A 72,089-nucleotide genomic window follows, 5' to 3' on the forward strand; every position below is an offset into this window, starting at 1 on the left:
CACCTCAGCTGGTACATCACATGAGATTGGTCCTTAGTGGAAGTGGGGCAGCAGCTTCTCCTCCTCGCCCACTCTCCAGCAGCCACTGTGACCTGCCCAAGGGAGGAGGCTGGCAGCGGTGGCCATGAAGAGGTTGTGGAGAGGCAACAGAATGCCAACAGGATGCTTCCTCACAGCCATGAGCACTGGCTCATCTTTGTCCCCAAGCTCATCAGTGGTGGCAATGGCAGGAGAAATATGGATGTCCGGTGATCAAATTAGAAACTGGCATGGCTTACATAATTCGGGAACTGTTCCTGGAAAATAGGAACATTTAGAGGGTATGGAGGTGACATGATAGCCACCTTCCAATATCTGAAAGGCTTTCACATGGATATGGAGCAGACTTTTTTCTGCTCCTCCAGGGGGTAGGACCCGAACTAATGACTTCAAATTGCAATAAAGGAAATTCTGACTAAACATTAGGAATAACTTTCTGGAGGTAAGAGCTGCTTGAGAGCGGAATAGATAACATCAGAAGGTGGTGGCCTCTCCTTCATTACGGGTTTTTAAGAAGAGGTTGGATGGTCATCTGTCAGGGATTCTTTAGCTGTGACTCCTGCATTGCAGGGGGTTGGACTAGATGACCCTTGGGTCCCTTCCAACTCTTCCCTTCCAACCCTTTTATGATACTGTGTAAATGGAAAGTCCTTAACATAACACAACATATCAAACTGAAAGTTTTGATATGTTTTCTTTCTTGAATTGTCCTATTCATTGGGGCACCTTTCTAGATGATTTGGGGTGGGATTATTAAAACAACAACAACAAATGATTTGATTATAAGGGTTAAGGTTGGAAACTTAAAACTGATCACTTGGAAGTAGGTTACACTGCATTATGTGGGGCTAACATTTGAGCAATGATACCACACGGTAAAGGGACGTGGCTGGCGCTGTGGTCTAAACCACAGAACCTAGGGCTTGCCGATCAGAAGGTCGGCTGTTCGAATCCCCGCGACGGGGTGAGCTCCCGTTGCTCGGTCCCTGCTCCTGCCAACCTAGCAGTTCGAAAGCACATCAAGTGTAAGTAGATAAATAGGTACTGCTCTGGCGGGAAGGTAAACGGTGTTTCAGTGTGCTGCTCTGATTTGCCAGAAGCAGCTTAGTCATGCTGGCCACATGACCCGGAAGCTGTCTGCGGATGAACGCTGGCTCCCTTGGCCTATAGAGCGAGATGAGCGTGCAACCCCAGAGTTGTCTATGACTGGACCTAACAGTCAGGGGTACCTTAACCCTTACCTATCACACGGTAAACCTTGCAGCCCTCCTGACTGTGCCCACAAAGACCTGAACAGAACATCTCTAGTGTTTATCACTCATGTCCTCCTGCGCTCTGCAAGCAGAGCTACTGGGGCTTATCAACCTGCAAAAGTTTCCCCAGAACGCACGTGGGTCTTTTCTTGGAGTGGGGAGGGAAGAAAGAAGAGAAAGCAAGTTGAAACAGGATTGGTTCCTCCTCTGGGGCGCGGTGGCCTTTTCCAGAGGACAGTTTAATCTTTTTAGAAACAGATGAATATAAGACTCAATAATCCGGTAATGCCAACGGTGGATGAGAAGAGAGGGAGAGAATTTCAATAAGGAAGGAATACAGGAGAAGAGCCCCAACTGCTGCAGTTTCTTCTGCATGTCTCCAGAATTTCATGCTGACAGATTTAGGCCTATGTTCCTTGACCTATATATCTCAGCGAATGCCCATACTGGGCAACATCTGAAAATTCTCGAAACAAGGACTCTTCACACCCGCAATGGGTGGTGGGATTGTTCCCATAAGCTCTGCCTGCATGTTCAAAAGTTCCCAGCACATCCTGGAAGAAGACTCAAGCATACCTGATAATAATAATAATAATAATAATAATAATAATAATAATAATAATAATAATTTTTATTATTTAAATTTTACCCATCTGACTGGGTTGCCCCAGCCACTCTGGGTGGCTTCCAACATATATGAAAACACAATAAGACATTGTTATATAGAGGTTGTACAGTTACTTATCTTAACTCCATGCTGTCCAACATTTCTCCAGTAAAAATAGGGACATTCTACCATACCCTCCAACATTTCTCTGGTGAAAATAGGGAAAGTGGGATCAAATCAGAAACTAGGATGGCTTCTTTAAATCCAGGACTGCCCCTGGAAAATAGGGGCACTTGGAGGGTCTGCTCAAGGGGCAAGTAATGGGAGTAAGTTCATGTTTATTGATCTAGGTATAGAAGATCTGACAATTAATAACCAAATTATGTAAGTACAAGCAGGTGGGATTGAATTAACATCCATGCGGGAAGTATCATTCAAATTACCCAGGTGTGTAAAACCGCCTCATTCTGTTACTCCCCAGCCAAGAATTGGGAGGAAATGTTCCCTCCTTGCTGAGTGAACCCAACCTGTCCAGCATTCAGCAAGGTTTGCCCACTAGGCCTAGAGGACACCCTTTCAATCCCCTGCAGGCTGAGGTCTGTGCAAGGTAACTCAAATGTGACCCATAAGGCCTTGGGGGGCTTGCCAATTAGGTTCTGAAATTTCCTTATGTGACTGAACTGAATGCCAAAGATACCAAATGCAAATGTAACAAGGTGTTCAAATGAACCCTATAGTAGTGAGCAGGTGAAAAAGAGGAGTCCCTAGGGCCAAATGGGGGTTCCTCCCACATCCTACTGCTTCCCAGAAAAATGCAATTAAAATCAACAAAACACCTGCCTGATCACCCTCATCTACTGGGCACTCCTGCTCCCATGGCTGCCAGTCTCCCTCCTTTTGTCTTATCCCAAAGGTGTGGGAGAACGGGAGAGAGAGAAAGAGAAATTTGCCCCCATTGAAAAGTGGGAGCAGCAAAGTGATTTGTTTATTTCATTTATGAATCACTTCCCATGAAGCATTCTAAGAGATTAACTATGAAAACATAAAAGCCTCACGAATAAAGCGTATATAAAAACAATCTCAAATTCAATACTGATACAGAATTGCTTATAACTTGTTAAACAACCTGTGCATGTAAAAGTAGATGAATTATGTCAAACATTCAAGGCAGGGGGCGGGATGGAGTGTTTGGCAGAATCTGCATCTCCTGTTAATGGGGAGGTTGGGGGGGATCTTTTTGATTCCACAGGCTGGATTCTTACTATATCCTGGCTTCACAGGCCAAATTTGATAGGTGGGCAGGGCTAGTTACCTGTCAATGTGACCTCGCCATGTGGTTTGGGTGCTTTGAAGTCAAACAGTCAGGACTTCAAAGCACCACATAGCTCTCGCGGAGATGCATGGTGCTTTAAAGCTCCTGAGACTGATAGGTGGTAGAGCTAAAGCTTGCTTTTGGCAGGCGTCACCTGAACCATTGAGTTATCGCTGGAACCAAACTGTCACACTTCAACTCTACTACCCAACAGCTGATAGGTGACACAGCTGAAATATTCCCTTTGCACTGGCAGATGTGTCTCTACCTGTCCCACACGAGACACCACAGGTGTCATGGTTTCGGGAAATGGGGAACTTACTAGTGCAGCTCATTCAAAGGGTATTGGCTGTGAAAAGAGTCTCCATATGGCGACTTCACTTGCTCACCCAGTTCATCAGATTGAAGCTTTACCATCCATAGAAGCAAAGTCTATTTTCCCTTGCAAGTGTCTTCTCAGTGCATAGAGCATCAGGTGTTGGTCAGCTGGATGTGTTTTGGGTGAAAACAACCTGCTGGTCCAAATCTGAACCAATGGTGTGTCAGTTTTGACTCACAGGCTGGAGATTTCCCATGCCAGTCCTGTAAGAACATGGGTTACTGGTGACTCAATGGACTCTATGGGTAAGAACTGACCAATGAACTTCAAGTCATGTGCTACCATGTAAAGAAATAATTGGACACCATTTTGAATCAAATGTCGCTGGTGGGCAAAGCCGGAGGAAAAAGTTGGTGGAGCAATGAATGTAAATTTTACCATGGTGCCGTAGGCTAGTTTCTACACACATCTACACACTCCTCTCTGTCCTCCATCAAGGAAAGGAAGATACTTTACTGGCGTTCAAGGACACAGCCCAGCCAGGCAAAAGCCATTGGGATGTGAAGCAGGACTAGCAAGAAGTGTGGCTTAAGAAGAGGGTTTCTGGCCTGGGGACAGTTCTAAGGGCCAGTTAGACGGGTCTAGAGGGTCACATTTGATCCCCATGCCTGAGCATCCCTCCTCTGGATGGAGAGTGACAAAATGAATGGATCACTCTGGCAGAAAAAGTTCAGTCATTGCAAAGTACTGCTTAGATGTGTTATGACCTACAACCCCCACATTGGAGCTGGCTGATTTTATTCCAGTAGAGAAATATCAAGTCTGGCAGTTTTCCATCATCCCTACAATTAAGTCCAGCAATCATTTCAAGCATTCTTAAATGTGATGTGTGTGTGTGTGTGTGTGTGTGTGTGTGTGTGTGTGAACTGTGGCTGATTAACAAAATGCTCTTTGCCCTCAGGTTAATAACAGATTTCTCAGTCCTGCAATGGAGTAATTATTAGTTAAGGAGTTCTCAGCATGAGTTTTTGATACGCTCAAGCCAGCTGGCATCAGTATGAATTAACACTAAGATGTAGCTGCTCTGTGTGTGCGTGTGTGCATCATTTTCAAATCTAACTCTGTCTGTTCAACATTCAAAGCACAGCTTCCGTGACCCACCCCAGTACAAATTCAGAATTTGAGAAGAAGAAATCTACTTGCACCCAAATCCACTTTACTTCTGGTGATAGGGATATTTGGCAGCAGTTTAGAGTTGGAGAACCTACAAACCCCTGAATCTACAAAGTTTCATTCTGAACAGCCTCACAACTGCTGCCAGAGGTATGTTGCAAGTGTTTGCATTTCATAGATGGATAACAGAGAAACAACTGCTGCACTTTAGTGCCCATGGCATGGCCCAGAGGCTGTACAGGGATAGCTCAGTTGGTAGAACATGAGACTCTTAATCTCAGAGTTGAGAGTTGGGCAGGAGGAGGCTGGTCACAGGAGGTTGGTCTAGATGAATATTGTGGTCCCTTCCAACTCTACAATTCTATGATTCTATTACCATAGCGCAGTGGTTGAGCATCTGTCTTGCATGCATAAGGCAGGTGGCAGGGGCCCAGTCTCCAACATCTCCTGGTAGGGCTGGGAAGGAGCTTAGCCCAAGACCCTGGAGAGCTGCTGTCCATTGTTGCGGACAATACTGAGCTAGATGGACCAGTGGTCTGACTCAGTATGATGTAGCATCCTATGTTCCCAAGGCAGCTACATGGCATATTATATCTGCATTTACTTTGTGTTACAACTGTAGGCTTTATTCAGTTAGGGAAGGACTAGGAGTAGGGCTGTAGGTCAGTGGCAGAGCAACAGCCTTGCATGCAGAAGCTCCCAGGTTCAACCTCTGGGTAGGGCTTGACACTGGAGAGCCACTTCCAGTAAGCATAAACAAGCTAGATAGACCAGTTATAAGGTGGCTTCCTGTTTCCCTGTGGTCCTACCCCTTCCCTCCCTCCTTCCCTCCCTCCCTGGGGCAGCCCATCCTGTTTGGCCATCCAAGGCGGAATGGGAAGATGGAGTCCCCACACCACCTTGCTGTCGGAGAAGTGAGGAGAACCTGCAGCTTCAGGTGAGATCTCAGGGAACTCTTGTGAGGTCTTGTAGAGATCTGTGAGATCATGCCGGAAGCTACTGTTGTTGTTTCTCCTCACTTCTCCAGTGGTGGTGGTAGGGCAGGGTGGGGCACCGATAGAGGTGCCACCCCATGGGATTCTGCTGCCTGAGGCAGCTGCCTCAGTCTTGTGGGTGTGCCGGCCCTGATCCCACCTTCAGATTTTTTATTTTTTTTATTAATCTGAAAAAGGAACTGAGAAACTGAGAAGCAAGCAACAAGACTGGCATAACGAGATAGAGGCAGACTGACTTGCTCAAGGCCAGTCATCAAGTTCCCCCCTACCACACTCCCATTCAATATTTTAGTTAATTTTTCTTTTTTTAGGCCTCCAAGTGAAGATATTTCTATTCCACCCAGGTTTTTAATTGCTCCTCTGCAAATTGTTTTTAACTGCTGGAGTCTTGGAGCACTCATAAAGGGTCTTGTGTCCCTTGGCATGGCTTTTATCGTTGCTCTTTTTAGCTTTGTTTAATGTACTGCTGCTTTATTGACTTATTTTTATGTTGCTTTGAATGTACTATTGTGTTTTGCAAATTGTGTGTGTGTGCATGTTTGTGTGTTTTATCACAGAAAAAGCAACATGCACATGAAGAAGAATGAAAGCCCAGCTAGTCCAAAATGCTGTTTACTTCCTTTTTTATATTGAATTTGTATACAGGTCTCCCTCCTGAAGGAGCCAGATTCTCACCAGTTCACACAGTGGCCAACCAAATGACCCAGTTGGAAGCCCGAAGGCAGGACCTGAGCACAACAGCACTCTCCCCATTTGTGATTCTCAGCCACTTGTACTCAGCAGCTGGTATTGCCTCCATCAATGGAGGTAGAATATAGCCAGTGTGTGGTTTTTAGCCATTGATAGTCTTGTTCTCCATTAATTTGTCTAACCCTCTTTTGAAACCACCTGCATTGGGCCATCACAACTTGTGTAGTGCCACTGAAAGCACAACAAAGCACCACAGTACCTAGTACAGTGGTACCTCGGGTTAAGAACTTAATTCGTTCTGGAGGTCCGTTCTTAACCTGAAACTGTTCTTAACCTGAAGCCCCACTTTAGCTAATGGGGCCTCCTGCTGCCGCTGCACTGCTGAAGCACAATTTATGTTCTCATCTTGAAGCAAAGTTCTTAACCAGAAGCACTATTTCTGGGTTAGCGGAGTCTGTAACCTGAAGTGTATGTAACCTGAAGCGTCTGTAACCCGAGGTACCACTATATGGCATTTGAGCTGAAAGGTACATCTTACTGAACAGGTGCACCAGTTCATAAGGCAGGAGGGAAGCTTGCATAATGAAATGCTCCTGGGTGCAAAAAGGAATCATTGCACTTAAAATCTAGCATGCCAGTGGATGGAAGATGCTAGGATATTCTCCATGACAGGCCAATTTTACTTTGTGCAGAGTAAATCTTTTTGACATGGAAGCACATTTCATCATGTTCATTGCATGTCAAGGCCCCACCACCCCCTCCTTCGGTGAATAAAGGCACGTGGACACCAGCATTCTAGGTTAATGGGCTAAGAAAGGCCACAACTTCATTGGTTACAGAATGTGTGCGGTATTGGCTTTAGGCATTGGACCCAAGATGACTACAGTGGTACCTCAGGTTAAGAACTTAATTCATTCTGGAGGTCTGTTCTTAACCTGAAACTGTTCTTAACCTGAAGCACCACTTTAGCTAATGGGGCCTCCTGCTGCCGCCATGCTGCCACCACACTATTTCTGTTCTCATCCTGAAGCAAAGTTCTTAACCCGAGGTACTATTTCTGGGTTAGCGGAGTCTCTAACCTGAAGTGTCTGTAGCCTGAAGTGTCTGTAACATAGCTGTCAACTTTCAGATTTGAAAATAAGGGATCAGCAGCCTCGAAAATAAGGGATCAACAGCCTCACCTGTCCTGGGGACAGTCTATGGGATATCTAACAATCTGGGATAGCAGCAGGAAGCGGCACTGGAATAAGGGAATTTCCCACAAAAAAGGGGAAAGCTATGGTCTGTAATCCGAGGTACCACTGTATATCAGACTCCTGCCCGCCATCCAGGAAGTCTCTCAAGGGTTAACCACCAGTAGGGGGAGTCCTGTTGATGTACATAGACTCACCCCAGGTTCACCGGAACAGCTGTGCCATGGCCCTAGTCACCACCTGGGCTTCGGGCAGGAACCAGGACCCCCGGATTCCTTTAACGGAATACCCTTAAAGGGGAGGGGTAGGTGGTGGCTGCAACCTCCCCTCCCCAAAACCAAGCTTTCCCAATGCCTCAAGCAGCTCTGAAGCAGCAGTGGTGACTCTATGAATCTCAGGCAGCAGGAGGGCAACGAAGCAACAAAGGTAAGCAGGGAGATCCGAGATCCGTGAAAAACAGGAGCCGGAGGGAGAGATCCCGGTCCCACCGCCGCTTAAATGCAGCAAACCATGCCTTCCCTAGCCAGCCAGACTGGCTGGCTGCGACCATGACGCGAGGCCAGGACTCCCCAATAATAATAACAATAATTTATTATTTATACCCCACCCATCTGGCTGGGTTTCGCCATCCACTCTGGGCGGCTTTCAACAAAATATTAAAATACAGTAATGCACCAAACATTAAAAGCTTCCCTAAAGAGGGCTGCCTTCAGATGTCTTCTAAAAGTCTGGTAGTTGTTCTTCTCTTTGACATCTGGTGGGAGGGCGTTCCACAGGGCGGGTGCCACCACCGAGAAGGCCCTCTGTCTGGTTCCCTGTAACTTGGCTTCTCGCAGCGAGGGAACTGCCAGAAGGCCCTTGGCACTGGACCTCAGTGTCCGGGCAGAACGATGGAGGTGGAGACGCTCCTTCAGATATACTGGACCGAGGCCGTTTAGGGCTTTAAAGGTCAGCACCAACACTTTGAATTGTGCTCGGAAATGTACTGGGAGCCAGTCTAGGTCTTTCAAGACCAGTGTTTCAAGACCAGAGTGCGGGGGCCAGCCTGCAACCCTACCCTCCTGTGAAGAAGAGCAACTTCCTCACCCAGTGAAGTAGTATAGCCCAGACAGAGGTTTACCCCATAGTAAAAATAAAACCTGGGAGCCCAGCCTTAGATGGAGGCATCACAATGAGAAAGAAAAGGGAGACCACTCATTTTTCATCGTGCCCAAGAGTAAATTCTGTCTGTCCCCATTTCCTGCATGGAAATGGAGGAAACCACTGCCCCCCCACCCCCAATGACCTGGTTTCGTGGATATTTTAAGAGGAATCCTCACAAATCCTTAAAAAAACTGCATATAACTTAATTGTTTGGTTTTTACTTTAAAAGAATATAACAGTTACAAGGTGATCTAAGGGATGCCACCCCCCCACTTGTCTCTGCCCAGATCCCTCAGGGCTCCAGACCTCTCCAAAACATAGCTGTCAACTGTCCCTTATTTGGCGAGAAAGTCCCTTATCCTAGCGCCGTGTCCCGCTGCTGTCCCTTATCGATGATGTCCCTTAAATTTCCTGGGTTTCAAAGGAAGCAGCTCCTCTCCCTCCCTCCCTGCCGGCCAGGGAGGAGGGAGACTTCAACTGTGTTGCTTGGCTGCGTTGCTCACCCAATAAGGAGTCTAAGAACGACTGGGGGGTGGAGCTTGCATGCTTTGTGCCGATCAAATCAGCCGCATTGCCTGGGGACTCGCCTTTGCTCAGCGCTTCCCAGCAGAGAGGTGATGGTGGTTTTCCTTGCTGCATCCCCTTTGCAGGGTTGCTGTGCTGTGAGAACCACCGCTTGAGGCTTTCTTTGGCTGCTGGCTGGGCTTTCTGCCTTTGGCTCGGAGGGGCTCAGAAGTTGAACATACCTGTGCTTGGAAAATCCCTTATTTTGGCTGCTGATCCCTTATTTTCGAGGCTGCTGGTCCCTTATTTTCAAATCTGTAGGTTGATAGCTATGCTCCAAAGCCCCGTGATCCATCAACCACAGTTTGGAGGCCTACAGCCTCTTATCAACCCCACCATTACTCAGACCATCTTGCCTAGTTGCTGGTTGAGCTGATCACGAGCAAGAGGCCAGCTCAACTGCTTCTTTCATGCTCTTGTTTTTGTCCAAAAAACTAATTCCCCTTGGTTCTACGGCGCTGGCTAGCTCATGGGGCTCCTGCCACTGTGTGTATGGAAAGAGTGAAAATGTAGCCATAAAGTTCCTCATTACGTTTTACAAGTCTCAAAGTGACAAACACCCCCCCCCCACTCCCCGGCTAAAAGTTATTTTTCAAACAGTACCCCAATACAACTAAGGTCATCACAGAATTGTAGAGTTGGAGGGTACCCCAACGGTCATCTAGTCCAACCCGCTGCGAGGCAAGATATGTTTCAAAACAACACCACAACACCTGAAATCTGAGGCAGAGACTTTTCACCCATTTTTTGGGGGGGGAATGCCTTCCATTGTTCTTGGAAAGTACACAAATGAAACTGATTTGTAAAAATGTTACATGGGGGGGGGGAAATACGAGAGAGAGAGACATTGCACACACTTTTGTAAATTAAGAAAGTCTTTAATAAAATAAATAAAAATAATAATATTATAGTGGGCACCTGCCGTATTTCACTGGAGATGCTGCTCCAAAAAAGAAGGACCGTTGTGCTGAAAGCCTTGCTCTGAGTTACTTATCTGGGTGGGCATGAAGCAGTTGATGAAGCTGAGTCCATTCTGTGGGGCTGGTTCAGTGTTTAGGCCTTGTAACATGTGCTTTTAAAACAAAACAAGAAAAAGCAACCTAAGAAGAATCTCTCCCTGTAACATTTATCATCATTTCTGCCTCCTGGCTAATGAACACCTAAAGCGATTTTCTATTGCTCGTAATTCATCCAAAATTGTTCTAAATGATAGGAGGAAGCAAATTGACAGGTTAATATCGCCTCTTGCTTTCTAGGGGAGAGGGGAGCTGATTGGGGCTTCAGTGGCTATCCAGGGGTCCTTCAGAATTCAGATAATATCACTGCTGGATTAAATCAACGATCTGAAGGTTGAAAACAAAAGAGGGGGAAGGGGAGGAGGGAAGTAATCAGCAGGCCTGAGTGTAAAATACGTCAGTGCTTCATTGTGAATTGGACATGGCAAAATGGCCTTTCTGCTTACGCAGTAAGGGCCCAGTACTGTTAATAGCAGAAGATCAAGCAGATATTTCCTCTCTCACAGCTTCATGTGCTTACTTACTTATCTACTTAACCATTATGAGCCACTCTGAGCACAAACTAGATTGGTGGCAAATAGGGAATGGAAAGGAATTTGGTTTGCTTTGCATTTTAATGCAAAACCACTTGATTAGTGCTTCCTGAAACAATACAGTGAAACAAGATGCAGCTACCCTTTGAAATCCACACTCCTCTGAATTTCACAGAAGCAGTTCCCCCTCCTAAAAACGTACAAAATGAACATACTAGGGGAAAGTATGTATAAAGATGCATAAGTTAGTGAAGCTACAAACAAAAAATGCTTTATATTAATTTATATTAATTTATATTAGGGGCATTGGGAAGAACTGCATACAACAAGGTGCATATTTAGGAGAAATGCCAACTAAAGGCTGAAGAATCTTCATCGGGACTTGCAAAAAAAAAAATTCAAACAGAAGAAGAAGAAGAAGAAGAAGAAGAAGAAGAAGAAGAAGAAGAAGAGTAGTAGTAGTAGTAGTAGTAGTTTGGATTTGATATCCCGCCTTTCATTCCCTTTAAGGAGTCTCAAAGCGGCTAACATTCTCCTTTCCCTTCCTCCCCCACAACAAACACTCTGTGAGGTGAGTGGGGCTGAGAGACTTCCACTGGCCCAAGGTCACCCAGCAGCTGCATGTGGAGGAGCAGGGAAGCGAACCCGGTTCACCAGATTACGAGACTACCGCTCTTAACCACTACACCACACAGAATATATATACCTTCCCCTTGTCAGGGCACAATGGGAATGTCTCTCATAGAGTTCTCTAGAAAATTTATATGAAAACTGTGAGCTTCAGCTCCTATAATGTGCCTTTCTAGCAAAACATGAATTGTTGGTTTTGACTGCAGTTTAAATATCCAACACCAAGGTTTCATAGCTGAGTGGGGATTTGAAGACTGGTCTCCCAAGTCCTAATCCTGCACTTTAACCATTACCCCATATTGGCTCTATACTACACAAGTTGGTCAATGGTTTAAGTGACATGGAATCATACAGAGTTCATCATATATCCCACTGGTCATGTGATTGCTCCATCTGCTTGAAACTCAGTGCATGTTGACCCTATCACCATCAATCCTTTTATAGCTCCATCATTTCCATCTGGTTGTAGTATTTCCATCTGGTTTTGCACTTGGGCAAAAAAAAATAAAAAATGAGAGGCACAAATACAAGATGGGTGACACCTGGCTTGAGAGCAGTATATGTGAAAAGGATCTAGGAGTGTTGGTCAACCACAAACTTGACATGAGCCAACAGTGTGACGCGGCAGCTAAAAAAGCCAATGCAATTCTGGGTTGCATCAATAGGAGTATAGCATCTAGATCAAGGGAAGTAATAGTGCCACTGTATTCTGCTCTGGTCAGACCTCACCTGGAGTACTGTGTCCAGTACTGGGCACCACAGTTCAAGAAGGACACTGACAAACTGGAACGTGTCCAGAGGAGGGCAACCAAAATGGTCAAAGGCCTGGAAATGATGCCTTATGAGGAACGGCTAAGGGAGCTGGGCATGTTTAGCCTGGAGAAGAGGAGGTTAAGGGGTGATATGATAGCCATGTTCAAATATATAAAAGGATGTCACATAGAGGAGGGAGAAAGGTTGTTTTCTTGTGCTCCAGAGAAGCGGACACGGAGCAATGGATCCAAACTCCAAGAAAGAAGATTCCACCTAAACATTAGGAAGAACTTCCTGACAGTAAGAGCTGTTTGACAGCGGAATTTGCTGCCAAGGAGTGTGGTGGAGGTCTTCTTTGGAGGTCTTTAAGCAGAGGCTTGACAATCATATGTCAGGAGTGCTCTGATGGTGTTTCCTGCTTAGCAGGGGGTTGGACTCGATGGCCCTTGTGGTCTCTTCCAACTCTATGATTCTATGATTCTAGTCTGAGAGAACAAGATGCTGGACTGGTTGAGTCATTCTTTTGACCCAATACGATCTTTTTTTTTTGTCAGACAACAAACACTGACTGCCATCACTATGTATGGTATGATGACTAAACTGTCATCATGGTTAGAGGAGTGGAGTCCACACGGTGAGAAGGTCCATGGAGGGATAGCAATCTGTGCTGTCTGGTGTACAAATTGCCACAGGTGCCTTCCACATACAGACATACTGATCTGCCTCATACTGATTCAGGCCACTGGTTTTTCTAGCTTGGTATTGTCTACACTGACTGGCAGTGGCTCTCCAGCTTTCGAGTGGGGGGGGGGTCTCTCCCAGACCGATCTGTAAATGGATCATGGGAACTTTTGCATGCAAAGCAGTTGCTCTGTCACCAAGCCAGAGTCCTTCACAGCCTTTTGAGGTATGACAAGTGCAGAGATATGACCAGAAAGCATGACAGGCATTGGTGATAATAGGGTTCAACTTGTTCAGCTGGTTCAGGTGAGGTCACAACCATAAAGAAAATGCACAATTTTCACAGATGCCTAGATATGTCCCAAACTCCCATGAAATAACCACTACAAAAGCCATGGAAGGGCCATAGCCTGAGATGTAGATAACACATAGCTAGGTGGACCAATGGTTTGACTTAGCATAAGGCATCTTCCTATGCTCCTAAAAGTAAAGGTAAAGGGACCCCTGACCATTAGGTCCAGTCGCAGACGACTCTGGGGTTGCGACGCTCATCTCGCTTTACCGGCTGAGGGAGCCGGCGTACAGCTTCCGGGTCATGAGGCCAGCGCGACTAAGCTGCTTCTGGTGAACCAGAGCAGCGCACGGAAACACTGTTTACCTTCTTGCCGGAGCAGTGCCTATTTATCTACTTGCACTTTGACGTGCTTTTAAACTGCTAGGTGGGCAGGAGCAGGGACCGAACAACAGGAGCTCACCCCATTTGAACCGCCAATCAAATAAAGAAAATCAATCAAAATCAGTATTTGGAAAACCAACCATAAAATTCAGCAAAACAGATGATAAAACCTATAGCAAGCTTGCAGATACCAGGTTGAGACAAAATTTAAAAGGTATTCATCTGCTGCTAAGTGACACCAGAGTCGGTGCTGCCCTCTGGAACAGCACCCCACTATGACTAAAAAGACTAAAAAGACCACCTCTGAAGTGAACACCTGCCTAACTGCAGGTGGGGAGAGGCAAATCTGAGAAGGGTCCCTCAAGGTTCAGGCAGTGTCAGGAATTGCGGACACATTTATGTGAGGCTGCCCTTTTGTGGTGAATCATCAAACTGCAAGTGGCAGTCTTCATAGTGAAAAACCTTTGGGACTGACTCTGTTCACCTAGGTCCTGGTTTTTTTTTGGGGGGGGGGGTTAGGAAGGAGCAGAAATGGCTTCCTTTTCAAGCTCAGACTTGCTTGAGCAAAATGATCCTTTCAGTGTTTTTCTTCTAGAAAGCTGCTGCTGGTACTTACTGTGAAGTTCTTACAGTTAAGTGCCACACTTTTAACCAGCGCCGTTCTTCTAGGAATAAAAGGTGCCAGTACTTCGTACCCTTGAGTACCCCCAGGAGGAAAAAGTACTGATCCTTCTGAGCTCTGGAGTGTTTCTGTATTCTGATTGTTTTCTCCTGTCTTATTCTCACAATCCAAGGGAGAAGTCCTTTATTTCATCCCCTAAGAAGAAGAATCTGATTGCAGGAGCATGACTCTGAGGCTGATGGGAGTAGGAGTCAAGGGTGCAGTTTCCCTGACATACATTCACATCAAAGAACATCTTTAATAATATATATACATATATTTTGAAATACTGCTTTATTGCAATGCAGTGTTTAATCAGTGCACATTAGCAAGGTGGAGAGAGCCCTGGTGAATCAGATTAGCTAGTCCAGCATCCTGTTTCCCACAATAGCCAATCAGATGCATCTGGAGACCCCATAAGCCGGGCAGCCTTTCTCTGTGTCCTGAATTGTGATGTGGAGAAAAGTGGAAAGAGAAAAGTTTTTCTCCCCTTCTCTAATACTAGAAAATGATATCACCTAGCAGGGCTGAAGGGTGGGAGGCTCAGAATCAGCAAATGGAAGGACTTCTTCACATAACATGTAGATACGCTACGGAACTCATTGCCACCATATATAGTGATGAAATAAAAAAAAAGGTCTTAGATACATAAATGTACCACATAAATGTACCAAGCAAACACATAAATGTACCAAGCAAACACATACATAAATAATTAAATATATAAACCACATGTCTGAAGCAGCACAGGAAAACAGTCCTGAAACCATTTTGACTCCCAAGCTGACCAAGTGTTTCTCTGCGAGGAGGGAGGGGGTGAGGGAACCTTCCCATTGTCTCAGGAATTAAGTAATTACCATCTCAAAGGAATGGCCAGACTACCAGGAAAGGCAATCAGATAAAGCATTATCAGATAACCTGGCAGACAGGAAAAACAACAACATTCAAATTTCTGTTGTAGACCACCTTTTCTGTGATGTAGGTATGATGTTTGTGGGGGGTGGTCTTGGATTACACCCCTTCTGTGATGTATGCATGATGTATGGAGGGGTGGTCTTGAGCTCCAGGGAAGGCAATTTAAAATGTCTATATAAGGGCAGGCACACCTTGGTTCTGGGTCCTCCTCCTTTCCTGCGTGACAGGGGAGCACCCTGTTGCAACCGTTCAATAAAGATCAGGCTTACTAGCTGCTTTGCTTCTCAGTATTCTCTGGTTGGCCTCTGTTATTTTCTCTGACTGATGGAGAACCTACAAAGGACTCTATAAGGGCTATTGTGTCCCCCATTAGAGAATCAGGGCAGATTTTTGTTTATTACAGTGATGACCAGACAGGCAGCTTTAAAATAGTGTCAGACAAATTTAGCGAGGGCAAACCTGTCCACAGCTAGTAGGCATGATGGCTATGTTCTAGTCCCACTGTCAGAGCCTTTGCTATGAATCATGGGTGGTGAGAGTTGCTGAGTTGCACTGGGTTGCCACTCTGCAAACAGGATGCTGGACTATATGGGTCCTTAGTGTGATTCACCAGGGCTCTTATTTTATGATCTTAATATTGAGATGGAACGTGGAGAGGGGAGAGGCACAAAATGTACACAATGAGTTGAAAGCTGAGGCCAATGATTTGCTCACAATGATTTGTATAAAATTCAATTCTATCTTATGAAAATGAATCAGTGGAGGATCCCTAGTGATAAAATTTACTTTGGAAAAGATGCCCCCATAATCTGGAAAACTGGGGCAAAGATCAGAATGAGGGAGCACGGACTATGCTGACTATGGTTGGAAAAAAAACCCCTATCCGCTGCAAAAAAACCAGAGAGGGAAGTTAAAACTTCCCCCAAAGCTTGTCCCTCTAAGGATGGTTAGGTTTACAGACTTGTCCCTTAACCCAGCAGTGACACATTAAATCACTAAAGTTTCAATAACTCTTACTGTATCTCCATGGAGACGTGCACCATATGGAGTTAATTAGCAGCGCAACAAAACAATCAATTAGTTCCTTAATTAGTTTTCCTGGGGAAATGATAACAAACGCAAACAATGTATTCAAACAAATGTCCAATCCTCATTGATGGTTTAGTGGCCCCATGGAAGAGGCTTCACGCTGGGTCCTCTTCGTGGGCTTCGATTTATTCCAGACGTATTGAGAGCCAACTTCAGCAGCTCGAACAGCCGTGCCTTTAATCTTGAAGATCAATTATTTACAATACCTGAATACAATGGAGGAGAGGAAGGTGGGGAACCTCTCATTAAAACGGGGAGGGAAAAAATGAAAGAACAGAGAATACAAAATCCCTTTGGCAAGATGATTGCGGGAAGCTGGGAAGCTGTGGTGCAGCAATTTGTGTCGCGGAAAACACTCCTGCAGTGCTGGAATTGACAAGATTTTTCTACACATTATCTCAACGTTAAGGATCAGGTGGGATAACTGGACCTTCATTATTCAAACAGATTAAGAAGATCAATAGAGATTGTCTCAGCCATTAATTTAAGAACTAACAGCTGAGTGTTAGGGCATCAAGTCTCCTGTTTGAGGGATGAACTGGGTTGCTCCTTCCTCCTCATAATAATAAATAATATTTTTTTATTTATACCCTGCCCTTCCTGGTTCAAAAACTGGGCTCAGGGTGGCTAACAATAAATTTAAAACACTTAATTGTAAAAGCAGCATAAAATACAGTATAAAAACATGAATAACAATAAAATTCTAAGTTCAGAAATCAATTTAGGGGAAATCCATCTAATAAGCATTAGATAATCACCAGGGCTAGCTGGCTGAATTAGTTCTACTTGGGCCAGCAATGAGGCCAGGGGAGAATTAGCTGTGGGGTCTCAGAGCGGGTAATCTTCATAAAGGGGAGGGGGAGGGAAAAGAAGGGAAATAAAAGATCAGGCTGAATTCAAATTAAAGGCCAGGAGGTATAGCTCTGTCTTACAGGACCGACGGAAGGAGGTTAAATCCTGAAGGGCCCTAGACTCAAGGGACACAGCATTCCACCAGGTAGGAGCCATCACTGAGAAGGCCCTGGCCCTGGTGGAGGATAGTCTGACTTAGGGCCCAGGACCATTAAACTATGGTTATTCGTGGACCTTAAGGTCCTCTGTGGGGCATACCAGGAGAGGCGGTCCCATAAATACGAGGGCCCTAAGCTCTCGTATCATAGAGTTGGAAGGGACACCAAGGGCCATGTAGTCCAACCCTCTGCAATGCAGGAATCACAACTAAGAATCCCTGGCAGATGGCCATCCAAACCAAGAACTTCCATGGAAGTAGAACCCACCACCTTCCAAGGTAATCTGTTCCAAATTTCAAACAGTTCTTATTGTCAGAAAGTTCTTTCTAATGTTTACTTCAAATCTCCTTTCTTGACTTTTGAACCACATACGTTAGTACCTCCCCTCTGGAGCAGCAGAAAACATGTTTGTTCCTTGTCCATCTGAAAACCCTTAATATATTTGGCTATCATATCACCTATCATTTATGGATCATGAAAACCATCATTGACACTGGCAAGGAAGGAGGGTGATTCCATCACGTCTTCTCCTGTGAGACTTCTTCTAACTTCTATCATCAGCTGCCTGAGAAAAGAACTGGCTCCCAGGTTCACTCCATGGCGTCTCCAAGTAGATTGGAAATGGAGAGTCTCCTGCTTGGATAACCACTGCTAGTCAATTTAGACTGATCAAAATGGACCCAATGTTCTGGGTTGCCACATGTCCCCTTTTTCCAGGACAAGTCCTCTTTTTCATGGATAGAGTCACCATCGCGATCCATAGTTAAAAGTAGAAGTCGTCCAATATGTCCTCTTTTTTTGCTCTTCAAAATATGGCAATCCTAAATATATTCCTGTGTTCCAAATTAGGTGTAAGTTTTAAAGGGCAATAGACAGACTCATGGAGGATATCAATGGCTACTGCTGTTCATTTTGATGGCTACATTCTACCTCCAGGATCAGAAGCACCCATACCTTTGAATATTACTTTCCAGGAAACAACAGCCTCCATGCCCTAATTGTTGGACATCTGATTGGCCCAACACGGGGCTGGAACCCACAACCCTGAGATTAAGAGCCTCATACAAGCAACAATGTCTTGTACTAGGTAGGCATCTGGTCTAATTTGGTCTCTTCTTATGATTTTGTATTATAATCTCTAGTCTGATAGTCTGCAGGCAAACCCAAAATCACCCACAATAGTATATGTTTTGGGAGCTACATGAGCATGATTTGCACCTTCCTTGTGTTGCTTCTTTTCTAGGATGGGAAAGAACCATGTCATCATTAGCAGATTTGGAAGCTCTTTGGATTGCTCATAGGACTTTACACAGTCATGTTTCACATTCTATCCATTGTGGTTGACCAGAGACATTTGGCTCCTTGAGGCAAAGGAGAAGCTGGCATCTCTTCGCTTCCATGTATGGAAGCTGACTAGGCTGACCTTCAGCATTGGCAATGGAACAGCATCTTCCAGTGTGCCTAGGGACAGTAGGACAGTTTTGGGGATGCATGATAGGTGTGTATATATCTCTGATGTCCAAGATGGCTCAAGACAAATGGCCAGTGGCAGTTGCTGCCTGGGATGATTATCTCACTCTGCTAACAACAGGGCTGACCCTTGTATTTATGCAGGACATGAAACCCAACCTAGATCAAGAGAATCCCACCCAGAATTTCAAGGTGGTTTCTGCTACATCTAAATTATTCTGCTTTTCTCCTTCCACAATAATTTTGTAATATTCCTAGCAAATTATAACGGGCAATGCACAAGCACCAAGGCTCTGCAGTGGGTTCATTTGAGGTTCAAATGATTATGCCTATTTGGCATAATCAAGGGCTGTCTCATTTGAATTGAGACACCCCTGGATTACCACACGTTGGGTTGATGGGGCAGAGACATCCAGAGCTGTCAGGAGACAGGGAATTAGGAAGAAACAAGAGGCAACTTTGACTGAGGAGAAGGTTAGGTAAAGGTAAAGGGACCCCTGACCATTAGGTCCAGTCGTCGCCGACTCTGGGGTTGTGGCGCTCATCTTGCTTTATTGGCCGAGGGAGCCAGTGTACAGCTTCCGGGTCATGTGGCCAGCATGACTAAGCCGCTTCTGGCGAACCAGAGCAGCACACGGAAACACCGTTTTCCTTCCCGCCAGAGCAGTACCTTTTTATCTACTTGCACTTTGATGTGCTTTTGAACTGCTAGGTTGGTAGGAGCAGGGACCGAGCAACGGGAGCTCACCCCATCGCGGGGATTTGAACCGCTGACCTTCTGATCAGCAAGTCCTAGGCTCTGTGGTTTAACTCACAGTGCCACCTGCGTCCCTGAGGAGAAGGTTGAGAAACTCCAAAAAGGAGAGCTCTACCAGGCAGCTGCATCTTCACTGGAGAAGGTAGAAAGCTGTCAGGAACTGGAATGAAGAGGCAGAGGCATGGTGGGGATTACTCCCTCACCCACTTCTCCTGTAGCTGACAGGAAGGAAGGAGACAGTATTGAATTGTAGCCAAGCTATGAGGGAGATAATGAGACAGAGACGGGTGAACAGCCAAGCTATGCTGAGTTAGGAGAATTAAGGGAAGGGAGAGAGCAGCCAGTGAACACTTCAACAGACAGCGTAGAAGATCCTCCATCCCCTAGGACACAACGGTTGTTGAGGGTACAAGAGCAATGCACACAGCAACGTTTGGCAATGGGAGACTTCCATAGGGGCCGGTGCTGTTGAGGAAGGGGAAGAGAGGAGGAGCCAGAGTGATCAACTCCATCATGGAGAAAGACTGAAATTCTTCATCTGTTATCACAGTGACTGAATAAATCTAAATTAAAAGCTTTCTTGTTTACTCCCGGCCCCTTGAAATCATCGGGAGGGGAGGGAGAGAATTCCTCAGGCCTTGCAGAAGATATCTTCCCACCAGGTCTCTGCTTCTTCCTACCATGAACTATGTCTCTCCTCCTCCCAGTTCTTCTTGCCCCTTGAAGAATCTGATCCTGCAGGGTGCTACTCCTTCGCAAGCAGTTTTCCTTGTGTGCAGGAAAGCCACTCGTGAAGGAGCAGCACCTTAGGGAATTGGATTCTCCCACTCAACAGGAGGGTCCAATCCTGCATGGTGCTGGTGCATTCCAACCTTTAAAAGAACTTTCATTGCTGTACGTATGTTAAAATAGGGTTGAAAACCCTAAGAAATTTTTTAGCCTTACCCCCAAGTTGCTTCAGGGGTGGATGTGGGGGGTGGCCCCCGAGGTATCACAGGGTGAATTGGCCTGATCCTGGCACCACAAATTGGAGCCATAGGTTATATCAGGAGTTCCATGCAGAGCCCTACTGACCACTGCAAGTGCCACATAATATTTGTTCTGCACTTGGAAGGAAAGGATGTTGAGTGTGGCAGCAACTATGCCCTGGAACATTCTGTCTGCTATTTTTGGCACTGATAAAAACTTTTGTTTGGGAAAGGCTTACCCAGACATGTAAAACTGACATGTTATTTTATGAAATTTTAACTGGGGATTTTATTTATACTGTTACACTCCACCCCAATCTCTGAGTGTTTCCCTTTGTACAACGAGGCACAGTAGAGACTGTTGTGTCTTTTTGATATGGGGTTTATTTACACATATATACAACCTAAGTCTAGATGGAGCATCAATTTCCATGGGGTTTGTGTTCTTCTCATGACCACTGCTTTGCAGCCCAGCAGCAAAAGGTCATGTCTCTGTCTGATCCCCAACTTCTTCCTAGGCTTTTATTTCTCTGCCTTTTCTATAGCAACAACAACAACAACAACAACTTATTTATTATTTATACCCAGCCCATCTGGCTGGGTTTCCCCAGCCACTCTGCACAGCTCCCAACAGAATATTAAAAACATGATAAAACATCAAACATTAAAAACTTCCCCAAACAGGGCTGCCTTCAGATGTCTTCTAAAAGTCAGATAGTTGTTTATTTCCTTGACATCAGATGGGAGGGCGTTCCACAGGGTGGGTGCCACTACCAAGAAGGCCAAAGCATCACTCCTTTGATGTGCTAATAGATTATTATTCCAAGGTCATCACCTCAAAGGAAATTAGGTTGACGCCATTACCCTTTTTACTCATGTTGATTTCCTAGGATTAAGAAGCGTCTAATACACAACTTGGGAAGTATGCCTAACTTAATTAGTCTTTCACACAGGCTAATTAAAGGAATAGATGCCTCTGGTACACAGGTCAAATACACATATGGATCTATCTTAAACACACATGAGCCTAGTGATTTTCCAGTTCTAACACACACACACACACATACACACACAAATTAAATTCTTATGTTTACTGAACCCAGGCCTTTGGCACCCACAAACCTATAACAATATTTCCCCCCAAGAGACCAATTTGCTTTTAACTTCCAACTTCCACCCAAATGGATCAATGGATATTTCATATTTGATGGGTTCAATCCAGTGCTAGCCCTACTCAGAGCAGATCCTTGATAACAATGGCCATCACTAAATTAGATCCATTGATTTCAATGAGACTACTCGTGTAGAACTTAGTTGGATACAACCCTATGTAAACTACTTTTTTTGAGAGCCAGTTTGGCATAGTGGCTAGTGAGTTGGATTAGGTCCTAGGAGACCAGGGTTCAAATCCCTACTAGGCCATGAAGTTCACTGGGTGACCCTGGGCCAGTCACTGTGTTTTCTCAGCCTAACCTACCTCACAGGGTTGTTGTGGAGATTAAATCAGGAGGAGGAGGACCAAGTGCATCACCTTTGAGTACTTTGGAGTAAAAGGTAAGATATAAATGCTGTAAATAAAATAATAAACATTTTTAAGCAGTATATAAATTCAATTTCATAAAATAAAATAAAGTTCACCCAGGGAAGGGGTTGGGAAATCAAGGACTCTTCAGGAGAAGGAAGAGAGAAGAAGGAGGGTAGAGTAGAAGTCACTTCATGGTAACTTTACAATGTCAAAAATAACTGTGTGATTTGCACCTGAAAGCTGCTTTAAATCTTGGGAGCGTATTCTGAAATGCAGCTTCCCTGACAGCCTCCTGGTTAGAATGCAAATATATGAGCTTTGCTGAAGTGACCTGTGCTAAGTGGTTTAATGCGAGAGGCAGTGAACGACTCATGAATTCTGTATTAGACACCATAGTTCCATGATGTTGCAAGTGGCTTCCCAATAATGAAACCTTAACGTATTTATCACCATCGCTCAGGCAAAGAGCATCAATATTTTCAAACTGCCAAGAGAGAGAGAGAGAGAAAGAGGAGGAGGAGGAGGAAAGAAAATTAACTGGTTACTTTAAAGGCATCTATCTGATTTGTCTCCTTGTACATTTCAGGCAGCCTAGGTCATCTTTACACACATATGAGTTGCATCTTTAAATATATACATTACCGGAGGGTAGTAAGCGGCCATAATTTACATGGCGTATGTATTTTTCTTCATTTGCAAGGGAAAGAACTCACAGTACTTACAGATCTGTCCTGGCTCTGCAGGTTTTTATATGCCGCAAAATCATCTTGTCAGCTACTCAATAGCTGTTCGCTCAGGGCCAAACTATAGGCTGTGTTGAAGCTCTATAGGTGGAATCTCAATACTCCAACTAGGTGATCAGAGAAAAGACAGAGGCAATGCAACCCAGTGTATCAGAGCAAAGCAGCTTTAAGCATGGGTGAAACTAGGCTTTATTTCACGTGGGTCAAAGACCCCATTTGGCACCACCCCCATGCTCATTTGAATCCATGCGCATTTTCACACACACACACAGTCTGAGAGCTTCAATGGCACTCCACTGGAGGCTTCACCTGGGACAAAAAACCAAGCTAGCGTCCCCTCCCCAGCCCTGTAGCTAAGGCTGTGCTTTCAGCTTTGATCCTGTTTATTCAATTGTAACTAAGTTCCTACAGATGGGCAGCAGAAGAACCCAGAACCAAAGACATGTTTGAACTTTTATACCTTAGGTTTTTGGGTGGTACCAGAGGTCCCCACAAGCCCTGGCAGCTGAAGCATTTATCTACAGTCAGGGGTCAGCAAACTTTTTCAGCAGGGGGCCGGTCCACTGTCCCTCAGACTTTGTGGGGGGGGGTGGACTATATTTTGGAAAAAAAAATATATGAATGAATTCCTATGCCCCACAAATAACCCAGAGATGCATTTTAAATAAAAGCACACATTTTATTAAGGTAAAAACACCAGGCAGACCCCACAAATAACCCAGAGATGTGTTTTAACTAAAAGAACACATTCTACTCATGTAAAAACACGCTGATTCCCAGACCGTCTGCGGGCTGGATTTAGAAGGGGATTGGACTGGATCCGGCCCCTGGGCCTTAGTTTGCCTACCCATGATCTACATGCACCTCCTGTGTGTGCATTCTCTCTGTGTGTGTTCTTTCTCTTTTTTTTACAACAGCTGGATGCACAGCATGCAAATATTGATGAGATCAACACCATATTTTTCCTTTTGTAAAAGCATTGAAAGGGGGTAACATGGGGGTGTAAGGTGGGTCTCTACCTATTTCCCCTTGTGCCAGGGCCTAAATCCAGCAGCCCCAGCCCCACTGAAAAAACCCAAAAGTCTGTAATCCTGTAACAGACAATAATCATTATGGTCTTGCAATAAATGGTCATGGTTGTTAATTCACAGAGGTTGTCAATCAGACATGACTAGGGAAAGGGGTGGAGAAGAATCTCATTTGGTCAGCATTTTTAAGTCTTTTAAGTGGGTGCTTTTATCCCATTATGTGTATCTATTGCATTTGAAATCATTTTAAAATTTGAAATTCTTTTAATCATTTTTTTATATTATAAATTGCTTTGTATATGTTTTTATTGTTAGAATAATAGAACTGCAGAGTTGTAGAGGATTATCCCAAGGGTAATCTAGTTGCAACCTCTGTAGCACAGGAATTATACCTAAAGGATCCATGACAGATGGCCATCCAACATCTACTTAAAAACATCCAATGTAAGAGAACCCACTAACTTCTGAGGTAGTTTGTTCTACTGTCAAACAGCTCTTACAGTCAGAAAGTTATTTCTAATGTTTAGTTGGAATTTTTATTTTGGGGGTGTTTTTCTTGGCAATTTGAATCCATCTGTTCATGTTCTTCCCTCCGGAGCAGCAGAAAACTAGCTTGCTCCATCTTCCAAGAGACAGCCCTTCGGATATTTGACGATGGCTATCATATTGTAAAGATGTGTACAGAAACTAGGAGAGGATATATTAGTTAGATGTTATCCTTCCTTACTCACATCTCTGAGTTTAGCAGAGTACACCCCTTGCAGCAAAAATAAGGAAGCTGTTGATAAGCTAGTTTTAGCCTTTTGTTTAAGTAATCCAGGATACTTTAACACAGACTGGATTTATTTCCCCCTTTCTCCCTTTTAAAACAATAAATCACGCAAAACAGTCTTCTTATGAGTAAAGAAAAAATTACTCAGTTTCACAGTAGCAGTCTTGAGGCAGGCTTAAAATGTAGTTACAGACATATAGTTTAGATTAGAATGGAGTCTGAGCTGTGACTCAGACTCAGTACGTGAGCCAACATCCCTAGCCATGGATGAGGCACTGAAGAGATGAGAGAATCAGGAATTTTATAAGAGTATCAGTATTTTATAAGGAATAGTTTATAAACTAAATACCTAATGAAATGTAGATTATTTTGAAGTGAACTAACTTAAATCCACTGGTCACAGACTCAAATGTGGACTGGAACACATACACATATCAATTGGATGATGCACATGCAAATTTTGTGATGCAATTTCAGTTCAGAAAAACATGCATAGAGAAATGTATTAATAAACTTACAAAAATGCATACTTTGGGTCAAGTGTTCACAGGATATAAAAATGTATTTGTGTGATTTGTGTGTGGGGTGAGTGGGTGCATTTAAAAAAGGGACCAAATGGTTCTTCAACGGAGCACATTTCGAACTCATATGGAACAGAAATAAGCCGATCCAGCTAGGGATGTGGTTTAATGTTCCATTTTTTAATCTGTAAATTCGCTTTACCCTGTGTTGCACAGCTCACAAGTTACAGTTTAACTAGGAATTTTTCTAAGATTTGATTCCAGAATTGGAGAGCTGCCACCAGTCATTGTCAACAATGCTAGATAGGCCAACAGTTTCACTTCTTATGAAGCAGCTTATTATGTTTTCCTGTTTGAAAGCGCTGGTTCTGGATGTAATAGAATACTTGGAAGTAAGAAAGGAAAAACAGGCAGCATTGATGTTTATAGATGCTGAAAAAGCCTTTGATAATGTCTCTTGGGAATTTATGAAAAAAAGTGCTGGAAGAAATGGGCTTTGGAGAAAACTTTAGGAAAGGGATTCAAGCAATACATTCGGATCAAAAAGCAAAATTAATTGCAAATCAGGTGGTAACAGATGAATGTAAGATACAGAAAGGAACAAGACAGGGATGTCCCTTATCACCTTTATTATTCATTTTGGTTCTAGAAGTCCTGGCGAGAAATATTAGGGCAGATGAAAGTATCAGAGAAATTATGGTAGGGAAAAAGACATATAAATTAAAAGCATATGCTGATGACCTTGTAATTACAGTGGAAGATCCTAAGAATTCTTCCGAAAGTCTTAGAAAAAATACAGGAATTTGGGCAGGTGACAGACTTCAAATTAAATAAAAAGAAGACAAAGCTGTTAGTAATTTTTTTTTATCAGAAATGGATAAAAAAGAATTACATCAGAGTATAGAAACAGAGATTCATAAAAAAGTTAAATATTTAGGAATCTGGCTTACAACCAAGAATATCAATATCTTTAAAGACAATTATGAAAAAAATGGGGGGGGGGTAAGGAATTTAGAAATATGGGGAAGAATGAACCTATCATTACAGTATTAGGGAGAATTGCAGCAATTAAGATGAACGCATTGCCAAAAATGTTATTTTTGTTTCAGTGAGTGCCAGTAATAAGTGACCTAGCATGTTTCAAAAAATGGCAAAAAGATATTTCAAAATTTATATGGAAATGGAAGAAGCCAAGAATAAAATACAAATTACTTACAGATATCAGAGACAGAGGAGGCGTCGCCCTTCTGGATCTTAAACTATACTATGAAGCTGCATGTGTCACTTGGATCTGGGACTGAATCAAATTAGACAATATGGATATGTTAGATTTGAAGGACATTATAACAGATTTGGATGGCATGTGTATTTGTGGTATGATAAAGGAAAAGTACATAAAGGATTTTATAACCATATAATTAGGAGCTCACTTTTAAAAGTTTGGGAAAGATATAAAGATTTATTGGAACAAAAAACTCCATGGTGGTTGTCACCACTGGAAGTAATATCAATAAAATCAATAAATAGGAAAGAAAAATGGTTTACATATAGAGGCATTTTAATAGGAACAGAAGATAGGAAATTAAAATTGAAAGCGCTTGAAGAGATTTGAGAACATGTAAATGATTGGCTGCAGGATTATCAATTAAATGAGAGATTTAAAGAAGATAATAAGAAAGGATTCAGTTATGCTTTATCCAGATTTCAAAGAGAAATTATAGATGATAACACTAAAACATTGAAGAAGATGTATAGTTTACTGTTAAGAGTAGGAAACCAAAGAGGAAGAGGTTAAATGTGTAATGATTAAAGGGGCACAATATTTAGGACATAATATAAAAATGGAAGATTGGGGGAAATTATAGAATAGGAATTTAAAATTTACTGATTGTATATGGTAATTTTGAAAGAAAATTATCTGAAAATGATATATCGAGGGTATATTACTTCAGTTAAATTGGCAAAAATGTATAGAAAAAGTTCCAATAAGTGTTGGAAGTATAAAGAGAAAGAAGGCACATTTTATCACATGTGGTGGAACTGTAAAGTAACCAAAAGCTATTGGGAAATGATTTATAATGAAATGAAAAAAATGTTTAGGATAACCTTTGTTAAAAGACCAGAAGCCTTTTTGCTAGGTATTATAGGCCAAAACCTGCCAAAAGAGTGGAAGAAACTATTTATGTATGCTACAACATAGACTCTATAAAGTCTATGATTGCAAATTATAGTTTGCCAGATCCAGACTAAGTTGCAAACTAGGTTTGATTAGGAGACACTTCTTATCCCATCCCTTTATACAGAAAAGATTTATCCTCAAGCATAAATCATGTTTCAGAGCAGCCTTTGGGGAAGTGCCAAAGCTCAGTGATAGAGCATCTGCTTTTCATGCAGAAGACCTCTGGTTCAGACCTGCCATCTCTAGGTAGGCTTGAGAGAGACCCCTACCTGAATGGAGAGCCACTGTCAGTAAGTGCAGGTAATGCTTGTCCAAATGGACTGGCTCAAAATAAGGCAACTTCCCATACTCTTACCTGACTTGAGCTTTTACAGGAGTCTTCAATAATATTTCCAGAAGGAAATTTCTCCCGCTTTAATGGTCCTTGCTTTTGAAACATGCAGCATGCTGCTGCACACAGAAGGTCAAGGTGTCAGAAGCTAAGCAGGTGGGGGGGGGGGAGAGAAGAAATGTCAGTGCTGATTTTATTGTTTTTATGATGCTACTTAGCCCCAATAAAAAAGTGTCATTTTTAGTTATAAACAATTGGATGGCTGTCCAGTAGATTGCAATGGCCTTATTGAAATGTGAAGCTCCCGGTCGGGTTGTGTTTCTAGCTGGTATTTTAACTTGCTGATGGGTCTAAAGACCTCCTTGGGAATCCTCTGGCAAAATTCTCAGGGAGCACCTTATGCGAGGAGGTAGCAAATACACTCCAAGAGGCTTGCAAGAAAAACTACATGAAAGGGAAATGGATAGGGATAGAGGAGGAAATAAGCAGGCAGTTCTTAGAAACAAGTTTATTTAGTGAATTTAGTGAACTCATCCTATTCCCCTTTTCTGGCATGCAAGTGGAGTAGGAGATCAGCTCCTGTTCCCACTTCTAGTGTGCCTTCTCTGCCCATTCAGGGAAAAAGAGTTCTCTGATAACACTCCTTGAAGTGCACAAAGACCTTCAGCTCCATTTAAGAGCCTGGGGTAGCGCCTCCATTCTACAAATTTATGGCAAGGCTGCCCTTGGAATACTGCACATAGTTCTGGTCACCTTATCTCAAAATGGATATTGTAAAGCTCCCCCCCTCAAACTTTCCTGAATTTTCCAGTAAAATCATATGTACAAAAATGCATATACTGGGTTAAAGTCTGCCTATAAATGTATATATTAGTGAAAATGACATAAAAATGCATCGTATTATGAATAATGTTTTGCAAAAATGTGATTTGCCTATCTGTAGTAGTGGTGGCCACCAGCTTGGATGGCTTTAAAAGGGGGGTTAGACAAATTAATAAAGGATAAAGCTATCAGTCACTGTAAGAGGCCTCTGAATATCATTTGCTAGGAATTATATGTGCAGAGAGCGCAGTTGCACTCATGTCCTGATTCCAAGATTCCCATTGGGGTATCTGGTTGGCCATGGAGGGAACAGAATGTTGGTCTAGATGTGCCTTTGGCCAGATCCAGCAACATACTCTGCTTTTCTTCCTCTCTTCTTACAAAGGAAGATTCTCTGTGTGGGGAGGCAGGTCCCCACCCCTACCCCGTGATCCTTCTTTGTGCGGCTGCTGCAGCCAGAAGTAAACTGAACTTAACCCAAACTTTTTTGTTTTGCTTTTTCCCCGTTAAAGCATTCTGGTCTCTTCTGTTTCTCCAGGGACTTTGGGGGCTGCGTGACGATATTCCTCCCCATTGAGGAAGATTGATTTCTTGTCACATAAGTTCAGCAGTTAAGAAAAAAGGTGCTTGTCCTGTTTCCCACACCTGTCACATTGACTTCTATAATGAACCCGTTACACAGACCTCGGAAACGGATGGAAACCTCTTCTGACAGCACTTGTCAAATGAATAGGCAGGAAGGTGAGGACAATGTATTCAATGCGGTGAACTTTCAGCGCTTTTGTGGACACTGACAGGGGACTCAGGCTCAGTCGTCAGATTGGGGCAATGGATTGGGGTGGCATGGGGTGGAGAGGAAGGAAGGGAGATGTGGAATATATTTGGTATTTATTTCTATCAGTCCCATTCAGAAATCTGTCTTCCCAACTTCTTAAATGTTTTCCTCCCTTCTATGAAAGAGGCCTTCCATTTTCCTGCATCAGACACAAGCAAGGTCTAGGATATGATTTGGGTGGTTGCCGGATGACCAAGGTGGCAGAAAGTGTGTATGTGTTGTTCTAACTAAGCATTTATCCCACCCCCTATGTCTTTGACAGTTGCACCCACTTTCTGATCCGAAGAAGGACCATGAGAAGAGTTACCTATATAACATCTTCCTCTCCCCCTGCCCCCTGCTGCTGTTGGTGGGGTGCCACTCTAGACATGCACATACTGTTTTGGAAAAAGAAGCCTCATTTGGTTTATCCCTGCAAAGGACGTACTGGACTCACACGTACAATAGGGGTTGGCAGGTCGCCAGGCTTTTTAACCTAGTTTCACCTTCTTCTTCTGCCTTAGGTTTGGCATGTACACTTTCACGAATGCTGTACAGCTCGGCCAGGGTGCACCCTTCAGGTTCACATACCCAAAGTTATGTGGATTCACATACCCAAAGTTAGCAGGGAGGGAGAATCTACTTCTAATTCTTTGCTGCATGGCCACAGACCGCGGCTGAACCTAGGAGAGAAGAGGGAAAGGATTTAAGCTTTCCTCATCACTTAACCTCACCTGACCAGAATCCTGCAATTCAGTTAATTTTTTAATAGGTTGCAGATCTTCTAAATTGTTATATTTACTAAATATAAGCATTTATGCTGCATAAGTTGGTGCACGTGTGTTGGCAATGCTGGTGTTACCTGTGCTTGTTTTATTGGCAGGCTTTGCTTTGAACATTGTTGTTCGTTTTATTTCTATCCCGCTTTATATTCCGGGGGGGGGGGGGGCTGGAATCTCGAAGCAGTTTACAACTTACATTAAAACATCAAGTGAAGCAATCTGTAATAAAACATTACTAAAGTACACATTCAAAGCAAAGTAATTAACAGGGAACTATATTATTATTTTAAAGATTTTGAAACGAAACATTACAAAGAAGGTCAGCTACAGAATGCACATTTAATGCAGCAAGGTTAACAAAAATTATCTCAAACTTTTCAAAAGAAACAATTACTACGGGAAGTCAAATATAAAATGCACATTTGAAACAAGACAATTAGCAAGAGCATAAAATAGTATCATATGCATATATTAACTTTGTTATGATGTCTCTCTGTAGCTATATCTATGTATTTAATAGTTATTCTCATTGAAAGACAGGATATAAATGTGCAAGTAAACAAAGGTAAAGCATATAAAGTTTCATTTAGTTGCCATGGTACTGTGTCACACAGGTTACATACGCCATAAGCTCATGATTTGTACAGGAACATAACAATAACCCTTCTGAATCAGGTAACAGGCCCATCTAGTCTAGTATCCCAGTGGCCAATCGGATAACTCTGGGAAACTCACAAGCAGAGCATGAGCTCAATGGCTCTTCCACAACTCTATGTCTTCCTTACAGCTGGTAAGACAGAGATGGGCTGTCTCTTAACATGGCAGTCCCACCTAGCAATCGTTCCTACCCTTTCTGAAATTGGGGCTCTGAGTGTCATTTTCTCTTTCCCTGGCCAGGAGATGGAAGGAGAAATGAATGAAAAGGTGGAGAAAGATTTGAGTTTTGTTGAGGTTGCAGTTGGGCATTTGGGACTCTACATGACAAAGTGAGAAGCTGTGATGGCTTAAGCGTTTTGGTGAAGGTCCTGGCAGTTTCATGGCAACTGGAGTATATGTGAGTGACTTTAACAATTTTGCATTCTCCCAGTTTCTCATTTTTCCGGTCTTAAGTTCAGCTCTCCATATTTCTGCATCAGTTTCTGAAAATTTATATATGAAAATATATCAGCATTTCAGCGCAATTTCCCCCGCTCTGCACATTTGTATGTGTGCAATCTTTGTCCAGTTCCTCCCCTTTGACCTTAGCGCCTTGGGTGTCCCTGCTGGGAGTACGAAACTCCCGGCGGCTTCACTCACAAGGGTCCTAGGAATGTGCAAGCCCACTCACCGCGACAAGGTGATGATCCAGCGAGTGAGAAACCACGAGTAGCTGAGTGTCATATGTAGTTTGTCCCTGAAAGGAAACCATAACTTTGGTATAGAGCTAACACATAAAGACCAAAGTGGATTTTGGTTCTATTTTAAAGAGTCTTGAGTATTATTTTTCTTTCTTTCCCTCCGTAGAAAACCTCCAAAAGTTCTTAAGAGTGAGGGCTTGGTTGAGTAAATTATGAATATCTTTCTCAGAACATTTGGGAGCATAATTATTATTATTAAAAAAAACCCAGCTACTTTGTATTGTTTTCCTTTTGCTTTCTTGGTTAGCTCTGCCAAGATTTACATTGCACAATTTAAAGAGCTCTGGAACAGCAGTAAAGAGGTGTTACTCTCCCCCTACCCCAGTGTGCTGCTGTTTTTAAATTAAGGGCAGTGAAGAGGGGAGTCTGAAAGGGCAGACCTTGAAAGTGATGTTAAGAAGACAAGGAAAAGGACAGGTGATTGGTAAATTTGGTTGGACTTGCTGTGTGGCAATTTAAAGAGACCTAGTCCCGCTCAAAAGAACAAAATCTATATAGAGTCTGGTCAGAGCTTTCAACTCTGCAAGGTTGAAATCATGCAAGTTAATTGCATGTAATATGCGATTGTACTGTACAGTGGAAAATTTGAGGGCCAGCCAAGGAAGCTGGATCCTGATAAGACAGAGGTGTTGTGTTCAAGAAGTGGAGAAATAGCCTGTTCTGGATGAAGTTGCACTCTCCTGGAAGAAGCAGGTTTGTAGCTTGAGACACTACATTGTCACTGGAAGCTCAGGTGACCTCTGTGGTTGGGAGTGTCCATTTCCATATATGGCTGGTTCATCAGCTATGACCCATTTTGAATAGTGATAACTTGGTGATGGTACTCCATGCTCTGCTAACTGGATTACCGCGATACAACTCTACATGGGGATGCCTTTGAATAAGACTCAGAATTTTCAGCTGCTCCAAAATGCAGCGGCCGGATTACTTGCTGGGGTTCCATTTAGAATCCATTTTGAAACAGCTGTACTGATCACCAGCTCATTTCCACACCCAATTCAAAGCGCTCTCAAGACAACTTAGGGACCAAAGATGCCTCCTTCAATACAGACCCTCTCAAGTTAAGATCAGTAGAGGGAACCCTCTTGTGAGTTCTTCCACTCACAGAATTTGGGAGGGCGGTGGTCCAGGAAAGGGTATTCTGGAAACTGTACGTGCTGCGAACTGTAGCTCTGAAAGGTCAGCCCCTTCAACAAATTGCAGTTCCTGGGTTTCTCCATGACTGCTAAAGTGGTATAATAGTGGTTCAAATGTATGGTGTGGATTGGACATATGTCACAAAATTTGGAGAAAGATCTGAAGGTTAATTACCATCTGATTTGCACATTAATCTAATTAATCATAGTGGGATGCTTTTCCAGAGGAGAGAGCCAACTGTGATTCTACTTTATGATGAATACTTTTTAAAATTTATTTGCTTGGCCCTTGTACCTGCAAACTGGCTATAGGTTTTATCTGTTCCTCTGAATTTTATGGTTTGTTTTCCAACAGCTGATTTTGGCTGTTTTTTCTTTATTTGATCGAGTCAGATAATTGGTTCATCTCGCCTGGTATTGTGTACATTGGCTGATGATGACTCTGCAGGATTTTAGACAGGGGACATTACCAGCCGTACAGGAAGATGTCAAGGATTGAACCTGGACCTTTTTGCATGCAAAGAAAATGCTCTACCACAGTTATGGCTTTTCTACCTCTCTATCAGCTGTTCCTGCATAAGGGCGCAGGTAGAATGCATTTTATATGGATTTGTGCATGTAACCTGGCAGTTCTGAGCCTGTACTGGACTGCATCTTGCACTGAGCACCTGCTCATGACTGAACTGCTTGCCCATTCTCACTGTTTTTTTAATAAAAAAGGCTTAATAATTATATGCAAAATTATATGCCAGGAATACATATCATGCTTATAATATGTATGAAATGAATAAAGCCCCATATTTCTGCAACATGATTTTATAAGAATTAACCTAAGTGTTTTTATACAGCTTTATGCATTGTTTTATGAACCTGTTTATGTCCTGGTTATTTGAGGAAACCTGGAGTGCACCACACATAAAATAATACATATAATATTATATGTACAGAAATGTGTATGGCATTACACATAATACATTGGAACCATTAGCATTTTTAGAGACACTTGGTAAAAAGCAACAAAAAATAAATAAGAAATAATGTCCTTTATGCTTCCCATGAAGCACCCAAAAGTGATTTATAATGAATATATAAAAGTTAACTATATAAAAACTGTTAAAACATTTGCATATATAAAAAGTTTAAAACAAAAACAGCATATCAATCAATTAATAAATCATCCTAGATGCATCCCTACTTTTCCCTGTTGCTGCTTGATATTACATATTTATCTCTAATTCACCTTTCATTCCTTATATTCAATTTACAAATTAATTTTTTCCTTACTCCTTATCCACCAGCTGTTGATTTATCAATTCCCACTCATATATTTACATAACAATATCATATTCCCTTAGAAGACAAGAGATTATACATACCCCTGCCTATCCACTTTAAATCATGACTTATTATTTCTATATTAATTTTTTCTTTCTTTTCATCTTACATGTGCTGCCATCTGTATCTATCATCTCCACCATCTTTAACTTTTCAGTAGTTGCCCATCTTCACTTTTCCAGTCCACAGTCCTCACAGCCAGTGTCCATCTCCTGTCTAGCGCCATATTATTTTGGAATTCATGTTGTCTCCACAACATTTGCACTCTATTATCTGTTGTGAGGTTCTTTCTCAAGGACAGCCATCTGGCATTAACTCTAAACAATAAGGGCTCTCTTCATGCATTCTAACAAACATTGTCGCAGAGACCAGCCCACAAAGTCCATTGGTGATGAAGTCCATCATTCCTCAAAGACTTTTAAATACTAATAAGATCCCTGTCCTATGCCATTGCTCCACCAGTTTTGCATCCACCGTGTTTCCAGACAGAATTACAAGTCTCTCTTGTTTCTTTTTAAAAAAAATATGCTATCATCTCCAACAACTCAACCTTTGGTCTTTATTTCCAGTTTCTGTTTTTCCCCTCAGTCAGTCCGGGAGAGGGTAGGGAATATCTCTTGATAAAAATAAATAAGTATATGTATAAACAGTGTCCCTTTTCCTCTCCCCTTGCTCCAACAGTTTCACACACACCTTTCCAACACAGTTCCAAATTTATTCTGTCTCCGGGAGTGCAGAATTCTAGCATTCCAAACTAAATTGTAACTCAAAGAGAAAAATAAACAAAGTCTCTCCCCTTTCTCCTTCACTTCACAAGCTTCTCTTTTACTTAAATACAGCCAGTTATATCAAGCTAAGGTTAGTTTAAACTCTAGGGTCCTCTTTTGTAAGCATTTATTCCATTAAGGGTAACCACAAAAACAAGGAACCTTAAAAACATAGAGAGCTACCCATCTCCTCTTCCAGTTCTCTATGGCAGGAATCAACTTCATCACCAACCTTGGTTCCAGCAGCCAAATTTGTCAGCAGCTTGTCCCCCAAACCTTCCCCACATCTTTAACTTAGTTCCAATTAGCCAAATTGAGAAGGGAATCTGCATCTGCCATGGCAGATATGGAAGCTGGCTCACTGGCAGAGAGCTTGAAAACCCAGTGCCATTCTCTTCCAGCCCGTTTCAGAGCCTTCTTGCTTCAGCAGTGGCAGGATCGGGATCCATGGTGACCACAGGTTCTCAAGTCTCCCTGAACTGTCTCAGGGAGTTTCAGGGGACATCTCAGTCCCAGTTGCCACCCTCCTGTCTGTCGGAGCCTATCCTGATCACAGGAAAGCAGCCACCATGGCTGCAGCAGAAGCAGAAGCCCTGCTGGCCATCATTGTTGACAATGCTGAGCTAGATGGACCAATGGACTGACTTGAAACAGGGTAAGTTTCTGTTTTCTATATTCCCAAGAAGGACAATAGACTTCAGATGAGCTCCAAGTCTCATAAGATCTAATGAGGTTCTGTTATGCCATGCTTGGCTCCAGCTCATAACCAGGATAAAACAATACATTTATGGGCACGGCGAAGAGTGCAGAGAAACATTTGGGTGGGTGGGGGAATTATATCATGTGGTATGAAAAATCATCAGATTCAGAGATGTTGCTCTATTGTCAGAGAGAGAGAGAGAGAGAGAGAGAGAGAGAGAGAGAGAGAGAGAGAGAGAGAGAGATGTATGTAAATGTATTTGATAATACTTCAGGGTCCTCTCTCCTTTCAAGACTATTTCCAGCACAAGAGATTTGACAGGACTTTCCCCCTTGGAAACAGATGCTTGCATAATTTTTCTTTCCCTCTCTCAGATTCAAAGCCCACAAGGTAAACCAGGAAATGTGACTAAGTACCCAGCTTGGCAATCACTTTGTTTTCTTTGGATTCCAAAGCCTTTAATTCCCTTCCATCCATATTAAACATCTGGAAGTGAACAGTTTCTGTTTGGTCAGAGAAAAATTGGAGACACAACCTGGTTGGCTTTCTCAGAATATAATATGGAGTTGGGATTACGGAATGTCAGGGTGGGGTAGAAAGCAGGAAATCGGGCTGTGATTCGGATGCAAAACAGCACACAGGCACTACACACACAGAGGAATTGGGAACTGTTCCAAGATATTCAACAGAGCATCCTTCTCTAGCCTGGTGCCCTAACTTGCCGAGATGAACTGCAACTCCCACATGTCATAGTTAAGCAATGGTATTTGCTACCAGGTGTAGAGATGGCAGCTAGCTTGAGGGGCTTCAAAGGGGGATTAAAAACATTGCCCGAGGAGGATAAGGTTATCAATGGATGACTGCATGCTGCCTCCTGTATTAGTATGCCTCTGAATACCAGGAGCTAGGGATCTTGAGTGGGAGAGTGCTACTGCACTCGTGGCCTGCTTGTGAGTTTCCCAGAGGCATCTGGTTGGCTGCTGTGGGAACAGAATGCTAACTACGTAGGCATTCATGTTTAAGCCCCAGCCAGCATGGTTAATGGTCAGAGACAATGGGAGTTGCAATGCAAAATATCTGGAGTAAACGAGGTTGGGGAAGGTTGCTAGGGAGTGTCATGGCACTTAAGAGCTGCTAGGAAGCATCATGGCACCTTCCTCAAACTAGTAAATGATGAACAGCACCCCAGATTTAGATTTACTCTGAATTCAATTTAGTATACTTCCAAGCTGTTTTGTGTGGAATCACTGTCTGAGATGAAAAGGATAGTCTTGCATCAGAGGCTCCTTATCTCTCTCCTCAGTAGCCTTAGGAGATGAGAAGGGAAGAGAGGAAGGGAAATGGGTCTCTAAGGAGAGCCACAAAGATGGGCAAAGGCTTCTCTCTTTTTTGTCTATGATCCTCTTAAGCTGTCACTCCCTGATTCTGGGGAAGCTTATGTGTATTGAATTAGTTTCTGAGTTAACAGAGGGCATTAAAAGTCTGAAATTTGGAAGGGAAATGGCCCCCCTCAGCACCCACACAATTGCTTCGCCCACAAATGGTTTTAACAGGTCACGTGTACATAGCAGTACCTCACATATAATGTTTTCAGTTTGGGTCAAGCATGGCTCTCTCCATTCCTTAATTCAGGGATGGAGACTCATAGGCGTATGGACCAGTGCAGTCCTCTGGGCCTCTCTAGTCTCTGTGTCTCTTCGCAGACCGGTCCTGCTCTTCCCAAGCAGAACCAGTCAATACTAGATGCTTTTTACATGTACTGCTGTCAAGCCAGGTGTCCTCCGCCCTATAGTTGTGCATCCTACTGGTATAGCAATATTTGCAAGCAATGACAAACCCAGATAGCATCTTAAAAAGCAGAGACATCACCTTGCCAACAAAGGTCCATATAATTCAAGCTATGGTTTTCCCAGTAGTGATGTATGGAAGTGAGAGCTGGACCATAAAGAAGGCTGATCGCCGAAGAATTGATGCTTTTGAATTCTGGTGCTTGAGGAGACTCTTGAGAGTCCCATGGACTGCCAGAAGATCAAATTTATCCATTCTTAAGGAAATCAGCCCTGAGTGCTCACTGGAAGGACAGATCCTGAAGCTCAGGCTCCAAGACTTTGGCCACCTCATGAGAAGAGAATAATAATAATAATAATTTTTTTATTTATACCCCGCCCTCCCCAGCCAAGGCCGGGCTCAGAGCGGCTTACAAGCAATAATAAAAACAAGATGAATGATTACAACTTAAAAACAAAAATAAAATACAACATTAAAATAATGGAACATTAAGATATTAAAATGTAGCCTCATCGCAGGAGGAGAAGGAAAAGAAAGAAAAAAAAAGAGAGGGAGGGAATCTAATTGGCTCCAAGCCAAAGGCCAGGCGGAACAACTCTGTCTTACAGGCCCTGTGGAAAGAAATCAGATCCTGCAGGGCCCTGGTCTCATGAGGCAGAGTGTTCCACCAGGCTGGAGCCAGAGTTGAAAAGGCCCTGGCTCTGGTTGAAGCCAATCTAACCTCCTTAGGGCCTAGGACCACTAGGGTGTTGTTATTTATGGACCTTGAGGCTCTCCGTGGGGCATACCAGGAGAGGCGGTCCCGTAGGTACGAGGGTCCTAGGCCGTGAAGGGCTTTAAAGGTCAAAAGCAGCACCTTAAATCTGACCCTGTACTCCACCGGGAGCCAGTGCAGCTTGAAAAGCACTGGGTGAATATGCTCCCATGGCAGAGACCCCGTGAGGAGCCTCGCTGCAGCATTCTGTACCCGCTGGAGTTTCTGGGACAGCTTCAAGGGCAGCCCCGCATAGAGCGAATTACAGTAGTCAAGCCTGGAGATGACCGTCGCATGGATCACTGTGGCCAGGTCGGGGCGGGAAAGGTAAGGGACCAACTGCTTGATGCGGCAAAGGTGGAAAAATGTCGCCTTGGCTGTTGCTGTAACTTGCGCCTCCATGGAAAGGGAGGTGTCAAGGATTACACCCAAACTCTTAACGGAAGGCAATGGCACTAATTGGGCCCCCGCAAGAGAAGGGAGTTGGTCCCTCATCCCCATGCCATCCCGACCTAGCCATAGGACCTCTGTCTTCGAAGGATTTAGTTTCAATTGGCTCCCACGAAACCATCCAGCCACAGCTTCCAAGCATCTGGTCAGTGTGTTCGGGGCCGAGTCAGTGTGGCCATCCATCAGCAGATAGAGCTGAGTGTCATCAGCATATTGGTGACAGCCCAGCCCAAAGCTCCGGATAATCTGGGCAAGGGGGCGCATGAAGATGTTAAAAAGCATCGGGGAGAGAATTGCGCCCTACGGCACTCCACACACCAAGGAGTGGCGCGACGACATTTCCCTCCCTAGTGCCACCCTCTGTCCCCGACCAGAGATAAAAGAGCACAACCAGTTACGGGCTATGCCCTGTATCCCCACGTCTGCAAGGCGGTGGTCCAGAAGATCATGATCGACCATGTCAAAGGCTGCTGACAAATCTAAAAGGATCAGCAGTCCTGACCCGCCTCGATCCAGTTGTCTACGGAGATCATCTGTTAGGGCAACCAGAGCCGTCTCCGTCCCAAAACCAGGACAGAAACCGGACTGAAATGGATCTAATGCCGATGTTTCCTCCAGAAACCTACCAACCTGTTCAGCAACCACTCTCTCAATTACCTTACCCAGGTATGGAAGATTTGAAACTGGGCGGTAATTGGATAGGTCTAAGGGATCTAATGAAGTTTTTTTTAAGAGTGGACACACCAATGCTTCCTTCAATTCCCCTGGGAATGTCCCCGTGTCAAGGGACAAATTGATAATTTCAACCAGGGGGGTCCGCACAACATCTGGACACTCCCTAATCAGCCAAGACAGGCACGGATCAAGGAGGCAGGTGGTGGGCCTACCAACTTGGAGGAATCTATCCACATCAGTAGGGAGTATCCGATCGAAATGGTCCAACACTGGACCTGAAGTCAGTCGAGGGGCCTCCAGTTCAGTCATTGTATCTAAATTGGCAGGGAGGTCACGGCGGAGCAACAGGATTTCTCTGCAAAAAAACTCACAAATGCCTCACAGCTGTGGGTCGAATTTGTGCTTAAATTTGGTTGTCCTCCTAAGGACGTTATTGACCTAATTATTTTAAAAACTTGTGCCGGGTGAGAGCTAGCGGATGCAATGGAAGCTGCAAAGAAAGATTTCTTAGCAGCTTTCATAGCCATCTCATAGGCTTTCATAAGTGTCCTATAAGATGTTCTTGAGGCTCAGTCACGAGTCCGTCGCCATACTCGCTCTAGCCGTCTGAGATCCCGCTTCATTTTCCGGAGCTCCTCAGTAAACCAAGGGGCCCGGTTTCGACGGGGTCGCAGAGGGCGCTTAGGCGCGATCTCATCAATGGCTGCCAAGAGCCGGTTATTCCAGTCCTCAACAAGGTCATCTAATGAGTCGCCAGGAGGAGCAGGGTTCCGCAAGGCTTGTCGGAATCTATCAGGATCCATCAGTTTTCGCGGACGAGCCCAAATAGGTTCGCCACCCGAGCCGGGGAGGAGCGGGAAGTCTATCTTGGCTTTCAGAGCGTAGTGATCAGACCATGGCACTTCCACAGCAGGGAGCATGATCACATCTATGCCAGCCCCAAAGATCAGATCCAGTGTGTGGCCTGCTTGATGAGTGGGGCCCAAAACAACCTGGGAGAGCCCCAGTGTTGCCATGGAAGTCACTAGGTCCAGAGCCTGTGAGGAGGGAGCGGCATCGGTATGGATGTTGAAGTCTCCCAAAACCAGTAGGTTTGGGAACTCCAAGGCCCAGCCCGCCACCACCTCCAGCAGTTCTGACAGGGTGGCTGCAGGTGTGCTGGGTGGTCGGTACACCAGCCAGACAGCCAAGCTCTCCTTGGTGCCATGGGGGACGCCACAACTATGATTTAGAATGGAGAGTGAGAAGTGGGTGTTGGGGTACCAAATTTTGGCACTGCACAGGGTGCCACTGAAATTTGAGACCCTGCAATATGTCAGCGGTTCTTGTGTGTATGAGGGAAAGAAATATATTAAGGAACTTATTGCTGATTCTGATTATTGAGTGACATATGAATGTGTGAAATAAAAATGAATAAAATATTTTTTCTCAAAAAATTTAATGCCACACTTCCTCGTGCTTATCCAGTCATATTACATATTATCTTTTTCTAATTCCAGTCTTGCTCCTTGATCTGGTCAAGTCAAGAAGTGAATGGTTTGTTGTTGTTTTTTACTTGTTCTGCTAAAATTATGAAAAACACAGATTAAAGATTAAACACAGAATATGTGCATGTATACTTCAGATTTCCTAAAGTAATCAGCACTTAAACATAATACAACAATGCATATAATGGTATAAAATACTTAAGTGTTAATATGTATAAAATTATTCTTCAGAAATATAGTATCACATGGGACTTTATTATACACATTATATGTATAATATATGTATAGGTAAAGGGACCCCTGAACGTTAGGTCCAGTCGCGGACGACTCTGGGGTTGCAGTGCTCATCTCGCTTTATTGGGCAAGGGAGCCGGCGTACAGCTTCCGGGTCATGTGGCCAGCATGACTAAGCCACTTCCGGCGAACCAGAGCAGCACACGGAAATGCCATTTACCTATTTATCTACTTGCACTTTGATGTGCTTTCAAACTGCTAAGTTGGCAGGAGCAGGGACCGAACAACGGGAGCTCACCCCATTGCCGGGATTCGAACTGCCGACCTTCTGATCTGCAAGCCCTTGGCTCTGTGGTTTAGACCATAGCGCCACCCACATCCCTATAATATATGTACCTTTATGCATGAAATTAGTTGAGCTTTTTATTATAATATATGAGTAATATATTTAGTAATATATGAGTATATCAGTCAGCACTAGCTGTAAAAGGTTGTCTGATGCATGCATGACCAGGTTGGCGCTGCCAAATTCCATGTATAAATTTCTTCAAGATGGATTCTTCTGTGACCCCTGGGAGCACTGCGCTTGCATAGGATGTGCCCACAAAGGCAAGAATGGATCTAAGCTAGTCATATCCATTATTTTCAATGAGTCTCTTCTGAGGAAGGCTAGCATTAGATACAACCTAAGATCTGGAAATAAGGAACAAAATGGGCTGTTTCCAATGCTTATTAAAGTAGACCTGCTGAAAATAATGAGCGTGACTAACTTAAATCTATTAATTTCACTGGGTCCTACTCTGAATAGAATTTAGCTGGATACAACCCGGTGGAGTATTCCCAATATTTTCCGATAACCTGGACAGAAACTTGATCAGGTAATCTAGAATTCTGGGGTGCAGGTCATAAGTGAATCTTTAAGTCACACATTCAGCTGCAAGATGTTGAATGCTGAGAGAAATCAAATGCTGTACAAGGTTGTGTGATTCAGCCCTTAATGATGGACCTGTAGAAGCACCTTAGGGATCAAAAAGATCTCTCTACAGCCATCCTCTTTGCCTTTTGATTTCCTCCTTTCTCTGTTCTTATAATCTTACTGTATTTTGTGTGTGTTTTTTTAAGACGGAAAGTATGTTTTCTTTTACCCAGTGAACAGCCTTAGGCTATGAGCAAAGGAGCTGAGATTTCACAGAGATAAAAAGTCAAACAGATGAAACTGTGTGTATGTGTATGTGTGTCAACACCAGTTGACAAGATTTCTGGCTGGTAGCGCAGGATGTTGAGAAACCAAATCCCAGGTCAATGTGTGTCTGGCTCCAAAGACCGTACTCACAGGGAATGTTTGAGTGACAGCCACAAGCTATGCAATGCAACTGGCTTACTATTTCTAAAATAGAGCAGAAAGACCATAGCTCGGCAGAAGAGCACACACTTTGCTTGCAACTGGTTTATCTAGCTCAGTATTGTCAACCACCTCCTTCCCTTTAAACCCTCTTGAGTGCTGAGATCAGTAAAGGGGCCTGTGCCACCTCTGGACGTTCAGAGGGTGGTGGCCTAGGAAGGGCCTTCGCAGTGGCAGCCCCCAAGTTGTGGAATTCCCTTTCCACAAAGGTGTGGGTGGAACCTTCATTGTATAGATTTCATCATATCCTAAAGACCCACCTCTTTATCCTTCCCTTTGACCATTGAGACATAATATATTTTAGAACCCACCCAATTATTTTGCTTGTAAAATATTTTAACTGATGCTAATATTGTGTTTCTACTACATGGCTTTTACCTGCCCTGAGACCTTTTGGTGAAGGCAGGTAATAAATCTAAATCAGCATCAGCCTTGAGTCATAATCCTTTGCACTCAGCAGTTATTATTATATTTATTTATATCCTGCCTTTTCCCCTGACCGGAAAGCAAGGCAGTTAACACAAATTAAGACAACTTGGATAAAATGCAACAAGCTCAAAAATTTTTAAAAAATAATCATTAGAGAGTAATGAACATGTAATAGAATTAAAAACAAATCTATCAAAATACATATAATAAAGTTTTCTTTAAAATAAGAGTTTCCAAAGGCCTGCCAGAGAAAGGACAAGGAGGGAGCCAGTCCAGCTTCTCTGGGAAAGGAGTTCCAAAGTATGGGAGCTGCTGCCACTGAGAAGATTTCAAGCAAGTTTTGAGGTGTTATATTGATGTTGTGGTTGTTGTTGCATTTATACAGAAATGACAAATAATTAAATGCTGCCTTTCCTATTGTGATGAAAATGTTTGTTATTATGTTTGACCTTTATTTGAATGTGTTGATTTTATATTTTTATAGATTTATGAGACCCTAGGGTCTTATCTGTAAAGTGTTGTATACAATTGTTGTCGTTATTATTATTAATTAATTAATTAAATTTATATATCACCCTTCATCCAAAGATCACAGGATGGTTTAAATATAACAATACAAAATGAAAACACACAACACACAACACAATAACAAAACAAGCAAACGAAAACCTTCAATAATCCCGCTCTCGCAAACACATTGAAAAGGATTGTTTAATCAGTCAAAGGCATGGGTAAAGAAGAATGTTTTTGCCTGGCACCCAAAGGTATATAATGATGGTGCCAGCCTCCCTGGATAGAACACCCCACAAGTAGGAAGCCACTGCAGAAAAGGCCTGTTCTCCTGTTGCCTTCGGAGGGGGCACACAAAGATGATGGCTGCAGGGTCTGGGTCAGTTCATATGGGGACAGGCAGTCCTTGAAGTATGCACTCCTGAGATGTTTATGTCAGATGAAAAAAATAATTCATTCTCTAGCAAATTTCAGCAGTTCAGTAGTCTAGTCTCTGCAAAGCCCTCCAAATTGTTGGAGCCCTCCTCTGGTGGGATGGGGCAAAGCAGGTTTCTGGGGTCTGTGGCCATAGCAGTGGTACAGCAAGCAATGTGTTGACACAGTAAATGGCTCACTCTGCCTCTTACAAATGGGCTGCTATGTCGCTGAATTATTTAAGTCCCAGCAGCGGCCAATTATGCAGATCCAATTATCTGTTTAGGGAAGCTTAGCTGGAACAGCTTGTAGTTGTAATGCTTTATATTTCCACCATCACCACTGCAAGCCCCACTACCAGCAAATGCTGGTTGAAAGGGGCTTTCAGATCATGAATGCATCCATGTCACTTAGCATATGGGTTTAAAAGAAGCCTCAGTATCATTTAACAATGCCATTTTTATCCTCATTGCATCAACACATACAATGGAGGAAGAGGTGGGGTGTCAGGAGCTGTGAAGGGAGAGAGAGAGGGAGCAAGTACAGGAAAAGAGATGAGTGTAGATGAGGTGGGGAACCTCAGGCCCTGGGGAACCAAATGTGGCCCTCCAGTCTTCTCTGTCTGACTATCTGGGTTCTCCACAGGCTACACACCATCCCTGGCCACCTTCCCTCTCCCCAGGAAGCACCACTAGTCAGCCCTGCTTTGTGCCTTCATTCAGCATTTTTGCCTGGTTGCAACGTGTCCATGAACTCTTTTAAGACCTCTTAAGGTAAAGGTAAAGGGACCCCTGACCATTAGGTCCAGTCGTGGCCAACTCTGGGGTTGCGACGCTCATCTTGTTTTGTTGGCTGAGGGAGCTGGTGTACAGCTTCCGGGTCATGTGGCCAGCATGGCTAAGCCGCTTCTGGCAAACCAGAGTAGCACACGGAAATGCTGCTTACCTTCCTGCAGGAGCGGTACCTATTTATCTACTTGCACTTTGACATGCTTTTGAACTGCTAGGTTGGCAGGAGCAGGGACCGAGCAACGGGAGCTCACCCCGTCATGCGGATTCAAACCGCCGACCTTCTGATCGGCAAGTCCTAGGCTCTGTGGTTTAACCCACAGCGCCAACTGCGTCCCAAGCTTACGACCTCTTGCTTGTGTGTAGAAACACACCTAATGTGCAAAAGGGAAACTTACATTTGTTGCTCTGCCCGCTTTTGCCTCTGAGCCCACCCACCATTTTGATGCAGCCTTCAGGCTGAAAAAGAGAGACCGTCTGGAAATAGAGCTCTGAGGAGTGAAGTCAGATGGGCTGTAAGCATTTTATATCCTTTAGCTGCATGGTGCTGGGGACTCCAACTCTCGCCAGCCACCCAGCAAGCCTGGCCAGTGGGCAGGGATAATGGGCAGAGGCACCAGGTTGCCCCCCTGATTGAGGGGGCCCAGCGTGTCGCACGTTTGTGTGACAACACACGCATGTCGCATGGCGTCACATGCACATCTCCCCACACTGCACAGACTAGGGCAGCTTTCCGCTAGGCCATGCTGGTCCTAGCAGTGTCTCCCAACTAGAGCTGCGCGGTAAATTGACAAATTGTCAGAAACCGGTATGGCGTTCAGATCACAATACTGATTTCAAACAATTTCAAACCCTTCAAGTGCCTCTATTTTAGCGGGACATCACGCATTTCAGAAGCCCATCCCGGTTTCTGGTTGGAGCCGTGAATGTTTCACTTTCCCTTCTTGAGCCGACTGCGGTAGCTATCGGCACAAACTTTTTTTTTGCAAACAGAGCAAGGAAGTGTGTGTGTGAGTATCATACTTTACTTTTCCTATCTCTATGGTGTGCCAGCATGTTGGATGTTGGGGCTGGGCTCATGATCAAGCAGCCAATCCAAGCCTGCTACCTAGACTTATCCAAGCTTATCCACATAACACCAGTCTTGAAAGATCTACATTGGCTCCCAGTACGTTTCCGAGCACAATTTAAAGCCCTAAATGGCCTCGGCCCAGTATACCTGAAGGAACGTCTCCACCCCCATTCTTCTGTCTGGACACTGAGGTCCAGCGCCGAGGGCCTTCTGGCGGTTCCCTCACTGCGATAAGCAAAGCTACAGGGAACCAGGCAGAGGGCCTTCTCGGTGGTGGCACCCGTCCTGTGGAATGCCCTCCCACCAGATGCCATAGAGAAGAACAACTACCAGATTTTTAGAAGACATCTGAAGGCAGCCCTCTTTAGGGAAATTTTTAATGTTCAACAGACCACTGTATTTTAATATTTTGTTGGAAGCTGCCCAGAGTGGCTGGGGAAACCCAGCCAGATGGGCACGGTATAAATAATAAATTATTATTATTATTATTATTATTATTATTATTATTAGCTCTTGGTCATGCTGGTGCCCAGTAAGCTGCCCATGAGCAGGGGGAAGGACTTCCTGAGTGGGGGGGGGGGGGGAATCTCTGCTGGCACCTTCCTTTGTGGGCCTCTCTCTTTGTCTCTCCTTCCCCACTTTCCCCCTTTAGGGTCTCTGCATGCCTCAATGTCAGGATCCCCACCCCACCCTAGTGCATTATCCATTGATTGCAATTAAGCTGACTCTATTTTACAATATTAGAAAGATCTAAGGAAAGAAAGAGAGAGCTTGCTAGCAAAAAGGATCCCCCAAGCTCTCGCAGTCCTAATTAAAAGTTATTCGTCTAAGGCCAATGGGCATTTGGATAGCTAGTGTGGAGATTAACCAAATCACCTTGGGTACCTCTAAACACAACTTTAGAATGTATGGTAAGTTAAAATACACAGCTCTCATGTAAGGTCAGGGAAAGCTTCCCTCCCACTCCCCTTTGTGGGGTGTCTGTGTCCTGATTTATACATCTTGAAATCTTAGCAGACTGAAAAGCCTAGCAAATAAAGTGCTGGGGGGGGGGGCGAGTGTGGTGAGAATGGCTGAAGCACTTGGCTTGGACCTTCATATTGCATTTATTTATTATCTGATCCCCAAACCAAGGAGATAAGTGACTATACAATCTTTAGAAGACATCTGAAGGCAGCCCTATGTGTCATTATGTTTTTATATATGTTGGAAGCTGCCCAGAGTGGCTGGAGCAACCCAGTCGGATGAGCGGGGTATCATTGGAGAAAGGTTGGAGAATATGCAATTTGAGCTGGCAATGACATACCAGCTGAAATTGCCCGCAGACAGCAAAGGCTCTGTCTACCTGCCTTCCTGCACCTTTGAGAAAGCCCCCTACCCTTCTGGCTCATGTGAGCCAGAGGGGTATGGGGGTGGAGCTGAGCAGTTTAAGAAAGCCCCAGGGCCTCTCTGGCTTGCATGAGTCTGAGTCGTATAGGGGCTCACTCACCCTCCCCCCCCCGAGAAGTTCAACAAAGCCCCGATGCCTCTTCAGCTCATGCAAACTGGAGCTGTATGGTGCTTACTCAGTAGGGCTGGGCAAATTGAGGTATTTAGCTGCTGATATATCACGATGTTGAAAACCAAGTATCGCCCAGTTCTTCCGCCAATGCTGCACAACCTGGTACAACCTCATGTGATGCTGCATCCTCCGGAGGAGGTCAAGCACTCTGGCGAAGCTGGGCACTGAAGCAGTGACACATGACATCGCAAACGCACCAAGTGTGTTGGGGCCGCTTGACATTGAGGGGGCCAGGCTGATGACTTGATCTCCTTGAGTTGGTGCGCTTGACGATGGGAGTTGCAGTGCAACAACATCTGAAGGATCACAGGTTCTCTACCCTTGCACTAAACTAAGAGGTCTGGCAGTGTTGTGGACTGCCCTGGGTTCTGGGTTTCATCACCTCTTGTGTAGCTGAACTGAGTTGGTGGGCAAGTCAGATGCTACCAGTCCATTTTCCATTGTGCTTTGACAAGAATGCCAAACAGCACCATGCAAACTCACTTTTCCCACCTATCTTTCATCTCTCAGAATCTTCTTAGTAATGGTGGCAACAGCTGCCAGAGCCTTCCTCCAACCACCAGAGCCCCCTCCTCTCTGGGCCCACAGTGAGTGGGAGAGAAGAAGGTAGCATGATTGGATCAGATCTCAGTGATACTGTGGTGCCTGGAAGCTCACATAATTCTAGAGCCAGTCCTGGGCAATGACTTTCTTTCATGGGGAACATAAACGTCCAGACATCTTGTCAGAACTTGGTAGACTTCTCCAGCTGAGCAACCGAGGAAGTGGCAACGAATTACTTGGCTAATCCTCCAGTGGTGCCACTGAGAGCATAAATGCATTCTTCTCAGTGTGCTTTGAAACTACATGCCGTTACTCCCTAACGAATGAGGAGGATCCCGTTGAGAACAGGAAGATGACAAATGCATGAGCATCAATGGAGCTTCTAATTGCTCTCCTTTTTTCAGCTTTGGGTTTCAGTCTCTGTGAAACATGCCAAGTTACTTAAGAGCTCCTGCTTCATGGGTCTGCTGTTATCTCTTCCCCCTTGTTACATGTTTAATTGATCATTCTTTTCCCTGGCTCAAATGACTGCTTTTAGAAACTAGTCAGCAAGGAGTTGCTTCTGTTCCTTCATCTGCCATCCCTTCTGGGGCTGTAAAAAACACTGATGAAGCACTCATCACAGCAAATTAATGGACAAATCTGTCCTAGCTTGACATTGCTGTAGTCGAGTCTGAAGGTATGTTAACAACATATATATGAGTAGATTTCTTTCTCAACCTGGTACCCTCCAAATGTTATTGGACTACAACTTCCAGAAACCCATATCCTTCAAGTGTCTTGATTTTCCTGGGATATCCTGGAATTACAGAAGCCACCCCAGCTTCTGATTTTATCCCAGAATGTCCCATTTCCCCCATCCAGCGCCGCCACCATCGAGTTTGCAGAGGAGCATGATCCAGCACTTGCAGTGGTGCTGCACGCTTGCACAAGTCAGCTGGCTTCTATGAGAGCGCAGCACCAAAAGATGTGCATCACGATTTTCAACAGCAGAATATTGGAGGCAGTAGTGCCAACTTGAGTAAAATATTGCAAGGGCCCAGGTAAATCCTGCCCTATATGCTTTATCTCTGCCACATATTCTTTGAATGCCGAAATATGGGTTAGATCAGGCTTCCTCAACCTCAGCCCCCCAGATATTTTTGGCCTACAACTCCCATGATCTCTAGCTAGCAGGACCAGTGGTCAGGGATGATGGGAATTGTAGTCTCAAAACATCTGGCGGGCCGAGGTTGAGGAAGCCTGGGTTAGATGATCCATTAGAAATTGGCTAATGTGGTCCTCTAGTGCAGTGTTTCCCAACCTTGGGCCTCCAGATGTTTTTTGCCTACAACTCCCATCATCCCTAGCTAGCAAGACCAGTGGTCAGGGATGATGGGAATTGTAGTTCAAAAACAGCTGGAGGCCCAAGGTTGGGAAACACTGCTTTAGGGGATCACATTTATTTCCTGACCACTACTAACTCAGATGACATGGCTACTAATGTTAAAGGCAATCTTCTTGCTACTACATTTACTGTTTTCAGCTCTGCCTTCCACCTCAGGTTACACATTGGAGTCTGAAAGTCATGTTTGCCATGGAAGGTTTTGAAGTTACAGTCATATCTTGGGTTACAGCCGCTTCAGGTTGCATTTTTTCAGGTTGCGGACCGCCAAAACCCGGAAGTACCGGAATGGGTTACTTCCAGGTTTCAGCAGTTGTGCATGCACAGAAGCGCTGAATCGTAACCCGCAGATGCAGGTTGCGAACACTACGGGTTGCATCCCGCACAGATCATGTTTGCAACCCGAGTGTCCACTGTACAGTGTGGTACCTCTGGTTACATATGCTTCAGGTTACAGACTCCGCTAACCCAGAAATAGTACCTCGGGTTAAGAACTTTGCTTCAGGGACTTCCGGGTTAGTGCGATCGACTAATGGCGGATTCCCTCTGAGCTTCGGAGGGAATTGGCTCCGCAGGATTGGGTCTTGCCGCTGTGGCGACGCGGGGACCCCCAAAAATCACAGGCGGTGAAGCCTGTGAGCGTGGTGACTCGGCGGGCACCATTTGCGCCCCCCAAGCTGCGAAGGAGCCTTTTTAAAGACTCCGGAACAGGGAAGGGGTGAGCGGCGCGGTGCTGAGAGTAGACTGCTCCTTCTGCGGAGCAAAGCCGCCTTGCCATGGTCGGAGAGCGCTGACTTCTTCTTGTGAACAATTGGACTTTAAAGTAACAACCCGTGAGTAGTACGAATTAGGCAGGAGTGGGGAAGGCTTAAACAGGAAGTCAGCCCCCCCCTTTGTAAATAATTTAAAGCAAAGGACCTGCTAACTAAGGTCGAGAGAATTTTTTTTCTTTTTTGGTAAAAGACTTTAATTTCACAGTTTGCCATTATAAGAAATCGTACTGGAGGATAAAGAACTAATTTTGAGAGTTGAAGTGTCACCCCCCCGGAGCCAGGAGTGCTCCGCGAGAGAGCCTGCTGATGAGGCATTGCAGAGTTTGACAGCTGTCAAATTAGCTGTCAAGACGGAAAAAGAGAACTTTGTTTCTGTGGCTTCTGCTGGTTATTTTGTTACAATTTGTTGAAAATAAGGAAGAGCTGATACAAATTAACTTGACTTTTGGATTTGAACTGAAAGAAACATTTAAGGAACCAAAATCCCTCTAGAGGGATTTTGGGACGTTACAAGAATGGCTGGAGGAGGGAAAATCCAGGCTGAGCTGGGCAGAGTATTTGTTCTCTTGGGAAAGTTACAAGGCCAAATTGATGTTTTGGCTACAAATGTTACAACTCTGGACTTAACAGTAAATAATTTCATTGAATTTGATAAGGATTTGAATCAGGAAGCCTGTGCAACTGGACAAACAGAGAAACTTGAGAGCTTTGAGAATTTGGAGAAGGAGACATATGTTGCTTCTGAAGAAAAGGAAGGAGGAGCTGTAATTTCGCAGATGTCAAAAGAGAGTTTGAGGCCTGATATGATGACAACAAAGGAAAATAAAGACTTGATGTGGAAAGTCTGGCCTGAATTGGAGATTGGGAAATGGAGAGATCTTCTTATGAGGAGATCTGAAGACCTAAGGATTACAAATTTGATTAAGGTGGAAGTTAGAGCTTTGGGGATTTTTGGACTTGAAAAGAGTAAGAAACAAGATTTGGAACACCCCATAGGCTCTAATTTTAAGTATGGAGGTCTGGCTGGAAGAAACATGGATCCTGTTGGGCCGGAGCTTCCCCGAGATTTGGTGTTCAATATTAAGGACTATCAAAAAGACCGGCAGAGAGGAACTGAGAGAGAATTAAGAGCCTCGGACGTGAGATCTCCAGGCTGATAGTAGATCAAGACTGATGGACACCTGTTGGGGGCTGAAACCGGGAAAGGGGGGGTGGAGTTTGGGGATCCAAAGGGTTCATTATTACAATTTAATCTGTTTTTATTTTGTTTGTTATTAGTATGAAAATTGGGAAATTCGTGGAAGGGAATTTTGGTCGACCTTAGAAAAAATGTTTTAAGAATAAGAATTGATGGATAAGTATTGATGTTCAAGTTTGGATAAGGTAGAATTGGACTTTAAAATGAATTAAATTAAATGAAAATAAGGTTAGCAAAAATAAATTGAGGAAAGGGATGAAGGAGAAAAAGTAAAATAATAATATGTTAAGATAAATTATTAAGTTAAAGTTGAGAAATAAGTAATAAGGATTTGCTGAGCTAATAATTTGAATTGGAATACAAGAAGGGGAGGTGTGAGGAGGTCTGAGAAATAAGTCAAAAGAAATTAAGCAATTGAAACTTTATGTGTTTTTAACTGTTTTTTAAGTTTTGTATTTTTGTATGTTTGTTACTTTTTGTTTATTTTTGTTTTTGTTGTATTGTGGAAAAAGCTAATAAATATTCATTTTTTTAAAAAAAGAACTTTGCTTCAGGATGAGAACAGAAATCGTGCTTTGGCGGCGTGGCAGCAGCAGGAGGCCCCATTATCTAAAGTGATGCTTCAGGTTAAGAACAGTTTCAGGTTAAGAACGGACCTCCGGAACGAATTAAGTACTTAACCTGAGGTTCCACTGTACTTGTGATTGAACCATGGAGATGAACATTTGAAGACCCATGTGGTCTAATTATGTGGCTTAATTTAACAAAAGCTACCAAAACCTTTCCCTAACAAAGGCTGTTGATGCTTTTAGAAGTTTTCTCATCTGTCTATCTCCCTAGATAGAGTGAATTATGGAAACAAAGTTCTCTTAGGAACAGGGGAAGGATCTGGATATGTTTAGCCTGGAAAAGAGGATATTGAGGGAAGAAATTATTGTGGTCTTCAAATATATGAAGAGCTCATTTGAGATAGATAGGTATTGTTCTCTGTTTCTCCCTAGGCAGGACTAGAACCAATCAATGGGAATGGCCAGGAAGTAGATTTCAGTTAAACGTCAGGAGAAATGTCCCAATGGTATTAGCTGCTTGACCACAATGACTGCTAGACTGTAATGGGAGGTGGTAGACTTTCTTATGCTGGAGCTACTTAAAGAGAGGCTGGGAAGCCATTTGTTGGAGTTGCTGTAGTTGCATCCTGAGTGGAGCATGGGGTTTAAATTAGAGCAGTTGTGGGAAAGCTTTGTATTCAGATGTTGCTAAACTACTACTCACATCTTCCCTGGCGATTGAACATGCTTGATGAGGACTGATGGGAGTTGTACTTCAGCAACATCTAGAAGCCCATAGGGTCCCTACACCTGGATTAAAGCATCCTTCCCCAAATTGGAGCCTTTCATCCACCTTATGTTTTTGGATTCCAAGCCTATCACCCTGACCATTGGTTGTGCTGACTGGAGTTGGTGAGAGTTGGAGTACAGCTTGGGGAAGAATGGATTAGAGAGAACTCCCAGGTCCCTTCCAAGTCTATGATGTTTGCTGTCTATATCCCTTGGACTTCTTTGTGAAGTGGAATCCTCTCTTTTTATACTTCTAAAGGTTGTACAGAATTTCATACAGCTCACAGTCCTTTCAGTCCATTAGCATATTCTCCCCCCACTTCTTAAATGGTGTGAATTCATAAACCCGATGCAAGTTTTAATTGTTTTGTGTTGTTTTAATGTTAACAGGGATATCCTTTAGATCCTTAAGATTTCATAGCTGGAACGTGCCAGGTCTTTGTGGAAATACTTTGTGTTCATTTCCATATTGCTGTATAGCAATATGTACCAAATGTTCCCTGCTGTGCTGGGAGTAGTGGTGGAGGATATCCCCTAGAAACAATTCCTTAAAACTCGTTTATCTCACTTTTCATGGTTGGCAATCATAAGCAGTACTTCTCTCCATGCCTCCCCAATGTGCTGCTGATGCTCGAGAAGATATTTTAACCCCCTTTTGTTCATTTCCCAGCCAGCTAGGGATTGTGTAGTGTGTTTTGTCTATGTCTGTTTCATAGGATTTCTTACCATCCTGCACCCTAACATCCAGGGCAGGTTACAACACAGAATAATGCAATATTACAATCAAGCAAAGCAATTTACATCACAGTATAAAAATATCCCAATCAGTAAAGACAACTTACATTAGAAAAAAATGTGTGCCAGGGAGTCAAAGGTCAGGATAAAGAAGTGTATATTCCATGAACTACGAAAGCTGTACAATGAAGATGCTCACCTGTGAGGTGTGATGTGATGATCCGTGATACTATAAAATAGCATGATGAGCTGCATCGCAGTACGTGTCCAATGAGATTTGGCTATTTCTTGATGTCATTAAGGGTTAAGGAAGCCCTTTCAGAATAAAGGCAGAGCTTCCTTTACAAAAAGAATCACCTAGTCAACTAGGGATGACAAAATGAACACATTTGCAGCCTCTTTGCCCTGATCTAAAAAATGTTTGAAACAGGCGTGCCTGTTAACAAAACAGGTCCTTCTCCCTTTGCTTCATATCTTGCCCAGGGTCTGACAGCAGAGCTGATCTGCTCCAATAAGAGTTCCTTGTTCTATATTTGCCATATCAAATCATGTTTCCCTAACTGTAATCTCTTGCTTAGCTGTGCCTGTCCGCTACCATAAAACTTGATACACAAACAATGGGTTTGAATTCAACATCATAAATACTAATTGCATTACGGCAAGCAATTTAGGGGTACTCTCATTTTTACTCAAGAAAATCACCATTTTATGGTTCAAATTGGGGGAAATAAATGCAGTAAATGGATAAAAAGCACTGCCTTTAGCTCAGCATCCCCCCCAAAGCTGTATTAGTGCCAAGCTGTGCGGGGGGGGGGGACTTTGTGTCCATGGGGGCGGGGAGAGAGAGAGGAGAGACAGCATGTCACCCTCTTAAGTCAAGCGTGCACAGGCACCACCACGCATCCCTCACGCCCTCTCAGAACCTCTGCTCAACATCTCCTGAGAGGCCGCCAAGCCTCCAGGCTGCTTCCATTCAGCCTTAGGCACACTCCCAGCTAGGGAAAAGCTGTGGGGGTGTGGGGTGTGGAGAGGACGCCACTGGCAGTGTCCCATCAGTCACTCCACTCGGAGCTACTGAGGAGAGGGAGGTGGGGACGGTGCGCCTGTTCCTCTCGGTTCAAGTGTGCCCCTGCGCCCCTCTCCCAAAGCCCAGCTAGAATCCTCAACTAAATACAGTGTGCTGGGGTGGGGGGTGGGGAGGAACCCACCCACAAAGAGGATAATTCACGCTCTTTCTGCAGGGCACCTAAACTATCCAAAACGCCGCTGCTGCTGCTTCAAATGTTTAGGGGTACACGTACCCCTGTGTCTCCCCAGAAAAAAGTACTGACAGCAAGGATAGAAAACCTGGAAAATCCAAATGTTGTTGGACTCCAGTTCCCATCAGCCCCAGTCAGTGTAGCCAATAGTCAGAGATGATGAGTGTTAGAATCCAGAAACATCTGAAGGGAACTCCTGCATTACATGAACATTTCCAAATAACTGATTAGAGACAGAAAAGGTTTCCCCATGGAAATCTAGTGTACATGATGAAACCTATATTTTTTTACTGTATTGCAGATCAGCTCTGCCAGGGATGAAAAAACCTGTCTAAAGGATTCCTAGCACACTGGCAGTGGTGGAGCTTCATGCTCTGGCATGGGGGAGGGAGAGCAGACAGGGGCGGGGCTGGCATGCATCCCAGGGACATGGCGCACTGCCCGCAAGGGTGTGATGCATGTCCTGGGGGCGTGGCACCCAGCGCGGGCCAGCCATGATGGCACCCCACTGAGATCATGCTGCTGGGGGCAGTGCACTTCCCTCGCACCCCTCTTCCTCCGCCACTGCACACTGGTTTGCTTTTCAAAACAGACCCAGGAAATTTGGATCTCCAATATTAAGGGACAATTTCAGGAGTATCCTCATTGGAAGCCCTGGGATAGTTTGGTCCAGCAAGAACCTCCAAATCCAGCTACACGTTTCTCTTAAATCACTGCCAACTTTAAGATGTGCATATTTGCTGCCCCAAGTGATTTTGCTGGTTTCATTGAAAATCTTTCCTTTCTTTCTGTATTCCTGAAGCATTTCAGTTCAACAGGAGCCTTCACATCCACCTTGAAATTTTGCATGACTGCTGTAATGCAATCTATGTGGGGCTGCCTTCAAAGTTAAAAAATGTGGCTGGTTCAAAATATGGCCACCCAAGTTCTGATGGGGAACTGACACAATTATTGTAGCAGCTGCAGTGGTTGTTAGTGCATTTTGTAACCCAATTTAAAGCACCAGATTTATCTTTAACCTTATTTTTTTGTTTTGGATAATTATTTGTTCTCATTCCAACCTATGTTAGATTAGTTGGTCACTTAATTGGGGAGAAGAAGGATTTTTGTTTGTTTGTTGTTGAAAGCATGATTGGCTTGGTGCATAGCTGTCAACTTTCAGATTTGAAAATAAGGGATCAGCAGCCTCACCTGTCCCGGGGACAGTCTACAGAATATCTAACAATCTGGGATAGCAGCAGAAGCAGCGGGAAACGGCGCTGGAATAAGGGAATTTCCCGCAAAAAAAAGGGAAGATTGACAGCTATGGCTTGGTGGCTGTTTTCTTTTCTGCTTGCTTAAAACTGTTGAATCAAGAGGCTTCCGGTCCTACCTTCCTTAATGGAGGCAGCCCCCACAAAAGCGGGGGATCACCGACAAACGAAAAACAAGGATGACAGAGGGGAATGGGCTTCATTCGCAGTTCGTCTCGGTGCCTGGCTCTCACTCTGGCATGGAATGTGGGAGGCAGGGAGGCACTGAGTGCAAAAGCACTTCACCTGGCACCTCCTACGCTGCCATTAAGAAGCACGGGTTCTCTGTTTAATCGGATCTTTAATTGGCTTTAAAGTACTGGTGCATGATGGAAAAGGGCTGCAACAACATACTACTGAATATACCAGCTACATGGATCAAAGGTTAGAATTGAGATAAGATTTTTTTCAGCGTGAGAGTCAGTTGGGGAGACAGAAGCTCATGGTTTGTTTATTCTAAGCTTTCTTATATTTATGATTCGGCAACTCTCTCCAGAATATAATAAAAAGATTTTTGCAAGTGAGGAAGCGACGTTGGAGTAATATTGATATTAACAAGCAAAAATGAAAACTCTGAAATTAAGAAAGGAGGGAAAGAGGAAGCTTAAGTATGACAGTGTTGGAAAGACAGAGTAATTCCCCTCACCTCTGTTTAAAAACAACAGACAAGGAAAAAGAGATTGAGATTTGTGTGTGCTACTGACAGAATTAATTTAAGATAAAGTTTAATTGGGCCATAAATCTCTCACTGGAAGGAAAAGAATTTGGGGCTGTGATAAGAACACTGCAAGGATTATGGGAGCTGTAAAGGAGTATTAAATCTTCTGAGTGTTTGAAAACTACCCACCTTTTCCTAGGCTGAGGGGAAAATGGAGAAAACCTGCAACATGTTTTACTAGTGAGACGGAATGTTTTCTAGCCTGTTCCAAGACATTGAAGCAAGTGACGGAGAGTTAAGACCTTGAGAAACTTTGAGATTCAGTTCTGCCCCAAGCCACGATGGGAGAAAACAACAGCTAGGAAGCAAAAGAGACAACACCATATATGGACAGAAGGAATCTCCATGGACATAACAGTTTTCAGCTGCAGGGCAGAATAAAGATAATAGTTCCTCACTTGAAGCTTTATAAATTTATATATTGTAACATCACAAATGGAAATCATTAATTATGTAGCTGTTGACTAAGGGATTATTATTATAACTGAAATGTAACTGACATTAATTAAGATTATGGAATGCAGTGATATAAGATCGGAAATGCATCCAGTCCACCATATGGGGAGCCACTTTAACTAAAATGTATTAATTGGAAGTTAATTGGCATTTTGATAATTGTATAATTTGGGAATTAATTGTTATTGTTATAATTTAGCTATTATTGGGGGTATATTAGAAAACACACACACACACACACAAACTGTTGAAACAAGAGGGCCTGTGGGCAATATGATTTCACTGATTGACAGGCTTGTGCCATTGGCAGAAAGTCTGAGCAGGGACGAGGAATTCAGAAGAACCTGGTGAGAACCCTGAGGCACCTGCTTGGCAAAGAGATAGTTTCCTAACCTATTGGTGGCTGGCTCAAGGGGAATTGATGACTTAATGGCTCCAGTACAAGGAACCAGGGTAGTCTGGCACAATAAGAAGGCGATGGGATTCATTTCCTATTGTCCTCTTCAGCAAGGCTGCATGCACTTAGTGTTACTTGAAAGCACTCATTGCTTGTTGCAAAGCCTTGCAATTAATAAGGCGACCCCCTAACCTCTGCCATATGCCTCATATCTGAATTCCAATGTCAAGGCAAAGGGGTTGACAAACTCATACGTTTTATTAGTACATTGAATGTGTATTGATTATTGCTAGTTTTATTAATGTTCTTGGTTTATTGGTTTTTGTATTCTATTTTATTATTGTTGGGAAATATATAAAATTTATGCTTGTGTAAGCCACTTTGAGGGAGTTTGATTCATAAAGGTGGGTTGTAAATACTTTTAGACTATACTGATCAAGGCCATTTATCAGTAATAGAAACACCACTGTTTATTTTCAGGAAACACCCAGTTAGAAAGGCATGGTAATGTTGACTTGATAAGGTCCTTAAGATTTCTCTTAAGAATATGAAGATGTAAAAGGAGCCTATCTGGATCAGGCCAATGAACCAACTAGTCCAGCATTCTGGTCCCATGATAGCCAGCAAGATGCCTTTGGGAAGCCCATGAACAGGGCATGAGCATAACGACAGTGTTTCCATTTCTGATTCTCAGTAACGCTGCCCCCAACAGTGTAGGGAGAACATTGCTGTGGCGACTAGTAGTCATTGATACCCTGATTCTCCATGATTTTTAAAAGCCATCCAAGTTGGTGGCCATAACTACTTCTCAAGGGAGCGAATGCCATAGCTATGTGTGGTGTGATGAAATCTTTCCTTTCATCTGTCCCAAATCTCCCACTGTTCAGCTTCGGATGGTGCTTCTGCGATTCTGACCACATCAGCATGATGTGATGTATTTTGACAGGAGGAAACAAAAAGAATAATGGGCCAAGCCATGTAATTAATCTTGACTTTAATAAAATATTTTGATACTACATCTCTCAGGAGACAGCCTAGCAGTATAATTTATATTGATGGGGATGGATGCAAAGCTGCCAGAAAGGGCCTAAATTACAGTATGAAAAAGGATAACTGACAGGGGATTGACATGGAGGTAGTATTCAGCATTTTGCTATAGGCCTTTGATTCTACATAACTGTGGCAGTAGACTTTTGTGAGGGATATACCATGACAGGTTCACATGAGATTCATGTGACGGATCATGTCTAGAAACTAGACACTGGCACAGAGATTGCCTGTGTGGCACCCACAGGAGTCAGAGTACCTATGAGCATCTCCTATGGAACCCAGGAAAGGTTTCAGTAAATATCCTCTCAAATATCCACAGTTCACAAGAGACTCTTTGCTTTTCCTGCTCAGTCACCTGTTTTGCACTGGCTCAGCTTCTACAATGAACATGCCCCCTAAAAGATGCTCACATTTAATTGGATGCTAGGAACAGATGCTTGCCCCCTTCTGCTCTGGAAAGAGCAGAGGTGCAAATAGCTTCTCAGGGAACAAACATGGTGGTGCCTGATGCTGGTGTCTTCTCCCTTATTTTCTTATTTTCTTTTTTAACTTAGAGTTTTTTAAAATTACATATTAATAAACTCATAAGCACAACTATGAATTAAATTCCAGTCTTACTTGTAAATGCACAGGGGGGGGGAGAAAAGAAAACCTATACAATAATTAAGAAATATACAGACAGCAATATGGAAAGCCAACAAAGATAATGTATAGAATTTAAGCTAAGGACCAAAGCTGTTTAGGTATAATACTTGTCCATAATAGGTGATGAAGCTCTGAGAGAAGAGTACTCCCTTTTGTCACAAAACAAATTCAGCAACAGAGACCTAGTAACTGAGAATGATGTTTTAGATTTAATCCCTAGCTGTCTGTTACACTCTGTAACTTTTTCTACAACTGCTAACTGCCATACCCATTTTCACCAGCCTTTTAAGGTGCAGTGGGAATGGCATGTCCAATGCTGGGTGTATTCCAACTTACTTGCTGTTACTAGGTGGGTAATTAAGTCTCTATATAACAACAGAGGACAAGATGGTTGGACAGTGTTCTCGAAGCGGCCAACATGAGTTTGGCCAAACTGCGGGAGGCAGTAGAAGACAGGAGTGCCTGGCTTGCTCTGGTCCATGGGGTCACGAAGAGTCGGACACAACTAAATGACTAAACAACAACAACAATAACACATTTTGCAGGATTTCTGGAAAGAGTGATAGCAATGCTAAACCTGGATCTGGAGGGATAATTTGTTGCCCCTACCATTTTGTGGTTCTGTCTCTTCTGATGTCTTGGATGTGACAGCTATTTTATGTTATGACAGAGCCCCATGGCAGATGTTTTGTGATTGGCGCCCACCTCACTTTCTCAAAATCCTAGTATATCTGGGTGAATGCTAGGTTAGAATCCTTACTGACATCTACTTTTCTATGTTGGAGTATGAAGGAATTTGGGTGGTGGGGAGGGTATACAAGCTTCCGCCTACTGTCTAAAGCAATATATTCCAGACACAGGTATACTATCTCACTGATAACTTGCTGAGGCTGTGGTATTAGACAGCAGTCAGTCACGAACCGGAAGCCTGGAATCGAGCCTGGGAACCAGAACACAGGAAAAAATGTTAAGGACCACCTGATTCCATATTCTCCACCATTTTAATGATGCGGCACATTTGACACTATTAGCAACTGGGAGAAAAAAACCCTCTTGCTACTCGGAGCTTTGTCAAAACTTGAAAGCAGCAAATCTCAATTGTGGGATGCACGTTGGGGCCTCACACGTGCAGAATCACTGGTTGTCAAGAATGTGATCCAGCCCATAGCTGAAATCATTTCCTACCAATGATGGTTAGATAAATAAATATGGAGTTATAGTAAAATCACCTGGGTTTTATTGTGTATTTCTCTTTAAAATTTATCCAAGTCTGTATTTCACTGGTGTCAATGTAATGGTGCTAATAGCAATATAAACTAAATGAATAGACAAGGAATTGGCTAATAGCAATGCAAACAAAAGAGGAAAGAACGAACTGACATAATAAAATGTCAGCCAAACTACCAGTAAAATAAAAGCATTGATGTCTGGCAAATTCTTGAGAGATGATTTCTTGTTCCACCAGGCTGTTTTAAAGTGATGTGTGAATGAATTAACTTATCTAAATATTATAGGGGATGAAAATGGAATCTTTTCTTTTAAAAGAAGCCTATAATGTTTAAAAGAGAGATGGGGATCCTGTGAACCTCCAGACGCTGTTGGAATCCATCAGAAATTTCTTCCCAATGTTTAGTTGGAATCTCCTTTCTTGTCATTTGAATCCATTATTCAGGTCATAGCAGCAAAAGTAGCAAAAGACAAGCTTGCTCTCCCTTCCATGTCAGATCCCTTCAGATGTTTAAAGATGACTACCGTGCCACCTCTCATTCTCTTCTTCTCAAGACTAAACATGCTCAGCTCCCTCAGCCAATTCTAGCTAGCCTCATATTGGAAGCTTTAAAAGAGGACGCAGACAAGAATTGGGAAAGCTGAATGATGCTGTTAAGGTTTTTTAAAATTTACATGGAAAAACACAAAGCACTCTTGGGTTGCCATACATCCGGATTTACCCAGACATGACCTCTTTTTCAGGGATGAAATCACTGTGAGCGGATTTTTAAAATTTTGTAAAATGTCTGGGTTTGGAGGGGGGCGTTGCGTGTGAGGGAACTGGCCAAATGGCAGCGCGGTTACAAAAGGAAGCAGTGGCTGCAGCGCTGCTGTTTCTGGCAGCCATGAGTGCTTATACACACACATCTGTCCGTTCGTCTGTCACCAAGGGAGGCAGGCGAGGCCAAGGCCCGAGGGAGCCGGTGCATCCCTGAAACATATGTTTATACTAAATTTTGGAAGAAAGTGCTGGATTGTATAAATATGACTGTTCGGGAAAGAAAAACCTAATATTTTCAACAGAGAATATTCTTCCGAGCTAAATACCTACTATATGGAAGTTAACAACTAGACAACAAAAATGGTCTTTACGTGCTCTAATCGTAGCCAAGAGGCTGATATTGATGAACTGGAAGAATAAAGACATAATCTCCTTTATCAGTGGATTGTCACCAAGGGCCACATCAGGCAAGGCATCTGAGAAAGAGCCTCCCTCACATCCTCCCTCTTCCTCTTCCTCCTTCCCTCAATGGTCTCTGGACCCAGGCCAGGCCCCTCACAGTGTGATAAGGTGTTTGAGAGTGCAGCCCATGGAAGGTGCATCATAATCAGTTGCCATTTATGGAGTCACATGTAAGCCTTGTCTATCATTGGCTGGGTCATGTAAGTTGGGTTTGAGGTCATAATTGGTGTGTGTGTGGTGGGCAACTCCTGGGAATGGAGGAAGCTGCCTGAAACCTAGTCACACTATGGATAAATCTACCTCAGTGTTGACTACATTGACTGGCAGAAGCTTTCAAGTGTTTCACAGAGACTGTTGGTGGTACTGCCCTCTTTCACTCACCCCAGGCATTGGCAATATGGCTGTATTTCTAACGGGTGAAGATAAGCCATCTGGAGAGCCTTGATGTGACCTCTTAGTGCCTCTCTGAATTTCCTTTCATTCTTTCACTCTCCCCTCCATTTCATATTTGTTTGTACCTCTGATATCTACTCCTGATAGAATGGTTTTCTCTTCCATCTCTCTGCCTGTAAGGGGTTTCTGTCATTTCTCTTCTCTCATTTTGCTCTTCCTCACTGTCTCCACCTTCCTTATCTTTCCGCTTCAGTCCCACCTTCACACCCTCTTGTTCTCCATCCTAGCCCCTTCCCTTTTCCTCTTTCATTCCAGACCCCTGCTCTGCTCCCTGCCAATCAGTTGAGAGGGACTGCACCTAGTCCCTGTCTCCCATTGGCTTGGAAAAGGGAGAGGTATTTGTGCAAATTTCCTAGTTAAAATCCACAGGGTGGAATTCAACAGTACATTGCCCTGTGTAGACCAACCATTAAATACTTACCTTCTTACTTACCTTCTCCAGAGCACAAAGTGCTTTTAAAAGGACTTTCCTTTAGAAAAAGAGTTCTTGTCCCTTACCGTATTTGGCTATGATTCTGCACTGGCCCCCCAAAATTGGGACATTTCTAGGAACAAATCCTTCTCAAATTTTCCCTGAATGAAATTCTTGGCACCAAAATTTTGAATCCATTTTGGCTGCTCTTATTAAACAGAGGACTCATAGCAGCACAGAGGGCATGCTTCTTTAACACACTAAATCCACTTGTCACCCTTCTGCTATGGTCTGAGGAAGCAAATCTGAAAGCTCAGACATCTATTGTTGGCAAGAAAAGTCTCTTGACATTTTCACTGTGGAACAAGTCCCTTGCTCTTCAGGCACCACTTAAAATCAGCACATTTCTAAGTAGCTCTTCATTGGTCTTTTTACTGTTTCCAACAGAGAATGCATGAATTCAAGAATCATATTCAATTATGGATAAGGATACTTAAGTGTTTGGGCTTGACATCTGAATTGACAGACCATGATTTGTGTGATCAGCCAGTGATCCAGAACCAGAAACCATGATTTGCACTAATTATGGTTTGGGGTCTGAATTGTCTGAACGTCTGAATTGACAAACCAGTGCCTAACATGGTGATAACAGAATAATCAATGCAAGGAGAGAGTTGAAGCCCAATAAACTAAAAGAATTCGTAAGGGAACATCTAGCTACTTTAAATGAATTCAAATCTCCAGGGCCTGATGAACTGCACCTGAGGGTACTAAAAGAGCTTGCAGAGTCAATTTCAGAGCCTCTTTCTATAATCGAGAACTCTTGGAGAACAAGTGAGGCCCCTGAAGACGGAAAGTGGGCAAATGTTGTCCACATCTTCAGAAGGATGGGGGTTGGGGTGGGGAGAAGACCCAGATAACTACCGACCATTGAGCTTGACATCAGTACCAGGAAAGAACCTATAATAGATAATTTAGTTGGTCTATGGGTACTTAGAAAAGGATGCTGTGATGACAAAGACTCAGCATGGGTTTCTCAAAAGCAAGTAATGCCATATTGATTTTAGCAAGGCTTTTGACAAAGACCCCCATGATATTCTTGCAGAGAAGCGGGTTAAATGTGGACTGGGCAAGGTAACTGTTAAGTGGATTTGTAGCTGGTTAATTGACCAAAAAAGAAAAAAGAAAAGAAAAAAAGCAGAGACATCACCTTGCCAACAAAGGTCCGTATAGTTATGGTTTTCCCAGTAGTGATGTATGGAAGTGAGAGCTGATTGCCCAAGAATTGATGCTTTTGAATTATGGTGCTGGAGGAGACTCTTGAGAGTCCCATGGACTGCAAGAAGATCAAACCTATCCATTCTGAAGGAAATCAACCCTGAGTGCTCACTGGAAGGACAGATCGTGAAGCTGAGGCTCCAATACTTTGGCCACCTCATGAGAAGAGAAGACTCCCTGGAAAAGACCCTGATGCTGGGAAAGATGGAGGGCACAAGGAGAAGGGGACGACAGAGGACGAGATGGTTGGATACTGTTCTTGAAGCTACCAGCATGAGTTTGACCAAACTGTGGGAGGCAGTGGAAGACAGGAGTGCCTGGCCTGCTCTGGTCCATGGGGTAACAAAGAGTCGGACACGACTAAATGACTGAACAACAACAAGAACAAAAATTGACCAAACCCAAAGAATATTCATTAATGGTTCCTCATCATCCGGGGGGAAAGTGACAAGTGGGGTGTTGCAGGGTTCTTTTCTGAGCCTCATTCAATTTTTAGATAACATCAGACTGGTAGGGTCTGCTAATGCTGTTGAAGGCAGAATTGGGATTCAAGATGACCAAAACTGATTTGAGAACTGGATCAAAACAAAGAAAATGAATTTCAACTGGGACAAATGTAACGTTCTACACTTAAGTAGGAATAGCCAGCTGTACAAATATGAAATGGGGGATCTTCACGTGTTAGTAGACCACAAGCATAACATAAGTTAACAGTGTGATGCAGAAGCAATAAAGCTAATGGTATTCTAGGCTACATCAACAGAAGTATAGTGTCCTGATCAAGGGAAGTAATATTCCCACCCCATTCTGCCTTGGTCAGACCACACCAGGTGTACTGTGTCCAGTTCTGGAGGTCACAATTTAAGAAGGATATTGACAAGCTGGAACGTGTGCAGAAGAGGGTGACCATGATGATAAAGTGTCTGAAAACCAAGCCTTATGAGGTATAGTTAAGGGAGGTGAGTATGTTTAGCCTACTAAACAGGAAATTCTGAGTAAACATTCTGATGGCAACAGCTATTCTCCAGAAGCCCCAGGATGCTTTTGTAAGATCTGGGGATGTTTGAGTTCCCACAAGACCTTTTGGGAGCACCCCAGACCTGGCAAGAAGAGAGAGCCTTGCTTGGAAAGCAATGCAGAGAGCTTAAAAGCGCCTTTTGTGCTGGGAAAATCCAGTGCAAAAAGAGCTTTTAAGCTTTCTGCCTTGCTTCCTGAGCAAGGACTTTCATTGTGCCAGCTCCGTATTTAACTTGCGGGATTTCAGCCAGCTGGCCTCCAAGCACATGTAGTTGAAACTGTGCAAGTTAAATGCCACAAAAGGCCTGATCATACTACAGTATACCAGACCCTCCAAGTGTCTCCATTTCCCCTGATTTAGAGAAGCTGTTCCAGTTTATGATTTGATCCTGGAATGTCCCACTTTTCCTTCGGATGTCCCTCTTTTCATCAAAGAAATGTTGGAGGGTATGGAGTTATACAACTCCCAAGCAATCCTGTATAGGGAAGGTTTTTTAAAAATGTTTAATTATTTGTTATGTTTTCATATATGTTGGAAGCTGCCCAGAGTGTCTGGGGCAGCCCAGTAAGATGTGTGGAGTATAAATAGTAAAATTATCATTATGGAATGGGACATCCCTATTTTCATCAGAGGATTTTGGGGGGTATGCTGTGTATAGTATAAAGTGTGTGGTGATGTCAAACTGTCTGTTTTGATGGGGAAGGGTGCCAGCCCGCTCTCTAATAAGAGAAAGATGTCTCTGAGCAGAAGCCTAGCATCTTTCTGAGAGACGCACCACCCAGTGGCATCTGCCCTGTCACTCAGCAAATGGAGCTGCTGTACCATGTGGAAGGAAAAGCTGGAATGTGTACAAAGGGCTCTGGGTAGGGGCAGGAGAAAATCCAATATTGTAGAATTCATATCAGAAAAAATTCATCTTGTTTTCTCTCTGCCTTGCATTGCCGGTAGATCTGAGAGCAGCTGTATTGATAGAACCTGGTGATGGTTTGTTGTCGAGCCTTGTAGCATGATATTAAATTTTCAGCTTTATTGCTAAAGTCAGCAGTTCCTCAAGCTGGTAAGGAGGGAGACAGAATGAAGCAGGAGAGAGACAGAGAAGCAGTGTTTCATGGTTGGGATGGACATTGCTCAATGTGTCAGATGTTCATTGAGGATGAAAGACCAGAAATAGTCTGGCAACATTAAACAAGAGCTGAATAACAAAGAAAGAAAGAAAGAAAGAAAGAAAGAAAGAAAGAAAGAAAGAAAGAAAGAAAGAAAGAAAGAAAGAAAGAAAGAAAGAAAGAAAGCCTCTTAGACTTCTGCCTCTCTCCTCCCACCCCCAATATACTGCATTGCACACCTGGGAGCAGGGATGAGCACGAGTCGATTGCTGCAGAGCATAGGAACCTGCCTGAAATTGCCAGACCATTGGTCCGTCTGGCTCGATTCTGTCTACACAGATTAGTAGGAGCTCTCCAGGATTTCAGGCAGGAGAGTTTGCCCAACTTACCTTTGAAAAAGTAAGTGGTATCTCAAATCAAATGAATGAAACTATTTGGAGGTGCCAAGAATTGAACTTGGGACCTTCTGTATACAAGCTTCTTTTTAAAATATCTGTAGCAAAATTGAGTTTGCAACCTCCCAAGACACTTTTCTTCTTTCTGCATTTCTCTCCCAACAGCCACCTGGCCAGTCTTTTGTGTGGATCAGGTCAAGTTGCCCTTGAACTATCCTTCTGAGGCAGCACTAGGAAACCGACATGGTTATCTTGTGAGCCAAGTATATTGCATTCTTACATCTGCTAAGAATATTGGATCTCTTCCCCCTTTGAGTGTTCCACGCTGATGACAGTGTAATCATGTAAAGCATTTCCTTGGAGGTCACAGCGAGCGCTCTGATTGGTCGAAATGGAATACAATCCTTATTGCAATTTAGCACTGATATTAAGCAGGTTGATAAAACCACAGCTTTCGCTGGATTGTTTTTAAAAATATTTTTTTTCCCTTCAAGAAAGCATTCAATCCCTCTAAAATAAATAAATAAATGCAATTTTCCTAGATTGAATCGCAATAATATTTCATTCCTGCTGCCTGCCCTAAAAAAGAAAAAAAAAAGAAATAAATGGATTTTCCTTCCCTCGCTCAGTTGGTGATTTGTTTTGCATTAATGCCTTTCATAACTCATACATTGCACCATTAAAAATTAATGCTCAACGCTGACATAAACAAATGAAATTTGTATTATTAATGTTTTACATAGGTAAGACTTTGTAATAACAGATTCATCACAACAGACTGTTTTAATTAAAAGACTCACTTCTTCCCTAAACTGATTCCAGAGGTAAACTGTGGGTGATAGTGAAAATGACAGATGACTGAAAGGCGATCCGTACATCTGTCACCATTAAAAAATCAACCAAGAAGCTAAAGAGATTCCATTCTATCAAAGGGGTTTGGATTGGTGAAATGTGCAGCACTGGAGACCCTTTCCAGAGCCCCCCTCCCACTTTAATTAAAAGCAAGGTTTTCTAGATTAGGATGAGTTCAAAAATCCCATATAAGCAAAAGGGGAGATTGAAAGGGGCGGAGTAAATGGAGATTAGTTATGGTGGAGGGAGGGAAGATCTAAAGAACCCTTTTCCATGTGCATGAATGGGACTGGAGAATGGAGCCTTCTCCAAGGTTTATGATCCAAGTCCATCAGCTTGAGAAAAGACAGAGAGGCCAGATGTTTTGAATTGCTTTGTTTACCTTATTGGCTTTTCTTAGCTATTGTGGAAAGGTTTAAATGCATGAAAGAAAATGAAATGAAAAGAATGAATGTCAAGCGTAAGCATCTATAAAGCTAGACATTATGCACCTTTGGAAGTCAGGTTGGGGAAAACTGCACATTCAAATTTGCCTACTACAAAAATCAAATTTACCATGGCAGGTGAAAGCAGCAACCTGTATTTATGCTGCAAAGCTAACAGTGCCAACCACCAGAAATGCTTGACACTTCTTGTTGCAATGAAAAGCCAAAATTTGCCTCACTGACTTTCAGTGGGGCCAAAGTGGCTTAGACTTGAGCAAGGCTATGCATGGTTAAAAGCATGGCAGCTGCAAAAGACAATCAACGCAGCTGAAGCTGAATGTTTAATTAAATATACAGAATGATATAGACAACTGTTAATGCAGAATGTACAAACTGCAATTTTGAGTTCATTTGCTGCACTATAAAGAGTGCAGCACAGGTTCAAGTTTGCAAAAATGTTCTCCTAAGAATCACCACATACATATTTTCCTGAGGATGTACAATGTAGATTACAGTTTTGAGTATAAGTGAATGGGTACATGATTATCTATCAGTAATAATTATTGTTTCTCCCAGGGATTGTGAATGCGACAACCCAGAATTGTACCCTCTTTTTGTTTGTTTTTGCGTGTGTCCATTTAATTTTAATGCAATTGTATTGTTTCTGCTTTATTTCAATGTTACTGATTTTTTTTTATTAAATACATAAAAAGAAATATAAAAACTATCCTCTGAAGAAATAAGAACCCAACTGGATTTATTTATTTGGAAAATTTATTTCTGTACCTCTATTAATGTTGGGAAGCCGAGGGGAGGGAAACTAAGGGCTCATCCACACTTTCACTTGATCTGTAGTTTGGTCATATTGTGTACTGATTAATTCCCCTGGGTCTGAGAGCTTTTCTCATTGTTCCATTGCTGTGCTTTGTGAAAACCCATTCTACCAGCTGAACCTAAGCTTGGTTAAGAAAAATCTCTATTCAAATTTTCTGTACATCTGATAGGATCCAATTCAGCAGGTAAGATCGGATTTTTGCAAGGCATAGCCTCAGAATGACAAGAAAAGATCTCAGCCTTGGACTGGGTGGGGATTACAGTGGTACACAATACAGTGAGAATACAGGTTGAGTGGAAGTGTGGGTGAAGAAGAAGATTTGACTTTATCACTACCCGAAGGAGTCTCAAAGTGCTAACATTCTCCTTTCCCTTCCTCCCCCACAACAAACACTCTGTGAGGTGAGTGGGGCTGAGAGACTTCAGAGAAGTGTGACTGGCCCAAGGTCACCCAGCAGCTGCATGTGGAGGAGTGGGGAAGTGAACCTGGTTCACCAGATTACGAGTCTACCGCTCTTAACCACTACACCACACTGGCTCTCTGGTGAGCCCTAGTATCCCTTCCCTGGGTTTCCCAGGGGCATCTGGCTGGCTACTATGAATAGTAGATACAGAAATAAGGTGCCCAAATAAATCCAGCAGAGCTCTCAGATAAGCTCTATGGTACAGAGCAAAGTGACATTAAATTTCAGCCTACATCCAATTCATATAAAGCAGAGGCAGGAAACCTCAGGCTCAAAGACCGGGCAAGACCTTCCAAGTCTATCTGGCCCTTATTACTCCAAACCTCACTCTCATCCACACTCCCTACTGATCCTCATTTGCACCCTCCTTGAATTTTTCCACCTGCCTGGAATGTGTCATTGAACTCTGATAATTGCTTCTTGCTTGCCCTGATGGAGGATGGAGAGGGGTATGTGAGTGTTTGTAGAAACCAGCCTGCTGCATAAAGGGAGGAAATTTGCATTCATTGCTCTACCTACTTTTACGTCTGGTCCCACCAGACATGTGGCCCTCAGAAGGTTGCCCAGAAGGGGATTTGTGTTGGAAAATTCCATTCCACCTTTAGTTGCAGACATAGAACTGTTGCATGTCACATGTCTGTTTACATACCAGCACAGCTTGCTGGGAACTTCCATTGTGTGTATAGCTTTTGCTTTACTCTGTCTCTCTGAGGAGAAGAAAAGGAGACGACATGTTTTCTTTGTCCTGATTTATGCTTAATAAATCTTTAGCTGTTAGTATGTTTTCACAAGCCTGTTCTGTTTGCGCAGTATGCTCTGCTAATATAGCGTGCTCAGGTATTTGAAGTCGCTGATTTACGTCGCACCAGAGATCGGGGGTTCGTCACGGCTGGAAGGGCATGATCCAGCTGGGGGCTATCCAGCTGGCATCTCGACCCCCGAAGGATACCGACAATTCGGCCCTCAAACTGGAAGAGGCTTCCCACCCTTCATATAAAGGAGATAAAATGAACAGCTCTGAAACGGGGAAGGCTGGCCAATTTAGACATCATCTCCATCATTGTGGGAAGCCTTTTTCGTCCAGATCCCAAACAAATGGAAAGCTTTATGGGGAAATAGGCCAAACGCAGATTCTAAGCCCTCAGCTGTACTTTTGCTCAGAACTGTTGAGGGCAAGAGTCTGGATGCTGCTGAGGGTGATGAACACACCAAAGGCAGTTGGCTATGGCACACAGGAGGTCATTGGCAAGTCATACGCTTCGTGCTTGAGGCAAGAGATAGAGACTGAAAAACCCAGAGCAAAGTGGATATCATCCAGAGCTGTTGGTATGCCAAGTTTCCCTCTAACCCTCTTTTGACTTTTGTATATCATGGCCTCCATTCAAGCTCCAGATAGGATTGTCAGAAATGATGCCTTCAGAAGCTGTCAATTGTGCAGTGCTGATGCTGTCAAGAGAGTAGCTGACGGGAAGGAAATGAGATGTAGGAACTGAAGAAACGAGACGCCAACTCCCCACATCATCATCCATTATTTGCAGAGCCTGACCAATGCGGCTTTACACATTTGTAAATTCCATTGCACCAGAGTCTGTGAATTGGCTGCAAAGCCCTTCTGATGCCAGAAAGGCAACCAGGGTGGGGGGAGAGAACCAGGTCCCCAGACAAATGGGATCAATAATTTAAGAACTACTCAGCCAAGCAAGATACATTATTGCTGCATAGCCCAAATGCTGATTCCATTGGCATTTACTTTCACAACGGATAAAGCTTGCTGTGATCACTCACTGAATCACCTTTCCAATGCTTATTGCTGTTGTTATTTAGATTTCTAACCTGCCCTCCTGTGTAGAACCAAACAGTGCAAATGTCATGGAAGGCCTTCTTAGTAGTGCAAACTACTCAAGGACTACCGTATTTTTCACTCCATAAGGCGCACCTGACCACAGGGCGTACCTAGTTTTTAGAGGGGGAATTCAAGGGGGAAAAAATTATTTAAAGGGAGCGCTGAGCAGAGCCTGTATGCATCCCAGGCTCTGCTCAACGCTCCCTTTCACAAGCCACGTGGAGTGCGTGGCTCTTGGGGGCTTTTTGTGCCACTAAGGCAGAAGCTAAAACAGCTAGAGGGAGCGCTGCGCAGCTCTCTCTCTAGCTGTTCTGGCTTCTGGGGTAGCCCGCAAAGCCTCTGCAGGGTAGCGCCCTGCGGAGGCTTCGCGGGCAACCCCAGAGCAGCTCAGGAGCTTGTTGGGGCTGGCGGGGGAATCCTGGGTTTCCCCCCAGCCCCAAAGAGCAGCTCAGGGAGCAGTGGACAGGCTGCTTCATGGGGCTGGACATTAAGTGGGAAGAAGGAGAAGCTGGGAGAGAAAGCCCATGCCATGCACCCAAAGAATCCAACCCCATCCCACTTCTCCCTTATCTCAGGAAAATGCAGCCAGGAGGTCCCTCAAAGTCAGAGTTTCTTCTTCTCCACACTCACTGCCTCTCTCTCCTTTCTGTCTACCACTCTTCTCCTAAACAGCCCTGGATCTCTTTGGACTATCTGACCCACAGTGATCTGGGGCTGTCTAAATTTGCGTGATGCCTGGATTCACACCCGCAGCCCCACAAAATGGCCTGGTTTGGTTCAGGACTTGACTGCACAGTCCTAGAAGGCATAAAAGCGCGCACACACGCACACACACACACACACACACACCTTCAGAGAAATGGTTAGTACAGTGGTACCTCGGGTTAAGAACTTAATTCGTTCTTAACCTGAAACTGTTCTTAACCTGAAGCATCACTTTAGCTTGTGGGGCCTCCCATTGCCACTTCATCCTGAAGCAAAGTTCTTAACCCGAGGTACTATTTCTGGGTTAGCAGAGTCTGTAACCTGAAGCGCCTGTAACCTGAAGCGCCTGTAACCCAAGGTACCACTGTACAACAGTCTCCCCTCTGCCCCCACAAGTACAATGAAAAATCAAAATGGTATTATCCACAGTCTGTCACAGGTGTGAAATTTCCCTTTAGTATTTTGAGACTGCCTAAGCATAAAAAGAATTTAGGGACAGGTTATATGAAGGCCAATCTGTAGATAATATGAGGCTGTTGCAAGACTTTAAATTCTCTCAGTCGTATTGTCTTTTTCAAAAGGGACATCAAAGATGTAGATAGTGTTTAAAAACTGACATTCTTCCTCTTGCCTAGAACTTTTCTCCAATTAGCCTTACATATTATTCCTTCTGCCTTGTTGGATGGCAAGTGCAAACAAGTTGTCTCCCAAAGGATTTGTAGCTGTAACCTGAATCAGGTGGAGAACATAATTATGTATTGAGGGAGGAAATTCTTGAGAAACACTTTGTCTAGATTAAAAAAAAAATCTGCTCAAAGAATCATCTGATCTTTACTGAACCTCCCCCCTTTTGGGCCCTCTAGAACAGCACTATACACTTAGAGGTGGGGCAGAAAATCTACCTTGCTTTTGTTTTAATGAATATCTACTGATTGGCACCAACTAATACATGAACCTGAACACAATTATCCTTATATTCACAGCACCAAATTTTTACATTGTAGTTCTCTGTGTAGAGGGGAAACGGCATATTAGGGGGAAGTCTGCATAAAATGCATATATTCATGAAAATAACATACAAAAATACATTATGTTAGGGAAAATGCCTTGCAAAAGTACTATGACAGTCAATATTGATTGCAAACACATTTATTAGGAGAAATTCATACTGAAATGTTCACAAAATTTCATTAGGTGCATCACAA

At 43.5% G+C, this 72,089-nt stretch overlaps 2 long non-coding RNA genes across 2 annotated transcripts; both read left to right on the forward strand.

Moving 5' to 3' along the window:
- The first annotated feature begins 4,677 nt into the window (after nucleotides 1-4,677).
- Nucleotides 4,678-31,171, forward strand: LOC309361585. Its single transcript, XR_014164533.1, has 4 exons — nucleotides 4,678-4,853; nucleotides 6,344-6,505; nucleotides 28,907-29,109; nucleotides 30,862-31,171. It is a non-coding gene; the product is annotated as an uncharacterized lncRNA (long non-coding RNA).
- Nucleotides 31,172-63,640: 32,469 nt separating this feature from the next.
- LOC309361598 lies at nucleotides 63,641-66,118 on the forward strand. Its single transcript, XR_014164548.1, has 3 exons — nucleotides 63,641-63,861; nucleotides 64,066-64,204; nucleotides 65,927-66,118. It is a non-coding gene; the product is annotated as an uncharacterized lncRNA (long non-coding RNA).
- The last annotated feature ends 5,971 nt before the right edge of the window (nucleotides 66,119-72,089 follow it).

The sequence above is a fragment of the Podarcis melisellensis genome, assembly GCF_964234715.1.
Source record: "Podarcis melisellensis genome assembly, chromosome: Z".
In the NCBI taxonomy this organism is placed as follows: Eukaryota; Metazoa; Chordata; class Lepidosauria; order Squamata; family Lacertidae; genus Podarcis; species Podarcis melisellensis.